A 72,089-nucleotide genomic window follows, 5' to 3' on the forward strand; every position below is an offset into this window, starting at 1 on the left:
ACCTCAACACCTTCTTCCATGGAGACATATTTAAAAACACTTTATCTCTGACTTGGAATTCAATTTCTTTCCTCTTCAGGTCTGCATATGATTTCCGTTTATCTGCTGCAGCTTTGAGATTATTCTGGATCACATGGACTTTCCTTTCCACTTCCTAAATAAATTCAAGACCAAGAACTTCTTGATCCTTAAGCTCATACCAGTTCAAAGGTGTACGACACTTCTTCCCATATAATGCTTCATAGGGAGCCATATTGATGCTTGACTGATAACTATTATTGTAGGCAAACTCGGTAAGTGGCAAATATTTTTCCCACGATCCTTTGAACTCTATCACACAAGCTCTCAACATGTCCTCTAGGATTCCGCTCAGATTGTCCATCAGTCTAAGGATAAAATGTTATGCTAAAATTCAATCAAATCCCCAGTGCTCCATGCAAGGACTTCCAAAACCTTGATGTAAATCTAGGGTCTCTATCAGAAACAATGGAAATCAGCACACCATGCAATCTGATAATTTCCCTAATATACAATTCGACATACTTATCCATGGATAAATCAGTTTGCACCGAAATAAAATGGGCGACTTAGTCAATCTATCCATAATCACTCAGATTGAATCTCTTTTGTTTGGGGTCAAGGCTAATCTCGTCATAAAATCCATCGTTACATTTTCCCATTTCCACTGAGGAATAGACATTGGTTGCAACAATCCTGACGAAACTTGATGCTCCGCTTTGACTTGCTGACAAGTCAAACATTTGACACAAATTCAGTAATGTCCTTTTTTATTCCTGACCACCAATATCAACTTTTGAGGTCCATATACATTTTGTTTCCTCCAGGATGCATCGTCAGTGGACTTCAGTAAGTTTACGTTAACAAATCATTCTTCAACTCATCATTATCTGTAATTACTAATCTCTCTCGATAGTATAAATTCCCATAAGCTTAATCTTATAATCAGTAAGCCTTCCATTCTTTACTTACTGTAACCTCTTTGAACACTTTTCATCTCTAGCTTGCAATTCCTTGACGCTATCTATTTATGATGGCCGAAAGGTTAATTCTGCACATAATGCACCATCACCATTAAATGATAACTTAGCATCCAAATCTCATAAGGTTGCAAACGTCTTTTAGCTTAAAGCATCTACCACCACATTTGCTTTTCCAGGATGTAAATCAATTACTACATCATAGTCTCTAGAAAAATTCCACCCATCTCTTTTGCCTTAAATTCAACTCCTTCTGAGTCATCAGATACTTCAAACTCTTATGATCCGTATACAAGTAGCATCGTTCACTTTACAAGTAGTGACGCCAGATCTTAAGAGCGAACACTACTGCAGTCATCTCCAGATCATGCGTCGGATAATTCTTCTCGTGCGGCTTTAATTATCTCGACGCATAAGCCACCACTTTACCCTTTTGCATCAATACACATCCCAAGCCATTATAGGACGTCGCTATAAACCACATAGTTTTTACCAGACTCCGATGGAACTAATACTGGAGTTTCTGTCAAAATCTTTTTCAACAAGTTAAAACTTTGGCTTTAATTATCTCTACGCATAAGCCACCACTTTACCCTTTTGCATCAATACACATCCCAAGCCATTATAGGACGCGTCGCTATAAACCACATAGTTTTTACCAGACTCCGATGGAACTAATACTGGAGTTTCTGTCAAAATCTTTTTCAACAAGTTAAAACTTTCTTGACATTCAGGAGTCCACAAAAATGTCACACCTTTTCTCATCAATTTAGTCAAAGGTAAAGCAATCATTGAAAAGTTCTTAACGAACCTTCGATAATAACCGGCAAGTCCCAGAAAACTTCGAACTTCATATACATTCTTGGGAACCTCCCATTCGAGAATGGTTTTTACTTTCTGAGGATCTACTCGAATTCCTTCCGTAGAAATCACATGCTTGAGAAATATTACTTCATTAAACCAGAACTCATATTTGGATAGCTTGGCATACAAATTCTTGTCTCGCAGAGTCTGCAAAACTATATTCAAGTGTGCACTATGATCTTCATTATTTTTAATACACCAATATGTCATCGATGAAAACCACTACAAATTGGTCCAAATATGGTTGAAATATTCTATTCATTAAGTCCATAAAGGCCTATGGTGCATTTATAACTCCGAAAGGCATTACAATGAATTCATAGTGGCCATATCTCGTTCTAAATGTGGTCTTTGGAATATCTTTCTCATGAACCTTCAACTGATGGTATCTCGATCACAAGTCAATTTTAGAGAAAACAGAAGCTCCTTTCAACTGATCGAATAAATCATCGATCCTAAGGAGAGGATACTTATTCTTAATAGTTACTTTATTGAGTTGCCTATAATCGATGCAAAGATGCATTGACCCATCATTCTTTTTAACAAACAAAACTGGAGCACCCCAAGGCGAGACACTCGATCTTATGAACCATTTGTCCAATAATTCTTGTAATTGTATCTTAATTCTTGCAATTGTTTCGGACCCATTCTGTATGATGCCATGGCAATAGGCGTAGTTTCAGGCATTATTTCAATATGAAATTCCACTTCAAGGAACTCTCTGACTATAGGGATTTCTTCTAACATTTTCTTCTTGATTCTAGTATCCATCACATTAGCCATGAAACCCTGACATCTCTGAAGCAATAGTTTCTTTGCTGACATCACTAAAATAACATTTGCCAATGGATTCCATCTTTCATTGAACACTATCACTTCCAATACATCTGAACTGATTAGCGTTACCCTCTTTAGTCTACAATCGACATTCGTATGATAGTGATATAACCAATTCATTCCTAGTATCACTTCAAATTCGTCAAAGGGTAATTCCATGAGATTAGTATGGAATTCAATTCCCTAAATCCGTATGGGACACCCTCGACACACTCTATTAATCTGAGCACTGTACCTTAATGGATTTGTCACTATAACATCATTACTAGTGGATTCTAACTAAATTCCCAATTCTCTCAACAATCTACTACTAATATGCGAATATGTAAACCCGTATCAATTAATACCAGAACAAATTTATCGAATAAAGAAAGATATCTACTATTATCTCTGGATTGTCATGGTCTTCATTAGTCTTGAGGTTATACACTCGAGCAGTGGAGCAAACTTCCTGTTGAGTAGAGGATTCTAGTTGACTTATGTCTTTTCCTCTACCTTGTCCTCTCTGGGACATTGAAGTCGATCTCACCGGTTGAGCAGGCTCTCCGGCTCTCAAGGGACAGTCTCTCATGAAATGTCATATTTCCCCACATCGAAAACAAGCTCCAGTTTTATTGAGTCTATCTCGCTCTCATCTAATTTGATCCTTTTGCAGAGGATGCCACCGACTCTGACCTTGTCTAAAACCAAAAACCAGAATCTCTACCTCTCTTAGATGGTGCAGAACTTGATGAAGCTCCAGTTCTTTTGGATGGTTGGGCTTTTTGCTCCCCAAACCGTTCATTCCACAAACCATTCACACGCTCCTTTCTCTGTAGGCACCAATTCAGCCGCAAAATAACTCAATTTGTTGAACTCATACTCATACACCGTGTGGTTTATTTGCTTCAGATTCAAGGATTCTTACTTTATTTGTTTTATGAATTGATCTCATATGTACTTGTGCTTAAACTCTTCAAGAAACAAAGGCCATGTTACTTGATCATTCATCATCCTCAAAGTAACATTTGTCCACCAGATTCTCGCTTGCCCACGAAGCAAGGAGACTACTTCGTCTAGCTTCTCCACATCAGAAAAGTGGAGTCCCTCTAGCATAATCTTTATATCTTTGAGTCAAATGTCCGCAGCAACAGGACCTTCTTCGGCTTCACCTTTAAACTCAGGAGCTCCTAATCCTTTTAACTCATTAGCTACATTCATCCTCTGCGTTGAGGAGGCAGGAGGTTAGAAACGCATCAAGATTGCGTACGATGTCCTGAAAAAGACGTCTTGATCTTGTACAAGCACTCCAGAGGGTGCCTGTCCTTCACTTTGCCTGGCCAAGGCAGGTGAATTACTACTTTCGGTTAGCCTCTCATCTCCCTCTTTACTTTGGGAGCTATCTTGTCCGGACATCTAATAAGATATAACCAAATATCTCTATTAACATAACAACATACTTATTACTCTTATCAGATCATAAGTTCTTACTATCATGTTGGCATGTACTCATTTTAAGACACTCTAGACTCCAGTTTATAGTGAGAATCAGTTAAACCATAGCTCTGATACCATTAAATGTAACACCCCAACCCGTACCTGACCCGATATGAATTTAAAGTGTCACCTTGACTTTTCAAACTACGTACAGTAATGAAAAACCATAGAAAATTTAAACTTTCATTAACATAAAATTTGTATTTTACAAAATGAAGTTCAAACCTTACAAAATCGATCAGAGCATACGTAAATTACACCTTTGTACATGTCAACATCTTTGACTCAACAAGATACCTATTGTGTATTTACTTCTGATCTGATCTGCAAGTGAAGATATGATGCTCCGCCAATCCTAAGGTTGGTCCTCTTTCTTTCCTGTACCTACGTGTAAATCACTTACACGCTAAGTCGTTGACTTAGTGAGGCATAAACTTATAATAATGTATTTCTTATGAATATGAGCATGTAACATAATATTCAAATAAAATTATCATTATCATTCATGATTCCATTTCATATGATTCATTATAACCAATACTAATATGATAACATATAATGCAATGCACCCACTTTTTATAATCTTTATAGGCCCATGTATATAATGAGAACTTAAGGTATTCGAGTACATTAAGGTTGTACATATCTGCTGTCACCACAACTCGTATAAGTCCCACTGAGTGGCATATGAAATTTGTCCCTAAAGACCTATGAATATGTCCCGAAGGACCTATGAAACCCTCGACTCTTGGCATGCCAACTATACCTAGAGTTCTCATATCACATAACATGAGCATTAGTGTTATACTTTATATAAACATGTACTTATGTCATTTTCCTTGTAATCACATATATATTTTCTTCTATCACATTTCACATATGTGTGTAACCATTAATTTCATATCATGTAACATAAGTATTTGAGTACATTCACATGAGTCTATAACATATATCAAATCATATGTAAACATATATAACTTATGCATATTTTTATAAATACCATAATGTATGCATGTTTATAATTATTAGACTATGATATTAACCTAGGAAATATACTTATCACAAGTCTTACGTCCATTGAATTATACTTATATTATGCACTCACCTTGGCCTCACTAAATTCCAAATCCACTTCAATGATTTCCTTTCTTTCGATCAAATCTTAACTCGGTGGTTGTTTTGAAACTATATTATGCACTCACCTTGGCCTCACTAAATTCCAAATCCACTTCAATGATTTCCTTTCTTTCGATCAAATCTTAACTCGGTGGTTGTTTTGAAACTTGTTTGCTCTCAATGTCTACATAATCATACATTGATACATATCAGTATTCCAATTAGCATACTCTGATTTCATTTCTTATACTAAAGGAATAAGAGAATCGTATTTTCTTTTTAAAGTAGGTATCGATACCCTCTATAGGGTATCGATACATCCGTTAACTGAGGTATCGGTACCATGCCTAGGTATCGATACCCATATAGCATTCTGTAATTTTTCGTTCAATAGGGTATTGATACCTTCCTTAGGGTATCAGTACCCCTAGTATCGATACATGTTCTTCAGGTATCGATACCCCTTGAATATCTTCCTAAATTTTACTCTTGAAGTATCGGTACCTGTTGAATGGGTATCGATACCCCTTGCCCAGAAATCACTTTTTGTTCCCGAAAATTACTTCATTTCAGCTCAAATGCTTCCTATTTCATCCCCTTACATATTCCTAACTCACATACACATGATTAAACCCATTACTACTCATTTATCACCTCTTAAACCTCAAAATCTAATCATCCATATGAAATTTAAGAATTACACCAACTTTGCAACATGTTCTAATTCCAATTCTAACATTTCATACTTCTTAAATAGGTTGATGACAAGTCAAATTTAGTCTCAAACTTCATTAAAGAACCATCTTCCAAGATTTCACTTATTGCCCTCTTTTCTTTAATCCCTTCTATTCTATTCATCTTAATGTTTTAAGACAATTTAAGCATTCTTTAAGCTTAATTATCACTTAATGATCAAAACCAAACTTGAATTTCAACTAATTATCAACTAACAATAAAACTTACCTTTTGGGGCCTTCATGTATGAAGAAGATATTTCTGGAAGCTTAGATTTTTGGCTTCCTTGCCTTCCACGCGGGTTAATATAACCATAACCCAAAATTAAATTGTTCTTTGCCAATGACTATTTTGTCATTTAATTCCTTCTTCTTTGTAATTCAATCATACACAACATTTCTCATATAAGTCCTTGAAGTATTCAATTATTCTACTTTAGTTACCAAATTCTGAAATTTTACAATTTAATCACTAACCCAATATTGAGGATGTTACACACTAAATTTCTAAAATTTATATTTTTGTCACTAACCTGTTTTGGGATGTTACAGTTCGATTCGATTAAAATATTTTGAATTTTTTTTATTTGGTTAACGGTTACAGGAAAAAATTCAGTTAATGGATTTTGGGTAATTTGATTCAGTCGGTTAACCGAATTAATCGATTGAATTCCCTTACTTGACGCCTTTTGGAGTGCCACCAAACTATGTTATTGTGCATGCATGTGATATGAAGAAAAAGTCTTGTAATTCAGACATGTTTTAGAAGTTGACTGTTCTAAACAACTTTTTTCTTTGGTTTGTCCTCCCATTTTTAAGGTTTTGCCTTAACTAATTCGAATTGATTCGCGTCGCAAATCTAACTTCAGTATATGGATAATCCAGTTCTAGATAACTTTCAATAATAATACAAAATTCTATTGAAAAATAATAATTTTCCATATATTAAGCCAAATATTTTTCCAACAAATTATCTAAAAAACTTACCATTAAAATTAGAGATACGGATGATTCAGACTCAAGAGAATTTGTATTGTCCGATATCCTGTCTCACCTTTAGGTTACCAATTTGGGCCACTTGTTTTAAATCCGTTGAGATAGGAGCTAATGAAAGTACAAGTTTGGGTCCATATTGGCCCACGTATTACTATGTTTGCTGTGTTCTTAACCATACGATGACGACATCCGTAAATCAGTCAGTACCCATATTCACGTGTGCTTAAAACAATTTTATTTTTCCTCCACAGATGGATTAGAGGAATTTTATAAGACTGATGTCTCTTAAAATTTTTAAATTTTATATAATTTAAATATTTTATATATTTTATTAATAATTTATTTTTATCTTTTAAAGTTATACTTTTATGTTTAAACTAAAATTTTCTATCCACTCCTATCCACACCAGCATATATCATTTTTAAACTTTTACTATATTACATCTTCTCATATTAATAGCAAACGCTGTTTGCACATGCTTCCTCATAACATAATATATATTGTATATGTAAATTAATTTGTCCAACAAGAGCAACAACAATGTCGCAAAATTTCGAAAATTAGAATTTTTTATCAAGTGATTTCGTTGATTAAAGGAAGTATTAATTTTTTCTGAAATTTTAAGGTCAAATAACGGTATTTAGAGATGTGTGTTGTTAATAACTTAAAAAGATTTCAAAAATATTATCTTATAATCACCTTGATTTATTTAAGAAATGGATTGTTCTATTAGTTTTTCTAACCAACATCTTATTACTTCTAATAACTTCAATGTTTTTTTTTCATCGATATGATATCTTATTGATGATTAGTCTTCCTAATATATTGGACCGAACTCTACTATATTTGATATTGGTTTTTTAACATTAATTTGACGCATCGCTTTCAAGTAACACGCGTGTCCTAGAACCTCGGGCTTTTACTATCAGCGTCAACTATTATTGCTGGAACAACACTTAAAGTAGGTCAAGGTTTGCCCTCTTGTTAGAGATGGTAAAACAACAACAATAACAAAACTCAATTCCCATATGCAATGGGGTTGTTAGAGATGGTAAAAGAAAAAGTAAAAGTTTTTCTAACTAGCAAGATAAATATTTTAGTTTAACTATAATCACATCATTGTTTGTTTCGAAAATGGAGAAGAACAACTGACATAAGACAAGATTAGTAATGCTAGGGCAGGTAAAGTAGGATCATATGTTGGGAAAGAGTGAATTCGAAAGTCACTAAACCAGGGAACAAGACATGAGTTGACATGACCAGAGGTACCATTGTGCCACATCACACATATTCCACACCACATGTCATGTTCAGCCTAATATGGTGAGCATCAAAGAATGGGCCCATTGTTCTCTAAACCCACGTGTAATTGTCTTCCCCATCAACCACATCCTCCTAGGACCTTTTTTCTCACATGGGTTGTTTCGTTCCTGTCGTTTTTTTTCTCTTTGATGCATAATATGAGAAACTGTTTTCATCCCCTTGTATGGTATGTGATCCGACGTTCCTGGATTAAACCGTCGAAACCCTCATCTCGGCCGTCCATTTGGTCCACAGTCCGTCCGTCAGTCCACACTTGGCGTCTTCAATACCATCTGCTGTGTTTGTTTCTTCAATTGGGACACCTAAACTCCATGGCTGCCCCCACATTGTCACAGGCATGACAGCCGTATCAGTTGCTGTCTTGAACCCAAGTCCAGGGCACGAGACGAGAACCGTATTTTCCATTAAAAAGAAAATTATAGTGGGTTGGAGCGGTATATGAAGCAGGCCAAGCTCACATATCAACTGAACTTGTTTTTCTTTTAGGCCCAGCCAAAGCCTAGTTTATTTATCTATTTTAGACATAAGGCTAGAGTTGTAATTGGCCCTGAAACATTGCTTGCTTAACTCGAGGGTGTGTGCCTCATGTAATATTGAGAATGCAATGTTAACTTCTTCACTAGATATATATTATTTTAATTTTTACTCATCTTTCATTTGTGATTTAATCTTTAATATTTAATTTATTTTGTTAGATTTGAATTTATGATCTAACACCACATTTTACCAGACCAACAAGTAGTTGGGACTTAACTTTTTAATTTATAGTTTGGATTTATATTATATTATAATAATGAAAGTCGTTTCTTGTATTAGGACGCATGTAGTCGAACGTAGCAAAAATAATAAAATCCGATAGCCATTCAATAGAAGTTTTTTAGAAAGAGAAGGAAGTGAAATCACTCTAGGATAACACAACCCACTCTTGCTTTACGCAAAGTCATCAAGTGGATGAGTAGGAAACTTTGAATTGAAATTAATAGTGAATATTGTACATATCTAAATAATTACTTTTTAATTGATAATTGACTAATCACATTTTAATTAACTTTATTTAAAAATCTCTTCATAAAAAACATGTGGAAATTTAGAAAGGCAAAAGCAAAAGAAGTGAGTTGGACATTTAGAAAAACAAAAACCATCTTATAATTAGCCAACCATAATCCGTTCTTCTACTATAGCTGGCTGCATTGTATTCCCTTTCACAGTAACACTAACAAAATATAGATACACATTTCGTTTTGCAGGTCCCACAACCCACTAAACCAAAAATCACAGCCTTCCGCCCACCACAAAAGTAAAGGTGCTTCCATCATTGATCCAACTACAAAGGAAAAAACAAGAGCATATTAGATGACCTTTGAAAATTCCTTCCCCTTGTGAACTTTGCCAATACATCAATGGCCTGCTTGAAATTTTTTATATGCATTTGACATTGAGGGGGGGGGAAGCAAAGCCCCCCAAAAAATGAGCTGAAAAGAAGAGTCAAATAAGGCTATGGCATCCGACTTTGATAGCACTTTGATGACAGAAAGCAACTTATTTAACGTGTGGGGTACCCACGAATAGGGTCGACTATGGGGTGCGTACCTTTTTCTGTCTTGCTTTGTTTCTCAGGTGAGGAGTCTATGGAGGAGGGTTTGGTTCTGGCTTAACAACGGAGGAGGTGTCTGGAGGCTGTGTGTGGTAAATTGCGGTGGCCAGCGAGATTGGCATGATGCAAAGGGCTTTCGATTGAAGGAATTGCATGGCGGCTCCGACGTTTTCTTCCATCAGCTTAGCTACTTGTCTCTCTGTGCCATCATTTGACCATTTCTCCCACACCGGTTGGCTTCTTCTACCCTCACCACTTTCATCCTGCTGATGCAAAAAAGAATGCTCCAATTGCCTTGAATCATTGAATGAATACCTAATCCAAATAAAAATGTCCTACATTACATTTGCATGAATGAGTACTTATTTATTACCTCAACTGATGATAGTGGGATATCCGTTACGAGCAGTGCCACTGCACCAGCTGCGCCCAACCTACTCATGCTCAAGACCTGTTACATAAGTAATCACATAAGGTCGTTTGTCTTTACTTCTTTAAATGATTTTACAAGCTATTACACAAACATAATAGATCCTACATATTAAGTGTGAGAATACCAGAAATGATTTTGTCATTGTCACCCTTTGAACTCGTAAAATTTCTGATATAATAGCATGAACCTCAACTTCTTTCGGTAAAACATATTGCAAAGCCATAAAAATGTTCATTTAGACTTAATCAGGACTTGAATTCCTTGAAGAGATGGTAAAAGCTAGAGAAGACAAATCTATGATGTTTTAGCAGTATTTTTCAAGAAAAGGGATATAAGACTCGAATATATTGATTGAGGAAAACATCTAAAAGTAGAATGCAAATTCATGTAATATGAAACCTAGACTGATCCCATAATTATGAGTGGCATTATGATATGCAGTAAAGAAAAAGTCTGAATTATAGAATCACACAGGTAAATAGAGTTATGATACCTTAACTTGGAGCCTCAGGAACTTCACATAATCTACAATTTCATCAAGCATGGCTGCTCTATCAGTCTACACAAAGAAAATACGTCACTACCAATCGAAGTAAGATGCATTATACACAGTTAAACTTTCTCATGGTTACCCCTCCCCAGACACAAATCTACAATAAAGGCACCCATGTCTCAAAGTGATCCCTATAACAATAATCAATTTAGCTTAAGTTATACAACAATAATCAACTGTGAAGTTATTCAATTACTAGCTATTCAACATCTGTAGACACTTCAATTAATAAACAATGAAGTTAACTTTAAATGAGTGCGCAAACCCTCAAAAAAATAATAAGCTAAAAACAGTTCTAAAGCTTTAACATCACCAGTTTAGATGTAAAAGTATTACAAGGTTATAAAAGATGAAGCGGATTATTGCTGCTGATAAGTGCATGCTCCTTACTAATATTGATTTAGAAAGAGATCAGTTAACAACCTTTTTCTGGTCAACCTAACAATTGCATCATTTGGGGATAAAAGTTCCAATATAAGAAACAAGTACTTATTCAGGATGTTGCCTAAACATATACCGAAAAATCATGTCATTGCTCAAGTAAATTTATGAATGATGAAAAGGAATTGACCTTGTTTACACTAGGAACAAGTTCCTGCAGTGCCCGGATTCTTTCGGCAATTCTTTCCCTGCGCAACTGTTCCAATGGACAAATTGAATAGTTTAAATGTTAAGCTGTAGTTGCAACTTGCAACCATTGGTAGGGCAGGACAGCAGATTCACTTTTGCAATATCAAGCTTACCCGTTCAGCAATGCTGTGCGGATCTGTGGCCTGTCCTCGTCTAGCCCGCACCCTCGGACGCATTGCTGGTGGATGTGGTGCGGCAGCAACAGTAGCTGGTGTGGGTTGGCCATGGAAAACCTGGAAAGTTATATAAATCAAATCACCGATTATAGAATTTACAGAATAAGGTAAAACTAACATCAACACCATCTTTTCTCTCCCGCACCATCTCGCCTCTCGTCAAGAAAAGAAAAAAGGGGAAAATGAAGGAACATCAGTATAGCATATAAATGTTCGAGGATAACTAGGTAGGGGCAGGCACATGGACAATTAAACCAAGTCCAAAATTTCTAAAACTAGATTGAGAAAACATAAGTTCAATACAAATTAAGGAACCAACGACCATCTACCAGTCATTTACTGACCCTAGCTTATAAGTTTCAAACTTCAACCATATGTCCTCTAGAAAAGTAGATCTTTCATTTTTGGAGTAAGCTTAGTTGCTAGTGCAAGTTTGCAGCTAATCTGGGGTCGAATAAGACTCAACTTCGATTGAATAATTATACACTGCCAATTAGATTATGTCAGTTAAAATCCTTGAAGAACTTTCATGTATTCTTCCATTGGTCAAATACCACAACTTGGAATCTCACAACAGTTTTCACCCGCTCCATATATGTCGTGTTTTCTTTGTCTCCTCTGCTATTAGACACACACATTCGTCATACTAACATGGTGATAATAAAAAAATCAAACAGACAAATTCTCTGTCACCCACAGTTGAAAATGCAAAAAAGAAAAAAGAGTTCATCCAAATTGGTAGAGGTCATTTTTGGGAACCAAACAAACAGAACGACAAAATGGCAAATTATTAAATGGAATACATATATTTTAAATTATTAATTTTTCCTTACATTTTTTACTGAAGAGGCTCTGCCATCAACCACCTCGTCGAGCAAGCGCTTACCACTACCGGAAGCTTCCTCTGGATTCAAAAGCCCACCCTTTCCTTGCTCCAAGCTCAACCCCAAAGGGAAAACCTGTCCGAGAAACGCACCGCCTCCCCGCCGCCGGTTGCGCCGATGTCTCCGGTGGCACCACCGGAGCTGAGCTGCAGAAGCATTGGCGCTCCAGCCGTCGAGGCGTTTCCAGACAATCTACCGTCGGGTCCCGCTAAGCCAGTGTCAGTGTGCGCGAAGTTAGGGAGTCCGAGGATTTGGTCGAAGAAATCATCGGCGGAGGACTCGTTGGGGTTATTAGCCATGGAATTGAAGTGAGTTAAAGTGGCGAGTTAAGGCTACCGAAGGGAATCTACATGCAAAAAGGAAATGGCTAAAGAGAAATGAACCCAAAAAAAAATAAAAAGAGAGCGAATGTAGAAATTTTCTTTTCTTTCGATTAATCTTTCTTTGACAGTGAGATCACTGGAAAGAGGAGAATTGGAGTGCTAGTTTAGCTTGGCTAAGGATTGCTTGGTTTTTCTTTTTCTTTGGGAAAGAAAACGGGAGGGGCCGAGGGGGACGTAAAATATTACTTTCATGGGTAAACCACTCATAGTAACTGAATTAAAAGTTTTGATCCATTTTAGTATATAAACTTTCATTTTTTTCAAAATCATACTAAAGTTTAACTTTTATTTTATTTTAGGGTTTATACAAAAATAAATGTCTAAACTTTACTTCAAAAAATGATTTGGTGCCTAAAGAATTTTTTGCTAAAATTCGGTTCCTAGCGTTTTCTCAGTTATACTTTTAAGTGTCTACCGATATATTTTTTAAATTTTTATTTTTGAATAATAAACATATTGTTTAAAAAAGAAAGAAAATTAAAAACCTTAATTTATTTATTAAAAAAATCTCAATTTTTTACTGAAACTATAAAAAATTCTAAAAAAAACTAAAATCTCTCACTTCAATCCCTATTACCAATCATCGTCAACCATTTCAACCATCATCGTCATCGTTAAAAGGTCACCCACCCGTCGTCACTCACCCATTGATCAATTGTTGCCCTCATTGTCACTCAAATCCCCTAAATATCTAAAATCTCATATATCCAAATTCCTAATCCTTTATAATCTTAATCCCCAAGATAGAACGACGGAGGAGGAGCGACGGAGTGACGGTGAGAAACATGACCACTTGGTTTTTTATTGGAATTTCACTGTAATTTGAATGGTGGTGGCAGTGTGCTTATGTACGTCGAGATCGGTCGAAATTAATGAAGAACAACTACAGTGTCTTAAAATCCGACGAACCTTTAAATCCTTCTCCACGATAAACAGTGACAGAATACGACGAAAGACTAAGGGGAGAACAAGTTTTTGGTTTTTATTTTTTTAATAAAAATATTTTTTTAAATAAATTCTCAAAATTACAAAATATGACATATGTCATTTAATAGAGAATTTTAACGACGATTAACATCCATATACTTAAAAGTAACGAAGAAAACATTAGCAATCTATTTTTAACGATTTTGTTTAAATATTAAAATATTTTTTTATGTATAATTTAGATACTTATTTTCTTGTATTAACCTTTATTTTATGAGAAAATAACCTCAGTGACCAAAAATCCCATATAATATACGATTTTAACCAACTTTTTCCGGATTTGCCAAAATGACCAACAAAATCGCAATGTGATCGCTAATTCGCAACGCGATCTCCATTATCGCAAATTCGCGTTGCGATAGTTGAAAAATCGCGTTGCGATGGTCTATCGTTGCGATTTTCCCAATTCGCAATGCGAATAAGTAAATCGCAACGCGAATTGGGAAAATCGCAATGCGATACTGACTATCGCAATGCGATACAGACTCTCGCAATGCGATAATACAAAATCGCAACGAGATACTGACTTTCGCAATACGATTCTGACTTTCGCAACGCGATTTACATAGCGCCATTCGTATTAACGTGTATTTTTTTTTCAAATTCCAAACACGAATTTTTTCTTAAAAATCGGAAACTGAACGTCCAGTAATCGCAACTCATACCTCAAACCCAAAATCACAACACTCATCTCATCTCCATCTCTCACTCTCTACGGCGAAATCCACCCAAAATCACAACACTCATCTCATCTCCATCTCTCACTCTCTACGCGAAATCCATCCCCATATCCGAAGATTCCGTCCCCATCGCCGGCGAAATCCCTCACAACCATTCACAATCAAAAATCCTCACAATCATTCAGAAATGGAAAATCAAAAATCCCTCACAATCATTCAGAAATGGAAAATCAACCTCCGAGGGTTAGTTTTGTTTTATTTTTATTTTGAAATTTTTGCATTATTTTAGGTTTTTCATATTGAGATTGATGATAAGTTTACTGGTAATTTCAATAATAGATTAACCATTTCACTTAGATTTCTTATTAAATTCATTTGATTGCTGCCAATACTGCTAAACTGTTTAGCCTATGAAGTTAGTATTTGTCTTTGTTTTGTCTTTTGGTTGAAGTAATGCAGAAGAAGAATAGTTTCGAGAATGAAAATCGCAACGCGGAAATAACTATCGCAACGAGAGAATCGCAACGCGAAATAAAATCGCAACGCGAAACCAAAATCGCGTTGCGATTTTCATTTCGCGTTGCGATTCTCTCGTTGTGATAGTCATTTCGCGTTGCGATTCTCTCGTTGCGATAGTCATTTCCGCGTTGCGATTCTTATTATCTCGTTGCGATTTTCATTTCAACCAAAAGACAAAACAGTGTTGCAAATTTTAGTTTCAAGAATAAACTATTTATGTTTATTGTTTTTGGTATATCTTGACAGTGTAGTTTTTGGTATATCTAACTTGGTATGTTTATTGTTTTTGTAGAAAATTTTTTCGGCTTCATTGACATTAAGGAATAAAGTTAGCCTAGCCACTACAATTGCTTCGAAGCTTTCACCTGCACAAAGAAAATTGTTTGAGGAAACCTGCTTCGGGTCATGGCTGAGAGTACAGCATCCGGGTGGAGATGCTAATTTGACCCATTTGTGGCTTCAGACCATGACTAGCAATCTACCCGACAGTATACAACGTGGTGAGGAAGAGATATGGTTTCATTTTCCACGGCGTATACTTGTTTTGGGCGGAAGGAGTTCTGCTTAATCACTGGTCTACGATTTGGACATGATGTAGGCCGGTACACTCGTCATATCACCCGCCCATCATGGTTATCCAGGGTTTTTCCTGATGAGTCAATAGAGAAGCCGAACTTACACGTCGACGACATGAAGAAATTGTTTAATAAGAAATGATTTTACTCGGATGAATGACGTCGATGTTGTCCGAGTATGCCTTCTACTACTTTGTATGCCGGCTTTTTAGGCAGAGAGGCCAGACAACCTATTCCTCAGGAGCTAATATTATTGGTAGAGGACCTAAATGCATGGAATCTGTTTCCATGGGGTTCGTATATATGGAAAGCTACCTGGACTAAGTTGTCGTCTGCCTTTGATGACCGCAAAAGTTTGCGGGGCGATGGGTCGAAATACACTTTGTCAGGCTTTGTTTGGGCCTTTAAGGTAAGAATTTCTATATAATGTTTTCAAAATTATAATTAATTATTTAACAATTACTAATGTTTGTTATTATATTGTTTGTAGATTTGGATATTCGAGGCCTTTCCCGCCATGAAGACATATGCAATAAAAACTTCAAATGATATTCCCAGGGCTATTTCCTGGAAGAAGAAACGTCTGTTGGATTGGGAAGACTTAATACCATATGCGACAATAAATAATGTAAGTTAACACAAATACTATCATATATAAACAAGTTATTAATAGTAGACGTTTAACTTTGTTTGAGTTTTTATATTTTTAGGAGGCCAACATTCCATTAATGAGACTGACACCCACGGAGGCTGAGCTTGCCACTGATTGGTGGCAAGCTAGTCAGTGTTTTCTTGATGGCCCACCCTCCACTTCGAGAGCCATCACCTCACCCAGAGCCATCACCTGATCGACCCGACTATACACCTCTACAATGAGAGCCATCACCTATCCCGTCACATCATCGAGCCTCTTCTCCACCATCACCTCATGATAGGCGACCGAAAAAGATGCCACACTTCTATCTCCCTGTTCTCCACCTCCACGGGATGAGTCAAGGGAGTTACGTGATGAGGTCAATGCCTTGCGTGAGGAGATCGGTACTCTACGCGATAACGATGGTGCATGGAGTGTGGATGTGTCTACTTTACGTGGTGAGGTTGCCGCTCTACGTGAGATGGTAGTATCATTGTAGAATGAGGTTCATACTCTACGCAAGAGGTAAGTTTAAGATTTCCATATTTAACTTGATGATAAATTTACTCGTAATTTCACTTAAATTAACCATTTCACTTAGATTGCTTAGTAAATTTATTCGGTTGCTGCCAATACTGCTAAACTGTTTATTAACACTGTGAAGTTAGTATTTGTCTTTTTGTTTTGTCTTTTGGTTGAAGTAAATTTATTCGGTTGCTGCCAATTCTGCTAAACTGTGTATTCTTTAACACTGTGAAGTTAGTATTTGTCTTTGTTTTGTCTTTTGTATTTAATATTATTAGCGGACCGATAAGGTGGATGCTTTACGTCGGTTTTTCTTGCACGACAGAGTTCACGCATCAGACGGCGTGCACGTGCTTCTTCAACGATGACAGTGGCCTCTTGAACGGTGAGGGGGGACTCTTGAGGGAGGATAGGGGCCTCTTGAACGATTGGGGACTCTTGAGGGATGACAGGTGAGTCGGGCTTCTTCTGCGGAGTCTTTCGCACCATTGGGGTGAACGGAGACTAATAGCACGTCCACCGTCTGATGCGTGAACTCCGTCGTGCAAGGAAAACCCGACGTAAAGCATCCACCTATCGGGCTGCTAAAAAAATAATAAATCAGTAAATAAACAGACATGATATTAAACAAAGACAAATATGTTTCAAACTAGCATTGTATTCACCCAAGTATTATCTATCATAGTTCACAAAATGCTCAGAAAACATTCCAGAACTAAGCACTTATTTAAACATTTAAAAGGATAACATATATAAACATTCCGAAGAAGAATAGTTTACTTTCGCAGCACGAAACTTAAATCGCAACGCGAAAATGACTATCGCAATGCGGAAATGGCTATCGCAATGCGAAATGAAAATCGCAACGACAAAATCGCAATGCGAAATGAAATCGCAACGACAAAATCGTAACGCGAACACAAATCGCATTGCGATTTCATTTCGCATTGCGATTTTGTCGTTGCGATTTCATTTCGCATTGCGATTTCGTTGTGATTTTCTTTCGCATTGCGATAGCCATTTTCCGCGTTGCGATAGTCATTTTCATGTTGTGAAAGTAACTATTCTTCTTCTGTAAATTGAAACTTGAATGGATTGCATTCTTCAACCAAAACAAAACAAAACCAAAAAAAACAAATACTAACAAAAATAGTTTAGCAGTATGGCAGCAACCGAATGAATTACGAGTATGAAAAACTTAAACTTACCTCGTTGCGTAGAGTATGAACCTCATTCTGCAACGATACTACCATCTCACGTAGAGCGGCTACCTCACCGCGTAATGTAGACACCTCAACACGCCATGCACCATCGTCTTTTTGTAAAGTACCGACCTCCTCACGCAAGGCATTGACCTCATCACGTAACTCCCCTAACTCATCCCTTGAGGTGGAGGTGGAGAACAGGGAGATAAACGTCGTGGCATCTTTGCCGGTCGCCTATCTTGCGGTGATGGTGGAAGAGGCTCGATGATGTGACAGAATAGGTGATGGTGTCGTTGTGGAGGTGTATAGTCGGGTCGATCAGATGATGGCTCTGGGTGAGGTGATAACTCTGGGCGAGGTGATGGCTCCCGAAGTGGAGGCTGCTCATCAACCGTTCCATCAAAAAAACGCTTACTAGCTTGCCACCAATCAGTGGCAAGCTCAGCTTCTGTGGGTGTCAGCCTCTGTAGAGGAGTGTTGGCCTCCTAACAATATAAAAGCTCAAACAAAGTTAAATGTGTACTAGTAATAACTTGTTTATAAACATATGGTAGTATTTATGTTAACTTACATTATTTATTGTCGTATACCGTAGTAAATCTTCCCATTGCAAGGTCCGTTTCCTCTTACAGGAAATAGCCCTGGGAATATCATTTGAAGTTTTTATTGCATATGTCTTCATGGCGAAAGGCCTCAAATATCCAATCTACAAACAATATAACAAACATTAGTAATTGTTAAATAATTACTTATATTTGGAAACATTATATAAAAATTCTTACCTTAAAGGCCCAAATAAAGCCTGTCAAAGTGTATTTGGAACCATTGCCATGCAAACTTTTTCGATCATCCAAGGCAGACGATAACTTATTCCATGTAGCTTTCCATAAATACGAGCCCCACGGAAACAGGTTCCACGCATTTAGGTCTTCTACCAATTTGATTAGATCATTTGGAATAGGTTGTCTGGCCTCTCTGCCTAAAAAGCCGGCATGCAAAAGAATTAGAAGGCATACTCGGACAACGTCGACGTCATCCATCCCAGTAAAACCATCTTTCTTATTCAACAATCTTGTCAGGTCTTCTACGTATAGATTCGGCCTCTCCAGCTCAAGAAAAACCCGGGATAGCCATGATGGGCGGGTAATGTGTCTAGTGTACCGACCTACATCATCGTGTCCAAAGCGTAGACCGGTGATTAAGCAAAACTCCTCCCGCCCAAAACACGTATACGCCGGTGGAAAATCAAACCATATCTCTTCATCACGACATTGTATAGTCTCTGGTAGATCGCTAGTCATGGTTTGAAGAAACAGGTGTGTCAACATCGCATCTCCACCGGGATGTTGTACTTTCAGCCATGGCCCGAAGCATGTATCCTCAAACATTTTTCTTTGTGCAGGTGAAAGCTTCGACGCAATTGTTTTGGCCAGGCTGACTTTATTTCTTAAGGTCAATTGAGCCGAATAAAGTTCTACAAAAATAATAACATACTAAGTTAGATATACCAAAAACTACACTGTGAAGATATACCAAAAACAATAATAAACATAAAGAGTAGTAGTTTATTCTTCAACTTAAATTTGCAACACTGTGAATTTCGTATTTGTCTTTGTTTTTGGTTAAGTAATTCAATTCATTCAAGTTTCAATTTGCAGAAAAAAATAGTTTCTGAAAATGAAAATTGCAACACGAAAATGACTATCGCAACGCGAATTTGACTATCGCAACGAGAGAATCGCAACGCGAAACTAAAATCGCGTTGCGATTTGCATTTCGCGTTGCGATTCTCGGTTGATTTAATAAGCAATCTAAATGAAATGGTTAATCTATTATTGAAATTACCAGTAAACTTATCATCAATTTCAATATAAAAAACCTAATAATAATGCAAAAATTTCAAAAAGAAAATAATTAAAAAAACTAACCCTCGTTGGTTGATTTGGTTGATTTTCCATTTCTGATTGTGAGGGTGGCTCTGAGAGATGGAGATAGACGGATTTCTCCGGAGATGGGGACGGATTTCGTCGGAGATGGGTGAGAGAGTGAGAGATGGAGATGAGACTGAGTTGTGATTTTAGGTTTTAGGTTATGAGTTGCGATTACGGGATATACTGTGGACGGTTCAGTGTTCCAATATATTAATATTCGTGTTTGGAATATGTATTATCGCGTTGCGAAAGTCAGAATCGCGTTGCGAAAGTCAGTATCTCGTTGCGATTTTGTATTATCGCATTGCGATAGTCAGTATCGCATTGCGATTTTCCCAATTCGCGTTGCGATTTACTTATTCGCATTACGAATTGGGAAAATCGCAACGATACTGTAGACCATCGCAACGCGATTTTCAACTATCGCAACGCGAAATGCAACGCGAATTTGTGATAATGGAGATCGCGTTGCGAATTAGCGATCGTATTGCGATTTTGTTGGTCATTTTGGTAAATCTAAAAAAAGTTAATTAAAATCGTATATCATATGAGATTTTTGGTCACAGATTATTTTCTCTTATTTTATTATCCCTTTGTTAAAAAATTATCAAATAGCTGCGCTCCGCTTCGCTGGCCATAATATCTCATGCCTTGACATAACTTCTGTCGATCGATGAAACCAAAACTTTTAGCTTGCCCCTTTCTCACCCTAACGAAATTCGACTTTCGTTTCATTAAAAAAAGCGTCTCAATCTCCCGAACTCTTCCTGCAGTAGACTTTTTATGATTGTTCCCACATAAATGATAAAACAAGAAGCAACGGTGAAAAAGGGCGAATTGCAGATTGGGGAGAAAGAGAAAAGTAAAACGATGAATTCTGTGTTCTTAGCTGACGATTTCTCTGACTGCTCCTGGGCGGCTCCGGATTCCAACGCTGCGGCTGGGATGAGTCGAAGCCATTCCGAGTGGGCGTTGGAAAGGTTTCTGGAAGAATTTTCTGGTGCGGGCGAGACTGTGATCGGTCCGTCCTCGGCGGCACCTCAGCCGTCCGTTTCGAAAGCTGAAGAAGGTGATGCTGTGGTTGAGATAAAAAATCCTAACAACCAGAATCATAATCCTCCGCCGTCTGATCCAACACCGACAGTCTCGATTGATTCCGATGAGTTCCGCTCGATCCTAAAGAGCAAGCTCGAACTAGAATGCGCCGCGGTTGCTCTCTCTCGTGTATTTCTCTCTTCTCTAGAATCCTCGTTTTCAACATGGATTTATTATTATATACTATCATTAGTACTTTAAGTTTTTCCCTTTTTTTTCTCTTCAAACAAATATTCAGCCGTTAGCTGTGAAGGCAGAAGATTCGTCTGCCCAAGCTGAAAATCGCGCACTTCAATCGGGATCAAAAGTTCAAGGTAAGATTTTGTTTTGCATGCACTTATTTGATTTGAAAATCATGACCTTCATTTCTGGGTGATTAGCAATGGTTTACTTATGCTATTGTCTTGTTATAATGGGTGGTTGCAACCATTAACTTTGGCCTCTTTATGCATTGGGACAACCTCGACGGTGTTGGGTTGAATGCTATTCATGAAGTCTGGTTTTAGGGCCATCTAGGCACCTAGTGCAATGACATGAACATTTCTTCAGTTTGTGTCGTTCTAGGTTAATTCCAAGTCTCCAATAATGTCTTTTTGGCTGCTTGGTGAACTGTAGGAAACAAAATTAGTTAGGTATTGCTGGAGTCTTCCTGCAGTTTTCATGCATGGTTATACCTTATGATTTCAATATTGCATATTTTCATGGAGTGCCATGTGATTCTATCTCCCATTTATGCTAGTGCTGAAAGAGAAAGGAAGGAAAACAAGAAAAATGATGAAGCATTAGATGAAAGTGGAATTAAATTGCTTTGCTAGATTTGATAATTTTTAGTAGTTAGCTAATTTCACTAGGAAGTCAAACAAGACATGTAACACTACCCTGTTTATACTGCTATGTTTTCCTTCCAACTTTTATTTCTTACAATTTTCGAAGATTTAAACTGTAAGCAATATGCTAGGGAACTTCATAGCCCTTCATTAGAGCTCTTCATGCATTAATTTGGTATACCTTTTCCGATAATTACTTCAAATGATAATTATCTTCTCAATCCTAGCTTCGTCAAAGGTACAAGGACAGGGTGAAGCTGGTGTCACTTCTTGTGGAGTTCTGGTGGAGTCAACTACACAAAAAATCAGGAGTGCAAGTGAGGCAAGCCACAAGTGGATCATCAAGAGAAGACTCAGATAGTGATGACCTTGAAGGAGATACTGAAACAACCGAAACCATGGATGCGGCTGATGCAAAACGTGCAAGGAGGTAACCATGTTTTTAGTGTTGGCTTGTATTAGTGATTGGTTTGAGGGGCTTGAAATGCCATGTGCTTTTGTTTTTTCTATTTTGCGTAACATATTTCCTTCCCTTTCTCTTTTTCTTTGTCCTAATTTAGTAAGATTTGTCTTCTCTATTAAGAAATAGCTATAAGAACTAATTTCTTGTCTTGAACAGAGTCAAATATATATTTCACATATAGAACTTGAGCCTGATGATTCTATAGATTTTATTAAACAAAATGTTATTGTCTTGTCAAACTCAATTCCAGCTCTTGGCAGGAATATGTATCTTTTTCCTTTTTGTGCTTGTCTATTCTATTTTAGAAAATTAATATATTTGTTTAGAAGCACTAGTTCTAAGCATTTATAATCTCTGTCATTACCATGTGTAAACTAATAAATTCATGCTGAGCTAAAATTTTAATTTTCTGGTGCAATCACAAATTACCCACTAGTAATTAGTGAATTAATGATGGATCAGAATGCGGTCAAATCGAGAATCGGCTAGACGATCTAGAAGAAGAAAGCAAGTGCAAATGAATGAATTTGAAGGACAGGTTTTTCTTCCCCTTCCCCTTGATGGTCCCATGCATTCTCTTTTTGTTGTCTTAGTTGATCCTCTAACTGGTTTTTCTAGGTCGGTCAACTAAGAGTCGAACATTCCACATTACTTAACCGTCTAACTGAAATGAATCACAAGTATGATGAAGCTGCTGTTGACAATAGAATTATGAAGGCTGACATTGAGACTTTAAGAGCAAAGGTAAACCATCATTGTTCCTAATTTTGCATTTTCTTATCATGATATAATTATCCTCCTGTCAGTTGACATAGGGTCCTCCTGAAAGTTGAAACCCGACTTCCAAATATATCCCAGAGAATTATTATCCTGACATCATGACATGTGGTCGTGTAAAGTTTTGAAAAGCCCTGGGTGATTCAATTTTCCTTCATCTAAGAGTTAGGGCTTTAATTGGTAAACACATGCTATATTAACAGATTCTCTTGTTTTTTTTGGCAATTTATATGTGCTCAGTTTAAGGGATCTGCTGGACATGTGCAGTACTTATGCGCTGTCACTTCTATGGAGTATTCAAATGTTCTTATACTAAAAATTTATATTCACTACTTGTAAGTCTCTCTAAGTTTACACAACGGATAGACATGATCTATTGTGTTAGTTGATGCATGGAAACTAACTTGTTTGACATCCTGTGTTTAGACTGTTGGCAAATGAGAAGCATAGTCGTGCACCTTTATTCTAGAAACACTGCTGCAGGAGTGATTCTTTTTTATTTACTTGTTATATATTACTATTGATTATGATTGGTGCAACTTTAGTTCTGGGTTGATAATTCAATTTGAAATTTTCAGGTGAAAATGGCTGAAGAAACAGTTAAGCGGGTGACAGGGATTAACCCCGGTCTTCTATCTAGGCCCAATATTCCTAGTGTAGGCATGCCTTTTCTTAGCAGCCCATTGGAAGCATCTACGATTGCTCCTCTACCAATGCAGTCAAACGCTAACCGGTTTTTTCACCCAGTTCCTAGCATTGTTGCACCCATGCATCATAACGGGGTGGACAACTGTTTCGTGGGCAAGACCCTGGTTCCCCCTGATATGACTTCACATACTAAAGTAGGATTGAAGAATGTCACTGAAACATCTACATCTAAGCGTGGACCCAGCTTAGAGGGTGGTCACGATCAGATTGGTCTTGGTTTCCATGCACGTGGACCCATGCCTGGTTGGGAGCCTGGCCATGCTGCTGACAGGAACCACAAGCAAAGTTAGAATATTAGCACCCTTCCTGTTTTCCGGTGTATTTTTTTTCTTAGACGCTCAACTATGGTTAAATATATTGACGGTTATTGACTCACTGCAAATTTTCTTTTAACATCATCTTCAGCGACCGACTATCATGTATGTATCATATAACGACTACCGATCTGTTTATTGAATAAACTTGCTTGCTAAATAGTTCCGTGTAAAATTAGTATATGATGTTCAAGGTGCTAAATCTATTGTTAAGGTTGCCCATTTCAAGTATTAAAGGCGATTAGATTGCAACCGCAAATGTCGTAACCCCAGACTTTTACTTGTAGAATAAAGGTAGCATTCAATTCATTAGTACAATTTCCTTTGAACAATATTAAGAATGAACATGCAGCCATGTCGTTATGAGCTCAATTCCGTAACTGGCTAAAACCAAGCCAAGATAACATCTATAAATCATATAAATTAAGGGATTCAAATTATCATGAGATTAGGTTAACAATATTCAGTCCATTCTATTTGTTGTCAATTAAATTATTCATCCCCCCATACATCACATTACAATATCGGAATTTCCCCCTTACACATTACAGATAAGCATATAAACACTAAAGTTGCATATATTGCTGGAATCTCTGAAAATCTGATCTACCGGGATCATAGGGCCAAAGCATATGTATGCCCTTCAGTTCTCACTGAATTTTTGTGTTAGATTGGAGACCTGATTGAACTTTACTCTGGAAATGCGTTTCCAACCTGCAGTAAACTATACTAAAGTTAATCACAATGGACGACTTAGATAAACGACTGATGAACCCAAGGAAATCATATCATACTTGTTTAACATTTATAATCAGGATGAAAGCAGAAAAAAAGAAGAAAGATAAGCACAAGTGTTCATGCCTGGTTGCACATTTATAATATATAGTATCAGGAGAATTATAGGTGCGTGCATTAGCAAACATCCTCTTGACATCAGCTACAAACATCTCGAGCGTTACATAATATTGCTCCGATTCAACTCTTTTTGACATAGTCTTCAGATCTGCATTACATGCATATACAATCACGCATAACAATTACCGCTGTCTGTAAATGTTTCCACTCAGGTGCACCTTTATAAACAGGAGCATAACACATCAGGAGATATGATTTGATGGTATTCTATACAACCCAAAGCTGTACTAAGATTGGCCGGTGCTTTATTAATGAATACAAAGAATTTGCATGACTAGCTGAGCTGTAAATGCTCGTAATAGAAACTAGAAACTTCAGTCAAGTTATTAGACAAACCATCATGGTACTTGATCTGATCTCCAAAAAAAACAATGGAAATTCAACAAAAAATTAGTTCTCAAAGTCAAAACTAGAACTGAATATCATGCAACGCTTTCATAGAATTATAGTTCTCCACTTCCAAGTGAGATTTGACCTTGCCTACAACCACTTGTATTTTCCAAGAGAAAAATGATAAAGAACTTTCTCGCTCAAACCTAAACCAGCTTGACAGCTACACCATCCTATCATGTTTGTTTATATGAGCCTTACCCAGGGATCTTTGATGATGTCATAATAATCGGGCACATCACGAGCATCAACTGGCTCCTTGAACGGCCAAACATCAACATGGTCATGCATTGACTGCTTGAACAAAATCAATTTGCTTAGAATTCAATGACAATTATGGCAGGGGATGCTCATATAGACATCTGATTTCAACCAAACACTTGGAGAGAATCAAGTTAACATGAGTATATCCAAGAAGGGCACTACATTTATAGTTATCCAGATCATGATAAGAATCCTCAAGTATTAGCAGAAAATAGCTTCCCCTGCAACTTAGACATCGACCTATTGGGTTCCTAAAGTAAAAGGAAGGTGTTTGATTGCTAGAAGAAGGGCACATGCATGCATTTTTCACAAGCCTCTTAACCACATTCATTTACAACCTAAGGAAACAGGATAATGATTATTCAGAGTTACACCCAACAACTCTGATAGAAACTAAGCATCAATTAATCAAGTGCAATCAATAGTGAAGATATATGCAAATGAGGAACAATTATAAGTTTAGAAAGTTGCCTTCAGAAGTGAGCGCATGAAACCAGTTAAATGTTTCTGATTTGTGGTGGTGTCTGCGGACACAATTAAGGATCTAAATCGTGTATGTCCCCATTGATCAGGAGTCCATCCGGCTTCCTCTGTCACCAAATTAATAAAAATCAGGATTTGGTCGATTAAAACTTCCAGCAGGCAGAACAGTCTTTGAATATATATATTAGCAAAAAAAAAAGGGGAATTATTGCAAGTTGTTAGATAAAAGATAAACTCAAGATATCTTCCTTATTTAATCCGGATTGGTCGGATCGGATTTTTTTGCACTCCCCTAATCAAAAGCATGATTCATGCGGGAATATTGTGGAGAAAATTAGTCAGCAAAGTATTTATTAATTAGTGAGTCTCGTTTATTAAAGAAAGAGAACCAGAAGTTAATCTAAGAGGAACAAATATATACTCACCCAAATTTTTAGCCAGGAATTACAATGCATATAATTGCAATAGTGTGTTTATATAAAACATGAAAACAAAACAATTATCTAATATAATGTCCAACAACGGTCTAGAAAAAAATAAGAAAGAAAAATCAGCAAATAAAAATACAATAAAAGGCCAAAGAACTTACTCAAACCAGGGATATCCTCAACTTTGACGACTATTTTAGGAATACCAGCTTCTTTCTGAGTCAAATGAATCTTTCATTACAGCTATGTTTGAAATATTTATACATAATTGCAAAGACTAAACCATAAAATTATAACAAAGGAAGCCACAGTAGTTAAAATAATTAAAGACCAACAATAGAAGTGGGAAAAGATAATGTACTTTACTAGATCCAACTTAAGTGAATCAGTTTTACTTGATTAGAACATTAAGAAAAATGAACAAACTAAATGACAAGAATAAAGAGTCCAGTGAACATGAATGTCATTTAAAAACAAGCAACAATATGATGAAATACAGTATAAAAAGCAAAACACAAACCAAGAACACTTAGAAAATAAGCACTTTCTCCACAAAAATATGATGCCTTGGTCAGTGTTTAAAAAGGCCAGGCATTGAGGCGCATAAAGGTGCGCCTATTCAAATTCTTTTGTTCTTCGTCTTTTATTATGTTTTACATACTAACTTGGGCCAAAAGTGGGGGCCACACAAAAATAACATTAATCAAATGAAATTTAAACCCCAAACTATAAATCATACTCTAAATCTTAATCCCTAAATTCTACCTAATGCATAAAATGCTGCTGATGAATACTCTCTGGTGTTTAAGTTGCATGAACTGTTCTTTTTGCTTGACTATACAACTGGAAAAAACTTGTATATCTTTTATTTTCAAAAAGTGTGCCTTACTTCAATAAGGCATGTGCCTGAGCTATAAAACCCCTATCGCCTTAGTGCGCCTTGCGCCTTTTTTAATTTTGGCCATGATTAAAATTGAAAAACCAAGATAAACACGAGAAACTCCATATTCTATATGTGATATTGAACATGGTTCAAATTAAAAGCCTATAATGAACTTTTACAGGGACTGTAATTTACTAAAAGCATGCTAACAAAATGAGATTCGGGTTTACCTTCTGAAAATCAATTCCTGGATAAACGATTTGACAGTTTGAGAGCTCCCTAATCTTTTCATCGATTGCCTATTAATCGCAAATAAAAATGTGCATTTAATAAAAGTTTGAAAAAGCAACTGAACACACGCATGAATAGCAAGGAAAAGATAGAAGTAGTGGAAGGAAAGAAAAGAAAATAGTCAGAAATTTGGCTTATTGCATATTAGGTTTTGATTAAATATATCCCCATTAACTTTTGAAAACAGTTAACAATTCATTAACAGTAATTAATTCACATTGAAATTGCAAAAGGTGCTAATGCTGGGAACCAATATGCATCCAAAGAACTACTGCATGTCAAATAGAGGGAATACAACACTTTGGATAGTAATCAATGTTGCAGGCCTCCACAAAGAGGCTTCATGGTGAAGACGGCAGGGTAAGACATTGAAGATTTCAACCCTAATCAGATCCTACATCAGACAGGCAGTAGGAAATACAGTATAATTTTATGAAGGACCTTGAACCCAACTTTTCAGGTGAATCTGAGAAGAAAATCATGAAATCCAACGGGCAAACTGAAAACTGAAACAATACCTCACAACTCAGAAGTTGAATTGGTCCTTAGGGTCATCATAATTCAACCCCCTCCCCCCCCCCCCCGAAAAAAAAAGAAAGGGTCCCTTGACAGAGTGAATAACAAATTTACCTGTCGCTGACGACGAATCATGGTTGATAAATCAGTATATGGAAGCTTGGGGTCGATTTTACATTCCATAAGGATTCCTCCATCATAGTCTTTAATATACCTAGAAAAGTAAATAAATATTTAAACACAGCCTAGAAAGATTAACAAAGAACAGAGGAAAGAAACTGGTCTCATTAAAAGGTTAACACGAAAACCTGCATCAAAAGGGAACCAAATTCTCAGCATTTCACTAAGGCATTTCATTTTAGTTCTTGATATCCCATATTTCCATTCTTAAAAGGAAAGCATGTATCATGGGCATTCCAACACTCAAAGCACATACAAGAGGGAAAGAGTTTCTCCCACTCCTTGATTTCTCAGTAACAACAAAATAAAAGCAAAATAGTATGGTGGCACATTAATCATACCCATGCCATCGATCCCTCACTAAGTGAATCTCTTTCGTAAAACCCTGCAGCAGATAAAATTGACAAGTCCCTTAAGACCACATTTATTGAATCAGATGATGCAAATTATTATTAAAAAGAAGTGACTATAAAGAACCATAATTCTTTTCCTATATCTTGCAGGTCATTTGCACACGTCACAAAGTGTGGCAAAGAAGAACCATAAACACCTTCAGCAAATTCATATCTAATACACTCAATTTAAATTTTAATTGAGCTGGACTGGTGTATCTGACTATCTTCTTGGAAGCGTCCTAAAAGCTTTCTCTTTTTAACCTAATTTTCTTATAAAAAGAAGTCTGCCAAAGGCCATTCTATGCTTCATAGGCTTGGGAAGAAAAATGTTCTACTCCTGTAATTTATGATACAGAAAGCATATAAAACAATACAGCAGGCCAACCTACACACAAAAAATGTTTGTAAATCAGACCTGTTTGATAAAATAACCAACAGCGTTATTGTCAGCATATGTCAGAAAGTGTGTTAGCCCATCAACGTCACGTGCATGCTGTTTTAAATGATTCATCAGTCTGGTGCCATAACCTTTTACTTGTTCATCGGCTGTGATTGCACAAAAAGCAATTTCCCCAAACCTTTGGCTGATATTTACCACCGAAACAAGTATCAGTGAAGAGGACAAATGAAGCATTTACATCATAAAAAGAAATTTCTAAGGTTATAAAAAATGCTACAACAGTAGAGCCGCAGAATGAATAAATAAATAACAGATAACGAGAATTGTCCTGAAACAGTTGAAAGAGATGAACCACACTGAGATTATGTCTGATTCCCTTAAGAATATCAAATTTTGTATTACAATATGAAGAAGAACTTAGTAATGGGGAAGTCGCACAAACAAAATTTAGTAAAAAAGAACAGAGTCAAAAGAGGGAAATACACTGCATAAGGAGCAGAAAATTGATTTAACTCACAATAACATAAGACCGGCAATGTAAATAATATGAAGGTATAAATCTTACCTGGGATATGGGCGATATGTGATGCCACCAACAACCATATTCCGTCTAATAACCATCACAGACTTATGGCTTCTACAAAATCCAAAGTAAGAGGAAGTGAGTTATCAAAATACACAAAAGCTGATACCAGCATTAGCAAGCAAACTTGAAGGCCATTACAATAAAGAAACACAATAACCCAGCGAGAAACAGCTGGAGAGTTAACAAAGATAATCAATGTCAACCACCAACTCGTATGTTAACATGACTGAATGTTTGAACTAACAAAGAAATCCCTACAAAAAAGTGGTCTTAAAGTGCGTGACTCCAAAATTTTATATCTTGATACCTGTCCATCACAAGGCGAACAATGTACTCTTTTGGCATATTGGGTAGTTGTCGCCCAAATATATTCTTCAATCCAATCAACCTGAGAGCCAAAAACAAAAGCTGAATTTTCTTCACCAGTTCAAGAAGGGACTATAGTGAATTACGAGAAAACCAAAATCAAAACATCCTTCCCCATGGTCATCAATGGCAACTAATAATTAAATAAACCATACATAATCCAAGAAGAAAAAAAGTTAACATGGATACTCAAGGAAAAGAGAATTAGATACCAAACCATATGCTCATCAACACCATCGTTTGAATAGCAAACAAACTTGAGTCTTCCCGCTTCTTCCTGCAAAATGATTTTTTTTAAATGCAGATATCGTAATTCACAAGAGACACAAACTATTAGAGAAAAGAAACATTTAATTTTTATCATTGCAACTCAAAAGAGTTGAAAACTTCACCTCTCTTTTCAAGCTCTCTTCTCTAGCACTATAAGCTCCACTAGTCTGTATATTCTCAGTAAATATCTTAACGTCTTCCTTCGTTGCAATCCCCGCCATTGTGCTTCCAACTGCTGCGGTAGCCCCGGTGGGCCCAACTGACCCTGACCCACGGGCTCCCCCATCTTTTCCTCCATCGGCATTCTCAGTCTTAACCGTGGAATTCTAAGTCTTGAGCTTCGTGTTCCGAACTGAGCCGGAGCCGCCACTCCCAGACTCTAGGCGAGCAGTGGTGAAAGTACGGATGGAGGAATCATTGTCGTGGTCAAAGTCGTCCTCATCGTCGTCCACGACGGCGTCCTCTGAGTCGTCAGCATCAGAATCAGAGTCAGCACCGCGTGCAGAGATGCTCTCGAGGTCGTCATTGGAGGTCAGAGCGCCGTCTCGAGTGTCGGCAGAGAAGGACGAGGGAGGGAAAGAGGAAGGAGGCGCGTGATCTTCGGACGCAGCGGCGGCGAGTTTGCGTTTGTGGAGGGAGGAAGTAGCAGAGGCGGAGGCAGAGTGAGATGGGGAGGGGGTCTGGGAGCTGCGAGAGCGGTTCGGTGCGGTTAGGTGCAAGTCCATCGCCGCATACACCGATTGAGTAAACTCGATGCCGATTAGGGTTTCCTTTTCACTTTAGAAATTGCCAGTGGCGGTAGGGCTTTGCAGAGGGGAAGAAAAAGTAACACGGGTATATTAAATGGTAATCTGATCTCAGTTCCAAAATTGCCGGTATCGATATCTGCAGTCCTCGGCGGCGTCGGTTCTCCTCTTTTCTGGATTTGTAATTCGTAAATAGGAAGGAGCCCAAAACGTTGGGTCAATAATTATCTATCTGCATCCACTGTGCTACGTTTGGACCCATACTTCCATTGTCCACGACGTTTTAAGAGAGATTATTCAAAAATGAATTTTAATCATTAAATTAATAAAAAAAATGCTTGGTTTTTAAAAAATTAAAGGAAAGTTTTATTTAATACATATTTAATAAGAAGAAGAACATACTTAATGTTATCTTCTAATTCATATTTTTAAGTGAAGATATATTTTATTTTTAAAATAAATGTTAAAGTTCTAATTTATTTAAGATAAGACAATATAAATATATTTGATCACTTAATTAATTATATTTAAAATACATATTCAATAAATTGTTTCAATAAAACATATAAATATATAAACAAAATTAATTAAATCATTTTAAACATTCAAATTTTTTAAAATTATAATTAAAGTTCATCTTTTTCATTTTAGTACCTGTTCAAAATTTAACGTTAAGTTTTGAATTTGTTTTTAAAAGTTTAGGTACTAAAATGAACTAAAACTAACAATTTAGGTATCAAACGCGTTAAGTTTTTAACGATGTGTACTAAAAGGAAACAAAAACTAAATGTTATGTATGGTTTTGAAGAAAAAAAATGAAAGTTTATATACTAAAACGGGTCAAATTAGGTACTAAATGTGTAGTTTACACTTTTTGTTTTAGGGCAAACTACATATTTATTACATAAACTATTACTTTTGTTCCATTTTCGTACCTAAATTTTATTTTATTTTTCAAAATCATAATTATCATTTAGTTTAGGTTTTATTTTCGTATCCGCCATTAAAAACTTAACGATGATGTTGATATGTCACTATAAAGTAAAGCCACGTCGTCATTGGAAAAAATAAAAAAAATGTCATCGTTAATAGTTCGGTTAATATTTTAACAATGAGACATCAAATTGAAACATAAACTAAACATAATGTATACTTTTAAAGAAAAAAAAATAAATTTTACATACCAAAACAGAATAAAAGTAATAATTTAGATTCTGAATGTATAGTTTATCCTTGTTTTTGTTTAAAGGAGTTAAAGCAAAGAAAGAAAAAACTTTATTCATAGAGCACAATACATATACCTCTTTTATGGTCCCTTCAGACTAAAGACTCCAACTTTTTGGCACATTCAAAACTCAAAAGACAAATCCAAAAGTTTCGATAATTCAGATATGAAGGAAGGAAGAGCATACCATCCAACGACAGTCACCAGCTTCCCATCAGACACACACCCTTTAGATTCTTCCACTTCCCCTCCACTCATCTTCACCATTACCTTCGTTCCATGCCCACTTGCACATCTCTTCCCCTAAATTACATGATTCATTAATGTTCAAAACCCATATTGTAACACCCCAACCCGTACCCGACCCGAATACAAGTCTGAGGTGTCACATTGACTTTTCAAACTTTGACTCTTTTGAAAAATAGAGAAATTTAAAACTTTGTTTAAAGCAAAATACGTTAATTTACATAAAAATGACCAAAAAATACAAACTCCATCATAGTACTCGTAATTAACGACTTATTACATGCCAACACTCTATACACACCAAAATACATAATTTGTTGATTACTTCTGATCTTATCTTCTAGTAATAATATTATCTTTGCCACTTCTATTCTTGATTTTCTCGTTTCTTGGTACTTACGTGTAAATCACTTACACGCTAAGTCATAGACTTAGTGAGGCAATAAATAAACATGTAACAATAATTTCATGAATATGCATTCTTACCATTTAATCATAACATTTCAATATGCATGTATATATTTCAATATGACATATATATAAATCATGTCATGCACATGTGAAACTTACCTTCTTGTATCACTTTCACTTTAATTTATCTTGCAATTGTATTGCCCATGTATATTATTGAGAATAGAGGTATGCGAGTACACTAAGGTTGTGCACACATATGTTGTCACCACAGCTCGTACAAATGTCCCGAAAGACCTATCATCCCGAAGGATGTCATCTGTGTCCCGAAGGACCTGTCATCCCGAAGGATGTAATCTGTATCCCGTATGACCTATCATATGTCTTATAGGACATATGTAACCCTCGACTCTTGGCATGCCAACTATACCTATAACTCTCGTATCATATACTATGAGAATTTATTATGAATACATTTCTCATCACTTGTTCTTTCTCTTTTATCACATACCACATGTATGTGTAACCATGTATTTCATATCATATCACATGTATCACGTATTACATATTCATATGTCATTTCATATCATATCACATGTATCACGTATTGCATATTCATATATCATTTCATATAGTCACATAGCTTATCTCATTTCACATTGGTCATGTCTCATAACATATATCACATATGCATATTATGTAACATATATAATAACCTATACTCATTTCATGTATTCATGCACATATAAGAATCACCAATCAAATAACATTTTAGGAGTCACTTCTTACCATAGTAACTCCATCACTGACTCATCGCAAGCCAATGTTCACAATTAAAATTGCACTCACCTTAGCCTTGTTTGATTTGAATCAATTTTAATCCTTTGATTATTCCAGAACTTGTTTAGGCTCAATATCTACATAAATATAACATTTCAAAACAACTATCAGAAGTCTAAACATTAACCTTGATGTTAACAACTTAAGCCAGATTATTGAACCAAATTTCATTTTTCCTTTAGGGGGGAATCGATACCCCCTGAACATACTGGAAATTTTTCATTCAAGAAGGGGAATCGATTCCCCTTTATAGGTATCGGTTCACTCTGCCCAGAAATTGTACTTTAAGCCCGAAAATTATCAATTCTTCACTTAATTCTTCTATTTTAAACCCCTATCATATCATTAAACTCAACTACCATTACTTAAACCAACTTATATCCAAGAAAATCATCTATAACTTAAAAATTCTATCCCTCATATGTAATTCAAGAATCATACTCAAATTTCAATATGTTCTAAATACAATTCTAACACTTAATATCCTTAATTATCATGATAACAAGTCAAATTTAACTTCAAATTCAACTTATCAACTCTTTTCCATGATTTCATATAAAAACTAGTTTTCTTACATCTCTTATAACTTCTTCATCTTTTGATTATAAGACAACTTAAGTTTTCCTTAAGCTTAATTATCATCTAATGATCAAAACCTAACCTTTAATTTAACAAACAATCAATAACTCAGAAAACACTTACCTTTGCCTAGCTTCCACGGTTGGGAGAAGAAGAAATGAAGAAGAAAGAGTTTTCAGATAACTCTTTCCCCCACCTCCACGTGATTTATTCATATTATTGGGGAAAATGTCTTTCATGCTAAATGACCATTTTGCCCTTTAATTCTTTTGATAATTACTAATAACTTTCAGGAAATATTTCTGAACAAATCATTAAACTATTCAAATATCATACTTCGGTCACCAAACTCTAAAGTTTTATAAGTTAATCACTAACCCGTATTTTAGGATGTTACAAATCTCTCCCCCTAAAAAAATTCATCCTCGAATTTTCATTATACAAAGAGATGGGGATATTGAATCTTCATGTCCTTTTCACGTTCCCAAGTCGCTTCTTCCACCTTGTGATTTCTCCACAACACTTTAACTAATGGAATAGTCTTGTTCCATAATTGCTTGACTTCGTGAGCCAATATTTGAATAGGTTCTTCCTCATAAGTCAAATCTGGTTGAACCTCGATCTTTTCGATAGTCACAATATGAGATGGATCGGATCAATATTTCCTAAGCATTGAGACATGAAATACGTTATGAATTTTCTCCATTCCAGGTGGCAAAGCTAATTGATATGCCACTGGTCTCACTCTCTTAACAATTTCATATGGTCCAATAAACCGATGACTCAATTTTCCTTTATGTCCAAATCTCAATACTTTCTTCCAAGGAGACACTTTCAAGAATACTTTATCTCCTATTTGAAACTCAATTTCTTTCCTTTTTAAATCAGCATATGATTTCTGTCTATCAGCTGCAGCTTTCAGATTATTCTGAATTACTTGGACTTTCTCTTCTATTTCCTGAATCAACTCATGACCAATAACTTCTCGATCCTTAAGTTCATACCAATTCAAGGGTGTACGACATCTTCTCCCATATAAAGCTTCATAGGGAGCCATTTTGATGCTTGACTGATAACTATTGTTGTATGCAAATTCAGCAAGTGGCAAATATTGTTCCCACGATTCCTTAAATTCGATAACACAAGCTCTTAACATATCCTCCAGAATTTGGATAGTTCGTTTAGACTGACCATATGTTTGAGGATGAAATGCTGTGCTAAAATTTAGTCTTGTGCCCAATGCTCCATGTAAAGACTTCCAAAATCGTGACGTGAATCTAGGATCCCGATCAGAAACTATGGAAACAGGTATACCATGTAACCGTATAATCTCTTTTATATACAACTCAGCATATTTATCCATTGAGAAATCAATTCGTACCGGAATAAAATGGGCTGACATAGTTAACCTGTCTACAATCACCCATATTGAATCTCTTTTGTTCGGAGTTAAAGGCAACCCCATCACAAAATCCATTGTTACATTCTCCCATTTCCATTGAGGAATTGAAATTGATTGTAACAGTCCCGACGGAACCTGATGCTCAGCCTTAACTTGCTGACAAATCAAACATTTTGATACAAATTCCGTAATGTCTTTCTTCATTCCCAGCCACCAATATCGACTCTTAAGATCCATATACATCTTGTTTCCTCCTGGGTGCATCATTAATGGACTACAGTGAGCTTCCATGAATAAATCATTCTTTAATTCATTATCATCTGGAATCACTAGCCTCCCTTGATAATATAGGTTCCCATCAGTTTTCATCTCACAATCTGTACACTCTCCATTCTTTATTTGCTGCAACTTCATTGAACACTTTTCATCTTTAGCTTGCAATTCTTTAATTCGATCTAACCATAATGGTTTGATAGTCAATTCCGCACAAATCGCACCATCTCCGCCTAATGATAGTTTAGCATCCATAGCTCGTAAGGTTGCAAACGTCTTTCGGCTTAAGGCATCCGCTACCACGTTTGCCTTTCCGGGATGGAAATCAATCACAACATCATAATCTTTAAGAAATTCCACCCATCTTTTCTGTCTTAAATTCAACTCTTTCTAGGTCATCAAGTACTTTAAACTCTTGTGATCTGTATACAAGTAGCATTTTTCACCATACAAGTAGTGACGCCAGATCTTAAGAGCAAACACTACTGCAGCCATCTCCAGATCGTGTGTCGGATAATTCTTCTCATGCGGCTTTAATTGTCTCAAAGCATAGGCCACCACCTTGCCTTCTTGTATTAACACATATCCAAGCCATTATGAGACGCATCACTATACACTACAAAATCCTTGCCAGACTCAATTTGAACTAACACTGGAGCTTCTGTAAGAATATTCTTTAACTTTTCAAAGCTCTCTTGACATTCTTGAGACCAAACAAATTTTACTTCCTTTTTCAACAGTTTAGTTAGGGGTAATGCTATGATCGAAAAGTTTTTAACGAACCTTCGATAATAACCAGCTAACCCTAGAAAACTTCGAACTTCTGACACATTCTTTGGAACTTCTCACTCCATAATAGGTTTAATCTTTTGAGGATCCACTCTAACTCCTTCTTTAGAAATTACATGTCCAAGGAATGTCACTTCATTCAACCAAAATTCACATTTAGAGAATTTAGCATAAAGCTTCTTGTCTCGTAAATTTTGCAAGACAATCCTCAAATGAGAACTATTCTCTTCCTCTGACTTTGAATATATTAAAATATCATCAATGAAAACCACCACGAATTGATCTAAATAGGGTTGAAAAATTCTGTTCATTAGATCCATGAAAGCAGCTGGTGCATTCGTAACTCCAAACGGCATCACTATAAACTCATAGTGACCATATCTTGTTCTAAACGTCGTCTTTGAAACATCTTTCTCTTGAATCTTTAATTGATGATAACCCGAACGTAGATCAATTTTTGAGAACACTGAAGCTCCCTTTAATTGATCAAATAAGTCATCGATTCGAGGAAGTGGATATTTATTCTTGATAGTCACTTTATTGAGCTGTCTGTAGTCAATGCAGAGACGCATTGAACCGTCCTTTTTCTTAACAAACAAAACTGGAGCTCCACAAGGTGATACACTTGGTCTAATAAAACCTTTGTCCAGCAATTCTTGTAATTGAATCTTTAATTCTTGCAACTCTTTTGGAGCTATTCTGTATGGTACCATGGTAATAGATGCAGTTCCAGGCATTATTTCAATTTGGAATTCCACTTCTCTGTCTGGAGGCAGACCTGGTAACTCTGCAGGAAATACGTCAGAAAATTCTTTGACGATAGGAATTTATTCAATCTCTTTTTCCTCGGTTCTAATATCCCGCACATTAGCAATGAACCCTTGACATCCCTGTAGCAGTAACTTCTTTGCCGACATTACTGAAATTACATTTGCCAATGGATTTCATCCTTCACTGAACACTATAACATCCACTCCATCAAGACTGATTAATGTTACCCTCTTCAGTCTATAGTCAACATTAGCATAATAGCGATATAGCCAGTCCATTCCCAGTATCACTTCGAATTCGTCAAAGGGTAATTCCATCAGATTAGCAGGAAATTCAATTCCTTAAATCTTTATGGGACACCCATGACACACTCTATTTACCCGAGCACTATGCCCTAATGGATTTGTTACTATCACATCATTACTAATGGCTTCTAATTGAATTCCCAGTTCACTCACCAATTTACTACAAATATATGAATATGTTGACCCCGGATCAATGAATATCATAACACATTTATCATACAGTTGAAAGGTACCTGCAATTATCTCAGGATCATCACGTTCTTCATTGGTCTTAAGGTTATACACCCGAGCAACAGAGCGCCCCTCTTGTTGAGTAGAAGATTCAGGCTGACTTCTTCCTCTACCTCTACCCCTTCCTCTCTGAGACATCGAAACAGATTGCTCCGACTGTGAAGGCTCTACGAACCTCACTGGACAATCTCTCATGAAATGTCCTGTTTCCCCACATCGGAAACAAGCTCCGACTCTTACTCTACATATACCACTATGATATCTTCCACAAGTCTGACATTGTCTTTCTTGACCCAGATTTTCTCTCCCAGTACCAGGCCCTATTGATTGAGTTTGTCTAGCTCTCATTTGATTTGATCCTCTAGCGGAAGATGCCATTGATTTAGACCTTGCCTGAGAACGAAAACCAGAATCTCTACCTCTCTTAGGTGGTGTAAAGCTTGATGAAGCCCCAGTTCTTTTATACGGTTGGGCTCTCTGATCCCTAAACCTTTCATTATGAGCTCTCTCTAAAGCTTTAGCACGATTGACAACCTCTTGGAACGAGGACAAGTTCAACACGATCAACATTTCTTTCAACCCCGCATGCCTTCAACAAACCATTCACAAGTATCTTTTTCTGTTGGAATCAGTTCAGCATCAAAACAACTCAACTTATTAAACTCACACTCATATTCATATACGATGCAATTCAACTGTTTCATACTCATAAACTCTTACTTCATTTGCCTTATAAACTGATCTCCAATATACTTGTGCTTAAACTCTTCTAAAAACAAGGACCATATCACTTGATCACTGGTCATCCTCAAGGTAACATTTGTCCACCAGATTCTTGCTTGTCCACGAAGCAAAGAGACCACTCCATCTAACTTCTCCAAATCAGAACAATGGAGTCCATTTAACATAATCTTCACATCATTGAGCCAAAGGTCCGCAGCAACAGGATCTTCCTCGGCTTCACCTTTGAATTCAGGAGCTCCTAGCCCTTTCAACTCTTTTGCAATATTTATTCTTTGAGTTGAGGAAACAGGAGGTTAAAAACGCGTCAATACCGCGTCTAAAGTTCTAAAGAATACATCTTGATCATTCACAGGAACTCCAGAGCTCTCTTGACATTTTTGAGTCCAAACAAATTTTACTTCATTTTTTAACAGTTTAGTTAGGGGTAATGCTATGATCGAAAAGTTTTTAACGAACCTTCGATAATAACCAGCTAACCCTAGAAAACTTCGAACTTCTGACACATTCTTTGGAACTTCTCACTCCATAATAGCTTTAATCTTTTGAGGATCCACTCTAACTCCTTCTTTAGAAATTACATGTCCAAGGAATGTCACTTCATTCAACCAAAATTCACATTTAGAGAATTTAGCATAAAGCTTCTTGTCTCGTAAATTCTGCAAGACAATCCTCAAATGAGAACTATTCTCTTCCTCTGACTTTGAATATATTAAAATATCATCAATGAAAACCACCACGAATTGATCTAAATAGGGTTGAAAAATTCTGTTCATTAGATCCATGAAAGCAGCTGGTGCATTCGTAACTCCAAACGGCATCACTATAAACTCATAGTGAACATATCTTGTTCTAAACGTCGTCTTTGAAACATCTTTCTCTTGAATCTTTAATTGATGATAACCCGAACGTAGATCAATTTTTGAGAACACTGAAGCTCCCTTTAATTGATCAAATAAGTCATCGATTCGAGGAAGTGGATATTTATTCTTGATAGTCACTTTATTGAGCTGTCTGTAGTCAATGCAGAGACGCATTGAACCGTCCTTTTTCTTAACAAACAAAACCGGAGCTCCCCAAGGTGATACACTTGGTCTAATAAAACCTTTGTCCAGCAATTCTTGTAATTGAATCTTTAATTCTTGCAACTCTTTTGGAGCCATTCTGTATGGTGCCATGGCAATAGATGCAGTTCCAGGCATTATTTCAATTTGGAATTCCACTTCTCTGTCTGGAGGCAGACCTGTTAACTCTGCAGGAAATACGTCAGAAAATTCTTTGACGATAGGAATTTATTCAATCTCTTTTTCCTCGGTTCTAATATCCCGCACATTAGCAATGAACCCTTGACATCCCTGTAGCAGTAACTTCTTTGCCGACATTACTGAAATTACATTTGCCAATGGATTTCATCCTTTACTGAACACTATAACATCCACTCCATCAAGACTGATTAATGTTACCCTCTTCAGTCTATAGTCAACATTAGCATAATAGCGATATAGCCAGTCCATTCCCAGTATCACTTCGAATTCGTCAAAGGGTAATTCCATCAGATTAGCAGGAAATTCAATTCCTTGAATCTTTATGGGACACCCATGACACACTCTATTTACCCGAGCACTATGCCCTAATGGATTTGTTACTATCATATCATTACTAATGGCTTCTAATTGAATTCCCAGTTCACTCACCAATTTACTACAAATATATGAATATGTTGACCCCGGATCAATGAATATCATAACACATTTATCATACAGTTGAAAGGTACCTGCAATTATCTCAGGATCATCACGTTCTTCATTGGTCTTAAGGTTATACACCCGAGCAACAGAGCGCCCCTCTTGTTGAGTAGAAGATTCAGGCTGACTTCTTCCTCTACCTCTACCCCTTCCTCTCTGAGACATCGAAACAGATTGCTCCGACTGTGAAGGCTCTACGAACCTCACTGGACAATCTCTCATGAAATGTCCCGTTTCCCCACATCGGAAACAAGCTCCGACTCTTACTCTACATATACCACTATGATATCTTCCACAAGTCTGACATTGTCTTTCTTGACCCGGATTTGCTCTCCCAGTACCAGGCCCTATTGATTGAGTTTGTCTAGCTCTCATTTGATTTGATCCTCTAGCGGAAGATGCCATTGATTTAGACCTTGCATGAGAACGAAAACCAGAATCTCTACCTCTCTTAGGTGGTGTAAAACTTGATGAAGCCCCAGTTCTTTTATACGGTTGGGCTCTCTGATCCCTAAACCTTTCATTATGAGCTCTCTCTAAACTTTAGCACGATTGACAACCTCTTGGAACGAGGAAAAGTTCAACACGATCAACATTTCTTTCAACCCCGCATGCCTTCAACAAACCATTCACAAGTATATTTTTCTGTTGGAATCAGTTCAGCAGCAAAACGACTCAACTTATTAAACTCACACTCATATTCATATACGATGCAATTCAACTGTTTCATACTCATAAACTCTTACTTCATTTGCCTTATAAACTGATCTCCAATATACTTGTGCTTAAACTCTTCTAAAAACAAGGACCATATCACTTGATCACTGGTCATCCTCAAGGTAACATTTGTCCACCATATTCTTGCTTGTCCACGAAACAAAGAGACCACTCTATCTAACTTCTCCAAATCAGAACAATGGAGTCCATTTAACATAATCTTCACATCATTGAGCCAAAGGCCCGCAGCAACAGGATCTTCCTCGGCTTCACCTTTGAATTCAGGAGCTCCTAGCCCTTTCAACTCTTTCGCAATATTTATTCTTTGAGTTGAGGAAACAGGAGGTTAAAAACGCGTCAATACCGCGTCTAAAGTTCTAAAGAATACATCTTGATCATTCACAGGAACTCTAGAGCTCTCTTGACATTCTTGAGTCCAAACAAATTTTACTTCCTTTTTCAACAGTTTAGTTAGGGGTAATGCTATGATCGAAAAGTTTTTAACGAACCTTCGATAATAACCAGCTAACCCTAGAAAACTTCGAACTTCTGACACATTCTTTGGAACTTCTCACTCCATAATAGCTTTAATCTTTTGAGGATCCACTCTAACTCATTCTTTAGAAATTACATGTCCAAGGAATGTCACTTCATTCAACCAAAATTCACATTTAGAGAATTTAGCATAAAGCTTCTTGTCTCGTAAATTCTGCAAGACAATCCTCAAATGAGAACTATTCTCTTCCTCTGACTTTGAATATATTAAAATATCATTAATGAAAACCACCACGAATTGATCTAAATAGGGTTGAAAAATTCTGTTCATTAGATCCATGAAAGCAGCTGGTGCATTCGTAACTCCAAACGGCATCACTATAAACTCATAGTGAACATATCTTGTTCTAAAAGTCGTCTTTGAAAAATCTTTCTCTTGAATCTTTAATTGATGATAACCCGAACGTAGATCAATTTTTGAGAACACTGAAGCTCCCTTTAATTGATCAAATAAGTCATCGATTCGAGGAAGTGGATATTTATTCTTGATAGTCACTTTATTGAGCTGTCTGTAGTCAATGCAGAGACGCATTGAACCGTCCTTTTTCTTAACAAACAAAACCGGAGCTCCCCAAGGTGATACACTTGGTCTAATAAAACCTTTGTCCAGCAATTCTTGTAATTGAATCTTTAATTCTTGCAACTCTTTTGGAGCCATTCTGTATGGTGCCATGGCAATAGATGCAGTTCCAGGCATTATTTCAATTTGGAATTCCACTTCTCTGTCTGGAGGCAGACCTGTTAACTCTGCAGGAAATACGTCAGAAAATTCTTTGACGATAGGAATTTATTCAATCTCTTTTTCCTCGGTTCTAATATCCCGCACATTAGCAATGAACCCTTGACATCCCTGTAGCAATAACTTCTTTGCCGACATTATTGAAATTACATTTGCCAATGGATTTCATCCTTCACTGAACACTATAACATCCACTCCATCAAGACTGATTAATGTTACCCTCTTCAGTCTATAGTCAACATTAGCATAATAGCGATATAGCCAGTCCATTCCCAGTATCACTTCGAATTCGTCAAAGGGTAATTCCATCAGATTAGCAGGAAATTCAATTCCTTGAATCTTTATGGGACACCCATGACACACTCTATTTACCCGAGCACTATGCCCTAATGGATTTGTTACTATCACATCATTACTAATGGCTTCTAATTGAATTCACAGTTCACTCACCAATTTACTACAAATATATGAATATGTTGACCCCGGATCAATGAATATCATAACACATTTATCATACAGTTGAAAGGTACCTGCAATTATCTCAGGATCATCACGTTCTTCATTGGTCTTAAGGTTATACACCCGAGCAACAGAGCGCCCCTCTTGTTGAGTAGAAGATTCAGGCTGACTTCTTCCTCTACCTCTACCCCTTCCTCTCTGAGACATCGAAACAAATTGCTCCGACTGTGAAGGCTCTACGAACCTCACTGGACAATCTCTCATGAAATGTCCCGTTTCCCCACATCGAAAACAAGCTCCGACTCTTACTCTACATATACCACTATGATATCTTCCACAAGTCTGACATTGTCTTTCTTGACCCGGATTTGCTCTCCCAGTACCAGGCCCTATTGATTGAGTTTGTCTAGCTCTCATTTGATTTGATCCTCTAGCGGAAGATACCATTGATTTAGACCTCGCCTGAGAACGAAAACCAGAATCTCTACCTCTCTTAGGTGGTGTAAAACTTGATGAAGCCCCAGTTCTTTTATACGGTTGGGCTCTCTGATCCCTAAACCTTTCATTATAAGCTCTCTCTAAAGCTTTAGCATGATTGACAACCTCTTGGAATGAGGACAAGTTCAACACGATCAACATTTCTTTCAACCCCGCATGCCTTCAACAAACCATTCACAAGTATCTTTTTCTGTTATAATCAGTTCAGCAGCAAAACGACTCAACTTATTAAACTCACACTCATATTCATATACGATGCAATTCAACTGTTTCATACTCATAAACTCTTACTTCATTTGCCTTATAAACTGATCTCCAATATACTTGTGCTTAAACTCTTCTAAAAACAAGGACCATATCACTTGATCACTGGTCATCCTCAAGGTAACATTTGTCCACCAGATTCTTGCTTGTCCACGAAGCAAAGAGACCACTCCATCTAACTTCTCCAAATCAGAACAATGGAGTCCATTTAACATAATCTTCACATCATTGAGCCAAAGGTCCGTAGTAACAGGATCTTCCTCAGCTTCACCTTTGAATTCAGGAGCTCCTAGCCCTTTCAACTCTTTCGCAATATTTATTCTTTGAGTTGAGGAAACAGGAGTTTGAAAACGCATCAATACCGCGTCTAAAGTTCTAAAGAATACATCTTGATCATTCACAGGAACTATAGAGGGTGTCTGTTCTTCACTCTGCCTGGCCAGGGCAGGTGAATTACTGCTTTCAGCGGGTATATTATCTCCCACTTCATTTCTAGAACAACCTTGTCCGAACATCTATAAAAATACAATCATATAGTTCTATTAGCACAACATTATACTTACTATTCCATCAGATCAGGAGTTTTCACTATTTTGTTGGCATCTATACCTTATAAAACACTCTAGACTCCAGTTTATGTCAAGAATCGACTAAACCTTAGCTCTGATGCCATTCACTGTAATACCTCGACCCGAATACAAGTCCGAGGTGTCACATTGACTTTTCAAACTTTGACTCTTTTGAAAAACAGAGAAATTTAAAACTTTGTTTAAAGCAAAATACATTAATTTACATAAAAATGACAAAAAAAATAAAAACTCCATCAGAGTACTCGTAATTAATACACACCAAAATACATACTTTGTCGATTACTTCTAGTAATAATACTGTTCTTGCCACTTCTATTCTTGCTTTTCTCGTTTCTTGGTACCTACGTGTAAATCACTTACATGCTAAGTCATAGACTTAGTGAGGCAATAAATAAACATGTAACAATAATTTCATGAATATGCATTCTTACCATTTAATCATAACATTTCAATATACATGTATATATTTCAATATGACATATATATAAATCATGTCATGCACATGTGAAACTTACCTTCTTGTATCACTTTCACTTTAATTTATCTTGCAATTGTATTGCCCATGTATATTATTGAGAATAGAGGCATGCGAGTACACTGAGGTTGTGCACACATATGCTGTCACCACAGCTCGTACAAATGTCCCGAAGGACCTATCATCCCGAAGGATGTCATCTGTGTCCCGAAGGACCTGTCATCCCGAAGGATGTAATCTGTGTCCCGTATGACCTATCATATGTCTTATAGGATATATGTAACCCTCGACTCTTGGCATGCCAACTATACCTATAACTCTCGTATCATATACTATGAGCATTTATTATGAATACATTTCTCATCACTTGTTCTTTCTCTTCTATCACATACCACATGTATGTGTAACCATGTATTTCATATCATATCACATGTATCACGTATTACATATTCATATGTCATTTCATATCATATCACATGTATCACATATTGCATATTCATATATCATTTCATATAGTCACATAGCTTATCTCATTTCACATTGGTCATGTCTCATAACATATATCACATATGCATATTATGTAACATATATAATAACCTATACTCATTTCATGTATTCATGCACATATAAGAATCACCAATCAAATAACATTTTAGGAGTCACTTCTTACCATAGTAACTCCATCACTGACTCATCGCAAGCCAATGTTCGTTCAATAATATAAGTACAATTAAAATTGCACTCACCTTAGCCTTGTTTGATTTGAATCAATTTTAATCCTTTGATTATTCCAGAACTTGTTTAGGCTCAATATCTACATAAAATATAACATTTCAAAACACAACTATCAGAAGCCTAAACCTTAACCTTGATGTTAACAACTTAAGTCAGATTATTGAACCAAATTTCATTTTTCCTTTAGGGGGAATCTATACCCCCTGAACATACTGGAAATTTTTCGTTCAAGAAGGGGAATCGATTCCCCTTCATAGGTATCGATTCCCTCTGCCCAGAAATTGTACTTTAAGCCCGAAAATCATCAATTCTTCACTTAATTCTTATATTTTAAACCCCTATCATATCATTAAACTCAACTACCATTACATAAACCAATTTATATCCATGAAAATCATCTATAACTTAAAAATTTTATCCCTCATATGTAATTCAAGAATCATACTCAAATTTTAATATGTTCTAAATACAATTCTAACACTTCATATTCCTTAATTATCATGATAACAAGTCAAATTTAACTTCAAATTCAACTTATCAACTCTTTTCCATGATTTCATATAAAAACTCGTTTTCTTAAATCTCTTATAACTTCTTCATCTTTTGATTATAAGACAACTTAAGTTTTCCTTAAGCTTAATTATCATCTAATGATCAAAACCTAACCTTTAATTTAACAAATAATCAACAACTCAGAAAACACTTACCTTTGCCTAGCTTCCACGGTTGAGAGAAGAAGAAAGGAAGAAGAAAGAGTTTTCAGATAACTCTTTCCCCCACCTCCACGTGATTTATTCATATTATTGGGGAAAAATATCTTTCATGCTAAATGATTATTTTGCCCTTTAATTCTTTTGATAATTACTAATAACTTTCAGGAAATATTTCTGAACAAATAATTAAACTATTTAAATATCATACTTCGGTCACCAAACTCTGAAGTTTTATAAATTAATCACTAACCCGTATTTTGAGATGCTACACATGTATATATATACATGTAATTAATCAACAAACCATTGTATAAAACGAATAGTGATGTTGAGAAATCACCATTAGAACACCTGTAGCAGCTAACAGCCATTGCCCTTGCTCGATACGGGCAACGACCCTGTTTTTCTCTGCGAATTCCTTCACTAAATCGACCGCTTTGTTGTTCATTACCAGCAACGCGTACCTCCCGCCCGGCACGATGAGGCAATCGTAGTCACAAACTCTGATATCACTCCAATCGGCTGTTATGACCACGTTTCTCGCTGAAAATTTGGGCTCCTTCGTCGTCGTGGATCGCTGTGACACAGTTTTCTCCCTTGTTCTTGTCGGGGTAACCGCATAAAACTTGCAGCCTAATGCTAGGAGCGCACGGAACGGGACGTTGAATTCGTAATCTTCTACGTAGTCCTTGGAAAACTCAAAACACAAGAGATTTGTGATTAGTTTAATGTATGTATGAAACTATGTTCCTAGTGAAAAGGGTTCATCTTATTACCCCACATAGGAACAGCACTGAGTTAGCCTCGGTTGCATGAATTCGGGTTCCCATGGATTCAAACAAAGCTTTGAGAAATTCAGCATGAGCTGGCCATCCGATCGAGCTCAAGATGTTTCCATCTTTGAGACAAGCAGTAATGTCAAAAGCCGATGTAATTCCCGGTCGCTCCCACCAAATACCACCGGCCAGCTCAATCACCGGTTTCATGCTCGCAAACGCAGTGCATTTCTTGCCTTTCAAAAGCCCCGCAACCGCCAAAAGGAGTTGGTTGTGGCAACTCGTGGCAATAGGCTTCCCTGCGTCAGCAAACCCTTTGACGATACTCAAGACCTTGTCGTCGACGCTGAGAAGCTCGGTGAACCGGCCACCGGGAATAATCAGGGCGTCGTAGCATTCGACCTTCACTTCATCGAAGTTGGAATTCAGTGTAAATAAATGGTCCGGAAACTCCGAGTAGAGCTGGAAAAAGGGAAAGTAAGGTTCAAAATGAAACAAATCATATATGATGAAAATAGCAAAGCATTTTTGTTGAACCTAAAATCCTAAGAAATCATGGATGGCAGTGATGCATTTGTGAGCGGGAAACTTGGTGGGAGAGACAATCAACTGTAACTCCAAAGGCTTGAGAACAGTGAAAGGAACCATTACTTCGTAGTCTTCCATGTAGTCTCCGCAGATCATCAAAGCAGATTTCTCCACAACAGAGCCCATGATGTTCAAATCACTGACAGTGGCTGTGCCTACCAAATTTAGAGTTGGTGCTCCACAACAAACTGGAGTAACGGGGAATCTGTGTGATGACGTTTGAAACAGAATTGGTAATAAACTAAAGATGTCATTTTCTATAATAAGTTAACAATAAGATGACTGTGTTTACCAGTTCAGCTGATAAAGCTGTCATTTTCTCGTGAATCACTAAAGAAGACGTATACGATTCAAACTACAAATTGTTTGGATGCCACCTTTGAAATGACTTGTTAAGCAATTCAATGAAAGTTTTTTTTCTGAATAAAACTAGGATTCATTATATAAAAAATATATAAACACAATTTTATATGATAATTAAAGGGCGTGAAAAAAATAAAATTATTTTTTTCTAAAAACTTAGCAGCTATCATTAATATTTGTCTCTATTCAAGCTAGACATAATATTGACGGAGGTATAGAGATTGAAAGAACAAATCTCACAAATTGTTATGTGAACAATTATGCATATATCGACAAATACCACAAACTGATATTTAACTATATAAGACGATTAATCTTTCCTAAATAAAAAATATGATGTAATGAATATAACATAAAACGTCAACCCATGACACTCCGAAAAGAAATTACGAAAATATTTTGAAGAGAAAACTTGAGTTTCTTTCTCTTCATGTATACATTGCAGTAATTGTATTCAATTCAGTGAAAGTTTTATTTTTGACAGACATTCAGTGAAAGTTGTATTCAGTTCACAAAATAATTATATATGTATTTAATAAGAGTCGCGTATTATTTATGAACTTGTTCGTTCTCAAAGCATTAAATATAAACCTTTTCGGAGTCGGCTTTTTTACACAACTCTTACATCGATGAGGCATTTAAAGGATGTTGGTGCTTCATGGCAAACAAGAGCTTTCTGCACCTATTAAATAATAAGCATTTGAAGCATATCAACAAATTACATGTTTTAATACAAATGATTTGTGTAAACCTTGTATGGTAAAAGATACTATTAAGTGTAGTTGTCTGTTCTGATTCTTTCCCAGTCTTTGACAATCTTAAGGTTAATGGGCCCTATTGAGAACAAAAGATTGATTGGCGAGCTTTCATCTGCTGAAAAAATGGAAAAGCTCGTCCGAGTCGAAATGACTTGATCGGTAGCATACCACCAATGGCACATACACTTCTCGATTAATCCGATCTTGGTCTGTTTGGGCCACTTTTATGACTGTTATACATGGGTAAAAGCCATCGTGACTTGTGTTTCCGTCTGCCATAACACCGCCAATAAAGTACCGACAGTGCTGCCATGCAACCAACGGGAATGGCCCATCTGCAAAAGCAAATAAACACACGAGGTAAACAGGGAACAGATAATATCTATATTCAACGTAACCCGGGAACGGTAAGGGGGGAAACTGGTCATTCTGACAATCTTTTGCTAAGAATACATAGTCGAGAGCTATATTACCTGTCCAAATCAAGGATGGGATTGTAGACAATAGCTTCCCAAGTGGCTACAATATAATGCCACACAGGATTGTAGTAAAGAGACTCCGACGACCAAAACAACCTCGTATACGTCTCTAAGAAGATGAATAGTATCCATGCAGCCATTTCAACCAATATGAACTTTATGATAAATCGACCAACCATCACAATGATGAGGGAAAAGGCCACCAACCAATTGAAGAGCCTTTGATTGTATTCCTTGATGAACAAGGAACGTGACTTCCCCAACATCTGCAAAATGTATGGTACATTCGGAAACAAATTATTTAGCATAGATATAAGAAAATACAAATTTCTACGGTTCCAATTAGAAAGCACCATAAATATATCTTTTCTATTTAATAGTCAAGTTAAAAAAGATTGAATGGAACTCCTAAATATGGCAACAGAAGAAAAATAACATATTTAAGGGGGAAAAAGCTGAATAGGGAACTGCAAAGATTCCTGATTACCTTCATCATCCGTTGCTCGTAGTTAGCTTTTGAAGGCCCAATGCACTCCCGTTCAAAGCTTTGGTTACATTGCAGGAAACCTGCATTAAATTTTGCCATAGAAGGAAGCTTGAGAACTTGAAGCTGGTCCATGTTGTCTTCACATCGGGTATATAATGCCTCACAGACCCTCGAAGATTGATATTGATTTGCCATAAAGACATTCTTTTGTACCTGGATAAAAATTCCACATTAAGATATGAGAATTACAAAATCTAGTAGTCTACTAGAACATATTACATACGAAAATAATTAAAAAAGCAGGATTATTACTCTAAAAACCCGGGATAGATATCTACATGCCTACCATTATAAAGTGTAACAAAAAAAAGAAAGAAAGAAAGACGTCTTCATATAAATTTTCTGCTTGTCTAACAGAAAAACTTCTCATGTGGTTATCTATTTATGTTTCCTCCTTGTCTACCAACTTACAACATCTCCTTTTCCGACTGCTAAAGAAGAAATGTTGATGGAAAGAACCACAAATTTGAATAACTCATGAAAAAATCTAAATGTATGAACTGATATAAAGGGTAATGCCCTTTAAAGTTCCACTCAATACCTCCTTGATTTCTTCATCTAGTTGCTCAAAAGATTTCTTTGCATGGTGGCGACCAAAATGTAGTCCATCAAAAGTCTTCATTGCTTCCTCTCGAGACCTTTCATGGATATCTTGTAAGGATTGCTCCAGCACGGGTAAACGCAATTTTTCCATCCTTTCACCATACAGCTTTAAACATCGCTCTACAATACCTTTATTGAAAACCTCTACAAGAGAGCCTGTTGATGGGATTTCCCCTTTATTCAAAGCTTCAAGTATCTATAAGATTAAAACAAAAAAACATATTAAAAATACTAAGTTATGGACATCAACTAATCACAATCCCTAACAACTAATTTAAGAATTCTCACAATTCATGAACTCCAACTTATCAAAGAAAAGGTAAACTAACCTTCTCCAGGAATGAAACAAACTCCTTTCCATTTAAAGGCTTGCCTTGCACAATCTTTGGGCGTATAACACTAGCGACAAGCTCTTTCAATTGCTCTCTTTTCTTAACATACATGGGATCAAGCTCATCATCCTTCAGGTCACAAAGCTTTGTTCGAATGAGATGAGGCTGTAAGTTCAAACTTCAATTAATTAAGGTAGTAAAGGTTTAGATTTTAACAATTACCATAATTATTTGTCAACATATAACACAGATCTGCAGCAAATCAACATATGAGTGAAAGCATACACACATTCTGTCATCCTAAATCTCACTGTAAGCATGCACAAAGATATCTTTGCCTTCTGTACCACCATATAAAACAAAATGCAAAAATGAAATGTAACCATGACTAGGAAAAAGTCTTATAGAAATCAAGCATCGATTTATGTATCTGATCAGAATGAAAATAGCACAGGAAAGGGGAGAAACAAGGAATACAAGTAAAAAGATTGAAACTCACACCTGGGGTAGGCTAAATGCGGTGCTATTATCCCCCATTACAGCTAATGAATCCCGGATCTGGTTAACCTGATCAATATTTCTGTCCCCTGAAAATACAGAAGACACACATCATCATCATCAGATCATCCCAAAAATAAACATCCGTCCAAAACAACTAAGGATGCTTGAGTAAACTAACCATCAGTGTTTGGGACATGTCTAAATGCCTCATCCACCATTTCTTTAACTGTTTTCCCTTCTGTATAAAACCCAGAAAAATGACAGTGAATTGACCCTGAATTGTGGGGTAGAGGCAACTGAACTGCCTAATGGCATCCAGAAAGGAATACCTCCCAAATCTTGCACATCATTTTCAATGAAGCTTAATACTAGTTTAGTGAATGAATCCAACGCAAAGTTTAACCAGGCATATACCCAAGCATATAAAAGCAACAAGAATTTGATGAATAGAATATGTTACTTGGACTCGGGTGTAAGTCTTAGATACAGGTATGGTTAGGTTTCTAAGTGTTTCCCTATATTTGGAAGATCTTTGGAGGTCATATCCCCATATCCAAGAGTCGAACACAAGGGTAGGACAGAAGTACTTCATGAAAAATGAAGAGTCCGAGTAACATAACGAATACACGCTAGAAAGGGATAACTCTGACGCAATAATAATATTGAAGGCAGTGCAATTGAAGCTAGCATGTCCCTGGTATATTAAAATTTTAAGTATCAGGGCCTCATGACACTTCATGAGTCATATGCTTGAGGGCAATTATGAACTTACCCAGAAAATCTCGCTGGATAAGCCACAAAAGTTTTGCAGGTTCAAAAGCAACATCTTGCCCCTACAAGAAACTTAGTTACTTGAGAATCTCCACTGCCAAACAGCTTCATTTGTACAAACATAAATGAGACAAACATTTTAGAGGGTAAGTCAAAATTTACCTTCACTCTGCTCCATTAATTTTTTGTCAAAACATAAAACACAAGTTAGTGTCAAAATTAACCAGCACTAAAATGTAAAATAGCACTAAGCTTGCTCGGTGAATGTGATAAACTGATAACACTTTCAATTCAGCATATGGAAGAAAGGCAAACCTTCCATAAAATTCTTCAGCAAGCTCTACAGCAAATGACAGCCTATATATGTCAGCTTCCCGGACCTAATGATAGAATAGCACAAAGATAAACCCATCAACAAAAAATATTCCATCAATGGAGCTGCTAATTAAGGGCTTTGCGACTTTTAGCCACATGCCATCAACCTGATGCATAGGTTGTGATGCTAATTGAATTGCTTAAATGCTAAAATTGACAACATTGCTTTATAAATGATACTTGGATAGCACTTTAACTTTATCCGAGGAGAGAGAGAGAGAGAGGCAACTTATTTTCTATCAAAAAAGAGAGAGGTAACTTATAAGATTTTCTTTTATTGGAAGACATTTTTCTATGTAAAAGAATAATTCCTTCAGACACCTCCGTTTCAATTTATCAAAACCCCGTTTTTTATTTACTTGTATTTTTAAGAATCAAACATATCTTAACCACAAAATCTCACACATAAATGATATTTAATATCTGGCTATATAATCCCTAAAGTTAAGCAAACTTTTAAAGAAGTAATATCTCAAGAAACACTTGGCCTCACAAATTTTAGCTTGAATTATCTGGTCTAAAACTATAGCCTTTTCAGCTTCCCAATATATCAATGTTTCAAATAAGAGCAGCTATAAACAAGAAAAAAGTTCTAGAAAAAAATATAGAAGAATTAACTAACCATCTCAGGCAGGTTATAAATTAGTACAGAGCTCATAACAGTTGCCAAAGCAAAAATTCTGCATGAATAAGCATCAGAAAATAAATACAGCTAAAATATACTATATAAAACAAGTTGAAGTCATGTGCTGGAATTACCTATCATCATACACTTGACTTCCCAACACTTTCAAAACCTTCAGTGTCAAGGTAGAAAACCGAAGTTCTTACTCCATTAATATCCATCTCTACCGGTGTTCCCCAAACCCAAACCCCTGATAGAGACAGTGTAAATATCCTATTTAACAGGTGTGCATAATTGTAACATTCTTGTTGTCTTACCTTTTGTTTTTGTGTCACGCATGTGTCCAACACCAAATCCTGATGAATAAATAAGAAATAGCATAAAAAACAAGAAATCAAATTGATCCCATTTGAAATTTCAAAAATGTTGAAAGTGACAATAATGTCTACAAACAACAAAGCAGCTTATAGCAGTAAATAATGCACCTTCTTGGCAAGACAGTGATAGAAGTTGATTTAGCAGAAAAGATTTGCCAGAACGGTAGGGACCAATGACCTGGATATATGAATCCACAAAATGATAGCTTAAAAATGGGAGAACTTAGACCGAAGGCCTTAACCTTTCAAAATTGATATGTCATGTTACAGGAATAAACCAACACTGTCATCCAGAAAAAAAAAAGTTAGATATCACTGAAGAAATCGGTAAATGATGTATGATTTGCATCTTATATGCAAACCATAGTTTGAGTCTAACTGATATTTAGAGTCAGGTCATCAGATATAACCAATAAACTGCAAATACATGCTAGATGCCTGGAAGGGTATCTAAACTTACAGCAACAGCTGCAATTGGGGTATTTATTCTGCTGATGGCTTCCAAGCCCTCCATCGAAAGACGAAGCTTTGTATGACCACGATCAGGCTCCACAATAGGAAATCTATATGTATAAATTCAAGTGGAAAAAAGGAACAAAGAACAGAACCAGATAAAATCAAATATCATTATCACCTACTGAGATTTGTGCAGTTATTTCAAATGCAGGCAAAATTTTCAGGCAAGTCCTAAGTTAAAATCAAATTTCAAGGAGACATTTGAATTCACACTTAAACAGCATTTACATGTATTTTGTTCATCTAAAAATGAAATTTCCTATATGAATCACATATCGTATTGCTATTTTCCTGCATCATATGCCCAAATGCTTCTGCAAGTGCACAAGAAATATTTTAGGGGAAAACCCCCACTTATTAGCATCAGTGTAATGAAGAATGGCTTCTGAACGCTCCCCAATATTAAAGCAACACGGCACTTTGATCTAGATTGATGTAACAACCCAAGCATACTTATATGAATCCTCATCCAATACAATCACTTCTTAAGGTTACTATGGCACAACCCATACAAACTATAAAAGCTTATAATAAAATATGCCTTAACAATACCTAATGCTTCAAGTGTATAGCAGAGAAACATTGAAAAAGTTTGAGTGTGTTCGCATAAACCAAGACTCAACATAACATTCTAACTTCCAACTAAGTGAGATGAAATCAAATCAATACTAATTACAAATCAGAACTCACCAGAAATGGGTCATTCTAAAGAAAACCAATGAAATGTTAAACCTCTTCCAGGGAGCAAGCTAATTACAACTAGTTAAATTCAAATAACCATCACTCTTGAAAAATATTACTTCAGAGCAAGAGCCCTTTTACTTGTAGCCAGACTACCGAAGCCTTGATGCTAAACAAGTGACTTTATCAGATTATAACAACCATGATCTATCCAAAGTAAGCACTTGAATATTACATTTGAATCAGGCAATGATTATTTTCAGAAGATTTTCTTTTTTTCCGTTAACTTAAACTTACAATACCTAATTTATTTATGAATAAGGGCTGATGGGGGTCATCACTCTTAGTCAATGAACTTAGCAGAAGCAGAGATGACAACAAGCTTGGCTCAAAGTTGTCTCCACTCTCGGAACATTATTCTAGTTTTGTTCGACACAGATATTAAAGTAGTACAAGCATTCAGAGTTCATCTTGAGCTTATAAAATCAAATCAATAACACAATCAAAATTAAAAAAAAAAACAAACTTAATGTAAAAAACAAAACAAAACAAATTGGCGGCGATAACTACCAATAAACCATATTGTGCAAACGAGATCTTAGAACCATGCAAACAGGTGCCAAGTTTAAAAGCTAACAAACAACAATTAAGGAATCGCATCTTAATCAACTGTTAACTACTTCAGTAACTATAAATTGATTCAACGATAAAGCATAAAACTTTGAACATAACCAAACAAACTTACGGTTGGTGAAAATTGTCGATTGAGAATGACCCAGAAGCCAAAAAGAGGAGAAGAACCGAAACAACAAAGATCCGATAAGAAATATCCATTGTTAGCAAAGATTGCTATTGTTCAAATGCAGATGGAAGAAACTGTACAAAGAAGGCAAACACGAAAAATAAAGGCAGGGATTTGAAAATAAAGAGAAAAAGAATAAAAAAGGGCGAGAGTGAGATCTAAGTACACCTGCAGATTGGGTTTTACGTTTAGAATCGTGAACGTGCGTGCGGGAAGGTATCTTCTGCATCTACAGAGGGAAAAAAGAAAGACAGAAAGAGTGGAAACAAACAAGCAAGTGCAGAACTGAAACTATGGTGACGGTGGGTTTAAGTTAAAGAAGAACCGGAGGTCAAGTGTTTACTTGGCTGTTTTCTATTGGTTGATTAACAAGTGTACATGTCGGAGGTTTTTTGACCTTGGCCTTAGTAATCCAGACAGATCTGCGACATAGAAGCTCTAAGTTAGCCGGACCTTACTCATCTTCCGGTCTTTATTTTTTTTTCTTTTTTTCTTTAATTTTATAAAATTTTACAAACAAAATTTTAGTCTTCAATCATATTCATTGTTTAAATACGTATTGATTCGAACCTCTCTTTTAAAACATTTTGATTTCATCACATAATGAGTAGTAGCTTCAAACAAAATTAGTCTAGTCAAAAGCTAAAATTCAACACAAGAACTTGTCGATGAAAAAAATTAACTATATTCATGATCATTTTATTATAGAAGATATTAATATGATATATAATTTAGGATAAATTATGTTAAATAATCATTGAAATATGAATTTCTCTTTTTAGTATCGAAGTTTTAAAAGCAATGACGTTATTATTTTATAATAAATTAATTACTTGATTTTTAATAATTATTATCTAGACAGATGATTTGACATGTTAAATTAACTTATTAACACTATTTTTTTTTTGAAGGATTATTAACACTATTTGATTGTGTGGAATAAGGACAAAATATATAGTGTCACTGAAATATGAGTATGTTTATTTTCATCATTGAAATTTAAAAAAATAACAAAATTATCATTAACATTATCGTTTTATAACAAATCGATTATTAACTATTAACATCTGAACCCTATATAAATCCTTCAATGCACAACAATGCTCTCATTATCTTAAGAAAAGATCGAAACATATATAATTATATAGAAATCAGACGGTTACAACAAAATCTTCAATACACAAATTTTGAAACTGCCATTAAACATTCAAACTAATTAATTATGACTTATGACCTTCATCTACAAACATATCAAAGAAGGAAGAAATTGTCCCACTGTAAATAGACAAATTTGTATTAAGCGTATATATACAGTTAAACACTTGGGCTGTAGAAATATCAATGTTTTTAAAATTAGACCGGACATTGAACCGGTGAAGGTACTGGTTCACTGATTCAACCGGATTCAACCGCGGTTGAACCGGATTTTATATAAAATAATATTTTTTTTAATTTTACATAATATTCAAAGCAATATTAATATATATGTAACACTTTTTTTAAGTTTACAATATTAAAATTTATAAAAATATCACAAGTCATAACATATATAAATTAAAAACCATAAAATCAAATGAAACAAAATGATTCAAATCAACTACAACATAATATTTAAGGTAAAACATATTAAATAATAAATATAATTATATAACTATAATCAAAAAAATAAAATTGAGGCTTAAAAAATCATAACAAATGATGTCATTTGGTTTAATTTTTTTTAAAAATAATATCACATGGCTAAGAACATATAAGAGCATCCCAAAAGTTTAAAGAGTAAAAATATGAGAACAAAACAATCTCACATGGCTAAGAAACACAGAAGAGTATCCCAACTTACTTCTATAAATAATAGAGGTAATTTGACATTCAAAATCATGGAGCCTTTTGGTGAGCACATAGCGAACTATTCTTTCGCTTCAATTAAGCTCAAATTTTAGGCTTCAATCGAACTTCTAAATTTTTTTTGAGTTCGAACCTTTTTGAGTTCAAGTTTTAATATTATATTTCGAGTTCGAGTTGAACTTGATAATTTTTAGCTCGTGAGTTTTTGAGTCGAGTTGAGCTTACTTTTAAAGTTTTCGAGTTCGAGTCGAGCTCAACAATACTCGAATTTGACTTGGCTCGTTGAACAAACAACGTCGTTTGGTTTATTTGTTTTTTAAAAGAAAAAAAGTGAACCGGCGGTTCAAACTGGTTTTGCCGGTTTTCAGCCGATTCACCCCGGTTTTACCGGTTTTCAGCCGGTTTATTGCCAGACCGATTTTGTGAGATAACCGGACCAACAGGCCACCGGTTCACGGTTCAACCGGTTGAACCGTGAGGTCCGGTTCAGTTTTGATAACCATGAGAAATATCACCCAAAACCATCTATAAAACCTTTCAAAGAAATATGCCTACATGATTAACGTCAGGTAGTTGAAAAAGAAACATATTCGTATTTCGATGATTATTTATGTAGTTTACTCGTCTCACGTGATCGAATTATGTCAAGTGAGTCAATTTAGCACGTTGTTGGAAAAAAATGGTGAATTACTTTAATGGATTTGATATTTATATTAAATTAAAAGTTTTTTTAATATTGTAAATTAAAAGATATTATTTAATTTGAATATTAGTAAGATAATTACTCTTTGAATATGTCAATTTAAAAAGGTATTTATTTAAAAAGGTATTTATTACTTTTTTTAACTTTAAATATTAAAGATAATTATATACTTTTGTATATTTCAAATTAAAATAATATTTATTTAATTTAAATAATAAAAGGAGGATATATTTGTTTATTATTTTAAATTTAAAAGATATTATTATATGTTTAAATTTAGATATTAAAAAAGATTTAGTTGGAGTAAAACTCTATTTAAAATCTCCTATAAATACTGAGCAAACATGTTAGGTTTTTCATATCTCAGAATTCAAGATTTTTTCCTCTCTTGAAAAATATTTTCTCATTCCTTGAAAATATTTTTTTTTCTCCTTAGTTTTTCCGGTGATAGTCGAATGCAAGGAAAGTTCGTGATCTCTACTGTTGTGCTATTATAGCTTATCATCTAGTTGTTGTATCTTGGGAGACGAGCAATTAAAAGATCTCGAGCACCAAGGAGTGGCCGAAAATCTTTCTTAAGGAAACTGTATAGTGACAGACCTCAACTGATTCAGATAGATAGATCAAATATAAAAGAGTATTTTATTTCCTTTTTAATTATATTTTATTTTAAAGAATTTGATTTTTTTTTCTTTTACTTTTTCTCAGGTTTCAATTTAGTCTTGGATTGTTATTTTCTAATAACAATCCTAAGACATAGTTTTCATCTTCTACCTTTCTTGATTCAAGATAATTCAGAATTATAGGAAAAATGAGATAGCAAAAAAATTTGTTTCAGAATTTATCATGTCGTCTTAACAGGTTTACTAAAAATCTCAAAGTGTACAAATATGTATAACATAAATTATCGTTAAAGTAATTGTGCTTATTGTTTTTTTTCTTCAGAATTTTGATTTTGTCTGATAAAAAAATCGAAAATAAACGAGAATTAATTTTCTATTTATTGGAATATTTGATTTCGTATTTGAAATCAATTAAGATTTTAATCCTATCGCGTAACATAATATTTGATTTCTATTAATAAAAATCGCTGGAAAGTAACAGTTATGTTACTAATTTGTTTTAAAATTTTAGTTCATGAATAAATTTTATCGATTGAATAAATCAAAATTTAATTTTGGTTTATTTTTTGAATTATTAATTTCACGTTAGGTGAAATAATGGGTAATTTCAGTGATTCACCTAATTCGTGATTTGGAACATTAGTTCTTACTAGACCTTTGAATCTAAATTCAACGGTATTGATGGTTGTAAGCCATAATGAGAAACTTGTAAAATTGTATGGATAGAATTTCTAGAATTTCAAGATATAACAATATAAGATGTTATTTTATTTGGATGGTTCTCATATCATTAGAGAGGATGAGGTAAGCATTGTTACCACATTTAAAAAAAGCGTAAGCATTAATCATAGGCTTTTAATATAGAATATTATATATGACAGGAATAAGAAAAATCGTTTGATATTTATAATTAAAAAATAGTTGACCCATTCCCATATGTAATGGGATAAGGGGGAGGTAGGATAGTAGGTTGCCCCAACGCCAGGTTGAGAGCAGCTTCCGTGGAAGACCTCCGTTATGAATTACCCTCAGTGGGACTTGATCCCACGACCACAAGGTTAAGAGCCTTGCGCTCTACCAACTGAGCTAGACGGGTGTTTGGAAACACAATACTATTAATTTCTTTTGAGAAATTTTATAGATACAAACATATTAAGAGATTAATAAAAGGCTCTAGAATATTGGGTTGTCAAAGTTAAAGGATTAGTTCCTTTTATTTCTAGTTGTTAAGTAGAATCGAATTGCCTTGATATATCTATTTCATAAGATACAACACCGGAAAAAGAAAAAGAAAAATTCAACAATTTATTTCACCTTAGAATCTTACATTGATTCTAACTTTTAAAAGGAAATAAACATTTGAATTTATTTTCTTATAAATATTATATGATTCTGTTTGGTAAAATGAAATAAAACGTCAAAGTTTTATTTTCCTGGAAATCTTGTTCAATTTCATCTTGTAGAAAAAATAGAATCTTGTATGATTCTGTTTGCAAAAGAAATTAAATAGTTAGATTTATTTCTTGAGAATCAATTATGATTCTATCTTGTGAAAGGAAATAAATTGGTGAATTTATTTCTTGGAAGTCTCGAATCAAAGCTTGGAAAACATGATTTTCTAAGATGTAATCACATTCTCAAAGTCTTATCTGATGCACGTTATGTAGTGTACATTGTTTAAAATGGCTAAAGAATTATGGATGATATTGAACCATAAATACGAAACAAAAGATACTAGCACTAAGGTAATGACCTAGTTATCAAATTCGTAATAATGGCACAAACGAGGAAAAATAAATGATAGCAAAAGAATTGCAATGTGTATTTGCTTAAGAGAAAAGATGAAACTATAGAGAAATTTATAAACAATAAGTTGAAAATCAACTTAATAAATAGATTAAGATGATAAGAAGTGATAGTGATGGTGAATATGTTAAACCATTACGCACATCATGATATTATTCATGAAGTGAAATTATTATACTCTCCTAAATAAATAAAGTAACAAAGCAGAAGAATTTAACAATGAACGCAATGCTAATAAGTTCTGAGTTATCACAGAACATTATGGGAGCTGTCATTTCAACTAATTACCTTTTAAATAAGATACCACGAAAGGAAAAAGACAAGACACCATATAAATTATGAAAAAGTCGGAAACATTCCTACAAACATTTGAAAATGTGAGTGTGTCTTGCCAAGGTAATGGCCTAATTACCAAAGCAAATGAAAATAGGTCCTAAAACTGTTGATTGCATTTTCATAAGCTATGTAGATGTAACACACATAACCCGTAAACATTTAAGAATACGAGCCATATATGTCACATCAAACTGACTAACGATTACTATTCACAGTTGCCTAAATTTTATTTCTTTTAAAATATTCCTAATTTCAACTTTTAAAACTATTTTTTTACTTAAAAATTTGTACCATTTAAAAACATAATATTTTAACTACTATATATATTCAAGCATACCAAAATATTGATAAATTAAACTAGTCAAATTAAACAGTCTTAATTTACTATTACAGACCATTTAGTCATAACTAATAAAACAAGTTAATAACATAAATATACATGTCACTACTAGTCAAAAGAAACATCGATGATGTCTTATTGATACTGATATTACAGATGATTTGCACACGATGCTTGGGAGTCTCCTCACAAAACGTCCGATTCTTAATTGGAACCTACACATAAAAATCATTACGCGCTAAGTATAACTTAGTGAGACAGTGATACTAAAGGTGAGAACAAATAAATAAAATATCAAAATATATAAAGTCATTTAAAATAAAACAGACAAACTTTCAGAACATTCAAGCCAGATATCTCATGTTGTTTCTTTAAAAGAAAACCTGAAAATAACTATTTGATAATTTTCCTAAGATCATAATAAATCAGATTAGATAGAATAATCAATCAACATTCCTTTATAGTCAAATACTTTTCAGAACTTTCATATTTCATTTTATATCCCAAAGTATATTTAAGAAAATATAAGGTACGTGAATCAGACGAATATGCGCAATACATATCTCAGATCATCATAATCAGAACAGATAAGCACACATCGGAAATCACCATATGAACACAAAATGCATTCAGATCGAATATATATATACTAGTGTACACTCTGATACACCACAATATATCATAATCATAACAGATAATCACTCCACCTCATGGCATGCCAATTGTACCTTTGACTCTTAATATAACATACAGTGGGCTTTCAGTTCATTTCGAAATCATTTAATAGAAATTATATCAGAATCAGAAATATATTTAATTTACATTCCTAAAACATGACATGTGCAATTCATACCCAAAATCATTCATTAAACTTATTAAAAATTACGAATATATTTCCAAAATCAAAACATAATTCATATATTTGAAAATAAACGAGGTTGATTTATCACAAGTTGTCCTCAATCATAATAATTAAATAAATAAATTGCACTCACATTTGCCTCACTACAGAACTTGTATTAAATAGTCCTAGTCACGATCTTTATCCTTTTCTTTCGGATCGTTCGGATTGCTAGATTTATCGTAGTCTGACAATACCAAATTATAACACAAAATGTTCGAACTACATATTAGTTTCGTATTAACATAAGCTAATTTTAACATTTGAAAATTTATAAAATAAAAATCGAAATTAAATCGATTTCAACTAAATCACATTTCCATTATAGTTTCCAACTTCTCAAAATACTCATCCAAATCCATGAATATTTATTTTCTTCCTTAACCCTTCATCTTTGCTAATTTACACAAATAATCACAAATTATGAATTCTTTTTAGAATTCACTTCCACCTTTCCAATTAATTTGTAATCGTCCTTCAACATTATGATCATTGCACATAAATTACTAAATTCCATCACTTAAATAAAATGCTCAAATGAATACTTCAACATTCAATACATTATAAATTTCAACCTAAACTTTCTTAAACTTTTGATTTTCATCACCTAACTTTATAAATTTGTAATTCAACCCCAACTCAATATTTAATTCAAAATTCAACATACTAATAAATTTTCCAACATTCAATAATTTACCCAAATAATACCTCTACATTTAATAACTTGCAAACAAGTCCCCGTGGTTTTGGGACCTTTCGAATTCAATTACTAATTTTACCAAATTTGTAAATTTAGTTCCAAACAACTTTCCAACTTAATTTCCAGCATAACAGATATCAAAAATCAACATTGAATCCCTCAAATATTACATTCTTACCATAATATCTCCAATTCCAAGAACTTGTAAACTAGTCTTTTTACACTTTCAAGGTTCCAAATTGATCCAAACCAATCTCCAAATCACATGAAATACTTTAATATCATTTCTAATCCATAGAAAATTTTCAACATTTCCCCTCAATTTTCTTCCCTATGGTTGAATGCTTTATATCACCTAAGGGGAACTTTTAGTTTAATTTCAAGTATGAATTCAACCTCCTATGATCAAATTCATGCATTTACCATCATTAAAACATCAAATTAATTCAAAATCCTAATACTTCCATAAACCCTAATTAAGTTGATTCTGTACTAAATTAAATATTCTTTTTAAGACTTGTCTTTTTGTTGGAGCTTTTTTGAATGATATAAGCAAGGAAGATTGCATTTTTTAATTCTTTTTTGTGACATGGGTCTTCATTGATCTGTTTCTTGAACATGGATTGGTAATTTAATCCCATGTTTCATTTTTCCTTTTGATGTTAGTTCCCAGTGGGTCGTATCCACCGCCATCTAAAGACTAGGACATCTGCAAACGGGAGAGTCGATGCCACATCTACCGTTTACTTGGCCTCCATCCTCGAGTATCTAACTGTCGAGGTTCTCGAGTTACCCGGAAATGTGAGCAAAGATCTGAAAGTGAAGAGAATCACTCCGAGGAATCTGCAGCTTGCCATTAGAGGTGATGAAGAGCTAGACACCCTTATCAAGGGTACCATTACTGAAGGTGGTGTCATCCCTCACATCCACAAGTCCCTAATCAACAAAACTACCAAGGAGTATGTAACATCCTTAATATCAGGTTAGTGACTAAGTTGTAAGGTTACAGAATTTTATGATTTAAAGTAGAATAATTGAATAGTTCAAGGACTTATACAAAATATTATGTTGGATCAAATTGAAGATAAGGAGGAATAGAAGGATAATATGTTATTTTGCAAGAAAATAATTAAAGGAGATATATATATATATATATATATATTAGCTACACGTGGAAGTGAAGGAAGCAAAACACAAGGTTTCCAGAGTTCTCTTCTCCTCTCTTCTTCTTTGTACATGAAGGTCCAAAATCAAAGGTGAGTTCTTAGTTAGTTCATTTCTTGCTAAATTTAAAATTGGTTTATGATTATTGGATGATAATTAAGCTCAAGGAAAGCTTAAGTTATCTTAAATTTAAAAGATGATGGAGTTAGGAAGGATTAAAGAAATGAAGTTAATAAGTGAAATCTTGATAGAAATGTATTAATTAGATTTCAAGACTAAATTTGACTTGCCATTGGTGGAATTAAGGAATAGGAAGTGTTAGAATAGGAATTAGAATATGTTGAAAATTTAGTGTGATTCTTCAATGCCATGTAAATGATAGAATTTTGAGTTTAAAGAAGTGATTATGGAGTAGAAATGAGTTTCAGTATGTGTATGAAAGTTAGGAATATTAAAGGAAGTGAAGTATGAAGTGTTGAGCTGAAAAAGAAGTGATTTTCGAGCTCAAAATGTAATTTCTGGGTTGTGTGCATCGATACACATTCAATGTGTACTGATGCACTCTCAATGAAATAAAAACATCGAATGCATTTAGTGCATCGATGCATAAGGAGTGCATCGATGCACCCCCTTAAGATGAAAACATCGAATGTGATTTGTGTATCGATTCATAGATAGTGCATTGATGCACACGTTAAGGGATGCATCGATATATGTAGAGTGCATCGATACATACCTTAATTAAGAGATGAAAGTAGTCTTTCTTTTAGCCTAAGAAGTGATAGTTTAGAATACATCAATTAGTATACTGATATGTATCAATGTATTACTATGTAGATTTAGAGCGTAATTTTGTTCCGGAACAGTTGAAGAATTAGAATCGAGTCCAAGCAAGCAAGGTTAAGGTGAGTGCATGTGCATAGTGGGATTATATTAGTATATTAAACTCTAGACTTGTGATAAGTCTAGTCTAAATATTCTTTATACATGTTTACATTCCATGATACGATATATGACATGAACTCATATTTTATGCGTTATGTGACAATGATTTAAATGAATGAGAATGGAAAGTTACATGAGCTATGTGATAAAAGTAAGAAATTATATGTCTATGTGATATATTATGTAAATTGAGAATGAGAACTATAGGTATAGTTGACATGCCAAGAGTAGAGGGTCTACGCGGTCCTTCGGGACATATATGCATTCTTTGGAACATGTATGAGGTCTTTGAGACACATATTTGGTCCTTAGAATATGTATATGATTCTTAAGGAATTTTCTACGTGGTCCTTAGGGACATCTTATATGGCACTTCGGTGCATTTCTACGAGGCACTTTGGTACAAATTCTACGTGGCACTTCGGTGCAATTTATATGAGCTGTGGTGACAACATAGTGCACAATCTCACTATACTCACATACCTTATGTTCTCACTATGATATCATGGGCTAGTGAACTTATTAATATGAACTTATGAATGTTAAATTGACAAGCTTATCGGTAAGAATCATGGTTATGAAAAATTGTATTGATTAAGTATGTGATTTCGTTACATTTCATATCATTTTGGCACTAATCATATTCCATTGTTATTATTATATTGCCTCACTAAGTTGATGACTTAGCATGTGAGTGTTTCACACGTAGGATCCGAGAAGAAAGACCAGCAAGGTTAGACAGAAAGGACATCATTTCTCCTACAACTATCAGATCAGAAGCAACTTAATAGTATGCCATTTTGTTTGTAAATCTATGTTGGCATGTAATCAAATGTTAAGTTGTGTATGCTCTGAGTATTTTGGGAACTCTGTATAAACTTATGTATATTATCATATTTTATTTATATAAGTCCAAATGTTTTTGTGATTTTGTTAAGAATAATGTTTTTAAAAGTCAATGTGACATCTCATACTCATATTCGGGTCGAATACGGGTTAGGGGTGTTACAGAGTTTACATGTCTGCCTCTAACTAGATGGTATGACTTTCGACTACTTTTTTTAATCTATTATGTTTTTAATGACTGCTCGTAGGCTTTAAGTTAATGTGGCTAATACATTTGGTCTGTAACCAGGTATATAAGTTGTAATTCTCTAGGCTTGTTCCTGTTAAGCTTGGGATCTTTATTTGTTGTATAGTTTTAACTGTGGCAGTGAGGTTGCGTAAGGTTTGCGCTCATTGTAGGATATTTGGGCATCATATTAGTGCTTGTACTGAGAATAAACATCCTTTAAAGAGCAAGGAAACCTTTGTGTGGAGGAGGAAAACTACTAATGACTCTTTTGCAATCAATGGTAAAGAGAAGCAGTTAGACAATACCAAGGGGTCTGACTTGAGTCAGGCTATCTTCCTGCTGCTGCTAACATTGTATGTGAAGGAAGTCCTCAGGGATTGGAACTGCAGGTAGGCTCTGTAGAGGAGCTGACTGTGGAAGCCTTGCAGGAGTGCAGTGAAGCTGCTTATAAAGAAATGGTTGTTTCTGTCAAGGTTGATAGTAAAGGGGGGAGAGAAATTTGCTATTGCTGGTGATGTGGTGAAGATGGATAAGCCAAAAGCTATTCTTACTCATAATCAGCTTGGTGGAGAGTTCCCCTCCCTACAAGACTCAATGAACAAGAAGAAACCTAAGGGCAGAAAGAAAGATAATTCTGGTTCTACCAGCAAATTGGAGCATTTGACTGAAGTGGCAGGATTTGAATGTCCTAGGAATCCTAGAGTTGCTGCTTTGGGTGTTTCCTCGCTTCTTAATGAGATTAAAGCTAAGAAGAAAGATATGATTGTGAAGGTTACTGGTAGTGGAGTCCCTCCTGATCTTGCTTCATAATTTGCTGTTTTTGGAATGTTAGGGGTATTAATAATCCCCTTAAGCTAGGAAAAGTGTTGAAGAGGTTAGAGAATCTTGGAGTTGATGTGGTTGATTTTATGGAAACCAGGGTTAGAAACATAAATAAATCTAGGGTGTTCACAGGTATTATTGATGAATGGCATAGTGCTGCAAATTATGAATACATTGATGGTGGCAGGCTATGGATTCTGTGGAAGAGAAACTTGTCATTTCCAGTGTTCAGGGGCTGTGATCAAGCCTTTTCCATTAAAGGGGATGTGGTTGGTCAAAGCATTGTTCTAACTGCAGTATATGGGAGTAATAACATTCAGCAGATGAGAGATCTTTGGGAGCATTTGAGGACCTTGGAGAGTGAAATTGGTCATATCCCTTGGGTGATCGGGGGTGACTTCAATGTCATTGCTAAGGCCCAGGAAATCTTAGATTACTCTACCCTGGATTCACATGTCTCATTTGACATGGAGGAGTTTCAGGGTTGCATAGATGACTTGGAGGTGCAAGACCATCCCTTTGTGGGTCATCTCTTTACATGGTCAAACAAGCAAGATGGGTCATATCTGGCTAGGAAATTGGCTAGGATCATGATTAATGCTCAGTGGTTGCTGGTATTTCCGGATTCTTTTGCAGAATATAAGGCTCCTAGCGTATCAGGCCATTGCCTTGGAATCCTATAGACACAGAAGGGTACCCAGGCCAGCAGGCCGAAACCCTTCAAGTTTTTTAACTGCTGGACTGCAAATACGAGTTATTTGAGCAGTGTGAGGGATTCTTGGTTAGGCAATTATGAGGGTAATGCTATACAGGTGTTGTTTAGCAAGATGAAGATATTGAAGTCAGTTTTGAAAGAGCTGAACAAGCAGCATTATTCTGACATTTCTGCTAGGGTAATTGCTAAGAGGGTTGAACTTGAGCATGTTCAGATTTCTAACCTAGCTATGGCTAATCAGTCTAATATTGAAGAGGAAAGAAGAATCCAGTCTGATTTGGTTAGCCTTGAAATTGCTGAACTGGAATTTTACAAGCAGAAAGCTAAGATGCATTGGCTCTAGGAAGGAGATATAAATACAAAGTTCTTCATAAAAAAGTGGAGTCTCGCAAGAAGATGAACACAATCAGGGTCATCAAGGATGATGCTGGGCAGTACCATGAGACTTTTAAAGGAATGGCTACTGTTTTGTTAGAATTCTACAGCAAGTTGATTGGAGCAGCAGATCCCTTGGTTCAAGGATGTCAGATTGATGAGTTGAGAGGCCTTCTGAACTATTCCTTGCCTGCTGGAGCTGACAATGTCCTTGTTGGGGAGATCTCTGACATGGAAATCAAAGAAGCATTGTTCAGACAAGGGAAAGACAAAAGCCCTGGACCTGATGGATATACCTATTGGTTTTACAAGATTGCTTGGGGAGTTGTTGGTAATGACTTCATGAGTGCTGTGAGGTACTTCTTGCATTCTTCTCACATTTTACCTACTTTTAATGCAACAACCATTGTCCTAGTGCCAAAATCACTGAATGCTTGCAAGGCTAGTGAATTTAGACCCATATCTTGCTGTTCTGTTGTCTATAAGACTGTTACTAGGATCTTGGTCACCAGACTTGCTCAATACTTCCCTGATATGATCTCAGCTAGCCAGTCAGCGTTTGTAAAGGGAAGAAGCATTATTGATAACACCTTATTAGCCCAAGAGATTGTTAGAGGATACTCTAGAAAACATGTTTCCCCTAGGTGTACAATTAAGATCGACTTGCAAAAAGCATTTGATTCGATTAATTGGGGGTTTATGCTTAATGTTCTTGAAGCTATGGGTCAGCCAGCTATATTTTGTGCTTGGATTAAAGCTTGTATAACAACTTCAAGCTATTCAATAGCTTTGAATGGTAGCCTTGTGGGGTATTTCAGAGGTGCAAAGGGAGTTAGGCAAGGGGACCCACTGTCCCCTTATCTCTTTATCATGGTCATGAATGTGCTCTCTTGTTTGCTAGATGCTGCAGCTAAGAATGGAATTTTTAAATATCATCCTAGGTGCAAAAGAATTTCACTTACCCACTATGTTTTGCTGATGATCTGTTGCTATTTTGTTATGGTTCTATGGACTCTGTATTGGGTGTTATAAGTGTCCTATATAAATTTTATAAGATGTATGTCCTAAGGTTAAATGCTTCTAAGACTGATATTTATACTTGTGGGTTGAATGATGGAGACTTAGAGCAGATTAAGTGTGCAACTGGCTTTCATATTGGTCAGCTCCCTGTTCGTTACTTAGGAGTGCCTCTTGTAACTCGCAAGCTATCGAGGAATGATTGTACTGCTCTTGTGGTACGTATAAGGGAGAAGTTGAGGCAATGATCTAGCAGGAAATTAAGCTTTGGTGGGAGGTTGCAGTTAATTAAAACAGTTATGTTCATCATCTTCAGTTACTGGAGTAGGCAACTTGTTCTTCCAAAGGGAGTGATTAAAGACATTGAGCAGTTATGCATGCGTTTCTTTTGGAAAGGAAATGACACATCGGCTAGGGGAGATAGGGTTGGTTAGAATCAAATCTGCTCACCTAGATCCGAGGGAGGACTAGGGCTAATGAGTCTGGCTGATTGGAACAAGACCTGTTGTTTCCTGCTAGTTAAGAACATTCTAGCTGATGCGGGTTCCTTGTGGATCGCCTGGATTAAAGCATATTGTTTTAGACAGGGACTATTGGAGTGTGGGGATTAAGCCCCATTTCAGCTGGATACTTAGAAAATTAATCAAATTGCGAGATGAGGCCAGGGCCCTGCTCCCAGCTTCTGCAAGCTGGACACATATCAGAGGTCGATGGGTATGGGATAGAATTAGGGGAAGGAAGAATAAAGTAGATTGACATCGTCTTATCTAGTTTCCTGTTCACGTTCCAAAATTCTCTTTAATCACATGGATGATAATCCTTGATAGGCTGCCTACCAAAGACAACTTGCTCGGTTTGGAGTGGCGACAGACCTTGTTTGTGGGTTATGTGGGATTGGACTGGAGTCCAGGAATCACCTATTCCTGGAATGTTCTTACTCGAGATCAGTATGGGACTCTATTTTACATGACTGTAGATTACAGCAGCAAGGAGGAAGCTGGGATGATATGCTCTGCTGGATGGCCAGAAATTAGAAGGGTAAGTCCCTGCTAGTTCACATCCTGAAACTGGCATGCACTAGATTGTTTATTCCATTTGGGAAGAGCGCAACTTTCATATTTTTAGAGGAATGTCTCGTTCAACTGATGTAATTGTACATGCTATAAAAGAGGCTGTTAGAATTAAGTTGTAGAGGCATGATATGAATAGAGTGGATAGGGTAAATAGACAACTTTGTATTGATTGTGGCCTCATTTAATTGGTTGTAAACTGTTTTTTTAACAGCTTGCTGCTTTTATTTGGATTAAATAGATTGATTATCCAAAAAAAGAAAGCTAATTTTGCTTACACAAGTATATGTTTATATAGTAAAGTACAACAACTATTTTAACCCTAACAACCTGCTTAACTCTCTAATAGATTTCAACTAACCCTAAGGTGACGTTTGGTTCGCTGGAATGTTTATGAGGGAATTGGAATCTGTGAATGAATTGAAATCTGTCAGGAATTGGAATCCAATTCCATATTCTGTTTGGTTGGCAGGAAATGGAATTGGTATTCTGTTTGGTTCGCATACATGTCAGATGAATTTGATTTCAGTAATGTAAAATGACAAAATTGCCCTTCTTGTTTTTTTGTTTTATTTTAGTTTATTTTACAACTTACATGTAGTAATATATTATAAAAAATTAAAAAATATTAAAATTTTATTTTATTGATTGATTATTCATTTCAATAAATTATAAAAATCATGCTAATAAATATTATAAGTTAAAATCATCGCAATCAAAATATGTTAATAAGTTACCAAAAGATAGGGCAATATTTCGATACATTCCAATCGGAGTATGTTAATTAGTTACCAAAAAATATAGCAAAAACTATTTTTATTCAATATATGAATTAGAAACCCGACCCGACACGACACAAAATAATAAAAAAAATATTTTTATTCAATAAAAACATTGACTTAATTGAAAAAAATTATATAGAGGGGTATTATTGTAATTATACCTAAATATATAAGGTAAAATTATATATTTTTTTGGGTCGGTCTGGTTTTTTTCACCCTAAACCCGAACCCGACCCGACCCGAATATCACACTTAAAAAAAACCCGACCCGACTCGACCCAAATATCACACTTAAAAAACCCAACCCGACCCGAACAAAATAAAGTTTTACCCGACCCAACCCAAATATATGAATTAGAAATCCAACCTGACCCGACCCGAAATAATAAAAAATATTTTTATTCAATAAAAATAGTGACTTAATTGAAAAAATATATATATATAGAGGGGTATTATTGTAATTATTCCTAAATATATAAGGTAAAATTATATATATTTTTGGGTCGGGTATTTTTCACCCTAAACCCGAACTCGACCCGACCCGAATATCACACTTAAAAAAACCGACCCGACCCGACCAAAATAAAGTTTCACCTGACCCGACCCGAATATATGAATTAGAAACCTGACCCGACCCAAAATAATAAAAAAATATTTTTATTCAATATATGAAGAAGTTACCAAAAGATTGATAAGGGTATATGGTCAAATTTCAATTCCCTCCAACAAGGGAATTGAATTCCATCCATTCTTGGATGAAATTCACTTTCCCTCATTTGATGGAAAGTTGAAGCCATGAGGGATTCCAATTCCCTTGGAAAACTTGAACCAAACATGGGAAAGTGGTGGAATTGGATTCCAATTCCTCCCAATTCCAAGGGATTCCATCCAACCAAACGCCACCTAAGGGGCTGTTTGGTTCAAGGAATGTGGGATTCCCGTGGGAATGGAATCCACATTCCCATATTTGGTTGGCCGGAAATCTCATTACCGGTAATGTTTATTACCAATAGTAGATTTTTAGTGTATATTACCGGGAATGTTATTACCTCCCTTTTCTTAGGTATTGTTGGATTACCGGCGTTTTGGACTAAAATGCCCTTAATTTTCCCCCCAAAAATA

General features: G+C 35.6%; 5 pseudogenes; 1 reads left to right on the top strand and 4 right to left on the bottom strand.

Annotated features, from left to right (window-relative positions):
* Window positions 1–9,950: 9,950 nt before the first annotated feature.
* On the bottom strand, window positions 9,951–13,135 carry LOC120177339 (annotated as a pseudogene).
* Window positions 11,334–24,299, top strand: LOC120177338 (annotated as a pseudogene).
* Window positions 24,300–25,122: 823 nt separating this feature from the next.
* LOC120177137 lies at window positions 25,123–31,434 on the bottom strand (annotated as a pseudogene).
* A 1,226-nt stretch (window positions 31,435–32,660) lies between these two features.
* LOC120177244 lies at window positions 32,661–48,167 on the bottom strand (annotated as a pseudogene).
* A 920-nt stretch (window positions 48,168–49,087) lies between these two features.
* On the bottom strand, window positions 49,088–55,886 carry LOC120177146 (annotated as a pseudogene).
* Window positions 55,887–72,089: the final 16,203 nt, after the last annotated feature.

The sequence above is a fragment of the Hibiscus syriacus genome, unplaced genomic scaffold (assembly GCF_006381635.1).
Source record: "Hibiscus syriacus cultivar Baekdansim isolate YM2019G1 unplaced genomic scaffold, ASM638163v2 tig00112285_pilon, whole genome shotgun sequence".
NCBI classification, from domain to species: Eukaryota; Viridiplantae; Streptophyta; class Magnoliopsida; order Malvales; family Malvaceae; genus Hibiscus; species Hibiscus syriacus.